Raw genomic sequence first — 61,127 nt, 5'->3', positions numbered from 1 at the left:
ACCAGTCACGTTAATGTTTATAGGCGTGTGGGGTTTGAGATTATTTGAGACAGTCTTGCCATGTCTCATTTCTGTCTGTGTGGGGCCAAGAATAGGACGAATTCCCAGCAGGCCTCTGGGCTGCTGTAGGAACAAGTGATGAACTTCACTGGTGACCAAGGTCAGGGGCAGCCTCCAGGAACAGGAGAAATGACTCCAGAGTGCTGGCTTCTACACTAACTACATAATCAGGCCAACATACCCTTGTCCTCTGGCTGTTCACTTGGGAAATCCACACCCCTGGAAGATCCCTCTCAGAGATGTCTGGGAGGCCCAGGTGTGTCCCCAAACCCTGGGGACCCACTCTCCTCCCACAGTATCTGGGATGCTTGGCGGGCACAGCACCTTCTAGGTGCTTTCTCAGCTGCATTTTGGAGGCAGAGCTCAATGCATCCATCAGAAGGATTCTTTGTAATTACCCCCCTGGAAGTTTATCTTTTCAGACTGTCCCAACACTGCCATGTCACTGTAAGATTTTGATCGTTATCATCACTCACTCTAAGGGCTCCCTCAAGACCCCAGGGAAGGAGACAGAGGTGACGTGACCCAATGAGAGGCGCTCTTCCAGGCAGGACGTGACACGGGTCCTCGCTGTGAGCAGAAGCAGGGGACCGAGGCCAAGATCCGGGAGAGCAGGTGGTCGGCAGCCAGGCTTCTCTGGCCCCCGTGCTGGCCCACTGCCCCCAGGCAGGGACCACACTGCTTGACAGAGGCAGCAGGATGGAACCGAAGGAAACACCAGTCTCTTGCCTCCCCCTCTCTCAGAGGCAGCCTCCCAGCTCCCACCCGTCAGGCTGCCCCGACCTCGCCTTGCAGGGAAAAAGAATCTGGGAAATTAACAATCCTCCCAATAACTGAAAAGTATTTGAAAAAGTTCTCCAGCATAACTGGAAGGGCAGGACGAGGACAAGTTTGCACAGAGCTGGCTGCAGTCTGCTGGGAGATGAAAGGGAACGTTCTTCTCATCTGTTTTGCATTCTCTAGAAGAGGGAGGGGTCATCAGGGCCCCTGGGGGCCCACAAGAGCCAGAGTCATCCCTGAATTTATTTGTCATTGCTTCGCAGTCCGTTCCCCCCGCCCTGGCCTTGACCCCCCAGTTGTGCTGACCTTGCTGGGGGCCACCAGCCTCAACAGGCCAGATGATTATCAAACAGAGAAACAAATCATTGCATTTTGGGGTATCTTTGTACAGATGCTTGACATTTGCCCAATCTAACTAGCAGAACAGGGGGATGGCTTCCTCTCTCTTGTCCACCTTTCTGTTGGAGGTTGCCTCAGCGTGGAGATTCTAAAGACAGCTCTTTCCACGTTTATTTATAGCCTCTGCCTCCCTGGATATACACTGAGGAGGCTGGGCCGTGGCAGATCTGAGAAGCAGCAACCACTTGGCCCTCGGGACGTCTCCAACAACCCAAGGCTTTGCCTCTGCATCGAGCTCACTGTGATGGGCCCTTTTTCCTGTTGCAGTGAGCTCTCTACTGGAGCTTTCCTTACTGCACTTAGAACAAAGGCCAAGTTCTCCTTCGTGGTCTGTAAGGCCTGCATGTGGGGCCCCTGCCTTCCTCACAAACCTCAGTCTCCCACCGCCTCCACTCCAGCCCCCCTGCCTTCCTTCTACCCCTCAGATAGGCCAAGCGTGTCCCTGCCTCAGTGCCTTTGCACTTGCTGCTTCCTCTGCTTGGAAAGCACTTCTCCCAGATCTCTGCAGCTTCCTCCTGTCCCGCATCAGGTCTCATCTCAGATGTGGCTCCTCAAAAGGCCTGCCCTGACCACTCGAGCTGAGCACCCCATACACACACACACACACACACACACACACACACACACACGGTTCCTCTCTACCACGTGACCCTATGCAGTCATTTTATAACACAGCTCTGGCCTGAAAATCGTCTCCTTGTCTTATGTGTTCATTGTCTGTTTGCTACCCTCATAAGAATCTAAGCTTCTTGAGGGCAAGGGTCTGTCTGTCTTTTCTCTGTCACATCCCCAGCACCTAGCTGCTAGGCTCCTGGTTTGTGCCCAGGAAATATCAGCTGATGGACTAGCCAGTGTCAGGAAAGTGAGGGGTACAGGAGACCCTGCTCTCAGACAGCTCACGTTGATCAGAGATGACAAGGAACCCAACAGAACTCTCCTGTGTTTCTAGAACTCTGTAAACCCTCAAATGGGGGCAAAGGAGGACTGGCTAATTCTACCGGGGGGGGCCACATATGGCCTCATATAGAAGGACTCCCCAGAACTGAGAGGTTTTTTTTATTTTTAAAAAGTTTATTTATTTATTTATTTATTTATTTATTTATTTATTTTGGGAGAGAGAGCGCGAGTAGGGGAGGGACAGAGAGAGAGACACACACACACACAGAATCCCAAGCAGGCTTTGTGCTGCCAACATGGAGCCCGACGCGGGGCTCAAACTCATGAAACCTCGAGATCGTGACCTGAGCGGAAACCAGGAGTCCCACACTTAACCGACGAGGCACCCAGGCGCCCCTCCCCAGAACTGAGTTTTGAAAGCTTATGTAGGTGCTTCCCCCGGTGAACCAAAGGTACAAATATATTAAAATAAAACAACCAAAAAAACCCAACCAGGGACCATTCAGGAAACGACAGGCAGTTCGATTAGACCAAGGGAAGGATTGTGCAGGATGTGGGGAAGGGAGCAGAGACCTTCAGGAAGGGCCCCTTCACCAAGAGAAAGAGTTCTGGCTTCCTTCTAGAGACAGCGATTAGCCACTGTAAGGGTTCTTTCCCTGGTGATATTTTGGCTCCTTCCAATGTTGAAGAGTCTTTTTTTTTTTTTTAATGTTTATTTATTTTTGAGAGAGAGACAAAGCACAAGCTGGGGAGGGGCAGAAAGAGATGGAGAAAGAATCTGAAGCAGGCTCCAGGCTCCGAGCTGTCAGCACAGAGCCTAACATGGGGCTGGAACTCACGAACCATGAGATCATGACCAGAGCCGAAGTCGGATGCTTAACCAACTGAGCCACCCGGGCACCCCAGGGCTGAAGAGTCTTAAACAGAGGGATGATTTGGTCAGGACTGCATTTCCAAAAGATCCTTCTGCCAAGATTGGAGTTCCCTGTGTCCCTTGCCCAATTATGACCGGATTCAGGCATATTTCCAAAAGACTCCGCTGCCTTCTTTCTAAAAATAGTTCATCCTTCTTTGGGGGCACATAAGTTTGCCACACCATCTTCCAGGAGAAAGATGTATCGTTTCCACATGAAATGATACATGTTTCAGTTCTCTGAGACTCATGGTGTCACCTGTCTTCAGCTTTTTTGTCCAGTTTCCTAAGTCAAATTACATCACATAGCAGATCTCACGGGGTAGCAGGAGATGAAGGGCGTCTGATGCACTAGAACTTACGCTTCGTTCAGCTCAGTTTAGCATCTTTCATGTTTGGATGGAGACCCAGTATCCTCCACAGTCAAGTGGAATAATAATGGTATCTGGTCACTGGATTGTTTTGAGGCTTAAATTAGTCAATGTCATATATCCAGCCCTTGGAAGAGTCCTTGAAACATGATGACTGCTATAGAAACTGTTTGTGTTGGGGCGCCTGGGTGGCTCAGTCGGTTGGGTGGCCGACTTCGGCTCAGGTCATGATCTTACAGTCTGTGAGTTCGATCCCTGCATCGGGCTCCGTGCTGACAGCTTGGAGGCTAGAGCCCGCTTCGAATTCTGTGTCTCCCTCTCTCTCTGCCCCTGCCCCATTCGCACTCTGTCTCTCTCTGTCTTTCAAAAATGAATAAATGTTAAAAAAAAAAATTTAAGAAGCTGTTTGGTGTCCTCTCTGACCAACACAGTTTCAATTTTTAGAGCTGATCAAATAAACGGAGTTTCAGTGGAAGAAAAACATGTTAAGTACATACAGTTATGTGTGTGTGTGTGTGTGTGTCCATTTCTCTTTACCTATGAGCCAGCCTGGGGCATAGACATACTTACACGTACACGATCACAGACCTACTATGTGCCCAACAGTGTTCCAGGTGCCATACACGTGTTAGTATCCCCACAATAAACTTAAAAGATAGGAATGATTACTCCCATTTTACAGATGAAGAAAACTGAGGCTCAGAGAGGTTGACAACTAAAAACTGCATAGCTCAAACTGCTTCTGTTTGCTTATTCATCCCTCCATGCACCTCAGTTCTTTGAAGACAAAAATCCCATCTTTTCTATCATTGCATTCCTCGAGCCCAATGCGGGGAGCGAAGGGGATACCCGGTGAGTGTTTGCTGGGTCTGAATCTCTATATATGTTACGTGGTCAAAATAAGTCTTGAAAACTCTTTCAATGGTCCATTCATGCATCCAAAAAATATTTATTGAACACCTCTATGTGCAGGGCCCTGACCTAGCACCAGAGATCAAGTGCACTGGCTGGGCAAAATCCCAGCCCCCACTGAGCTTGGCGTCTAATGAGGCATTAACTCAATAGTTGATATAACATCAGGTGGTGCTAAGGACCAGGAAGAAACAACATGGTGACAAGGGAATAGAGAGGGACAGGTATTACTTTAGATAAGGAGGTTGGAGCACACCTTTCTGAAGAAGCGAAATTTGAGCAGAGATGGAAAGAGGTGAGGGAACAAGCGACATGACCATCAGGAGACCATGTGAGTGTTCCAGACAGAGGGAACAGCAAGTGTCAAGGCCCTGGGGTAGGAATAAGCTTGGAGTTTGCAGAGCCCATAAAGTGAGATATTCATGATGTCGTGGCTCAGCCTTGCACAGTGGTATCTGCCACCTACCTAGATCCCCTGGGGTAGGTCCCCTTTGTCATGTCCCCACCCCCGCCCCACTTGGGGTGCTTTTCCTGCCAACAGCCAGCACCTACGCCTCTCTTCCAGGGTACTGAAGCCGCTCTCATACTGAAGTAGAAAGCAGGAAGTGCCTGGGGATCGACATCTGCCTTTCTGCCCCCCTCTCCTTGTAACCTTTAACCAGTGCCTGGAGGGCGGGGACAAGTATAGCCCCCTGCAGGATCGGGCTGGGCCAGCCAGGCAGGACTGCCCCTGAGATGACACCCCTGGTCTCTGCTTGGCTTCTCTCCTTTGCTGTCCTGCTTCACCCCCCCTCCCTTAGCATCCTCACGGGAGCATCTTTACTGCGTCGCTTGACCACCTAGAACAAACATACAATGAGTAGTGTTGCAGAACGTGGTCATACATACATCTGCAGAACATTTTCTATTTTTTTTAAGTTTATTTATTTTTGAGAGAGAGACAGAGTTCTAGTGGGGTGGGGGCAGAGAAAGAGAGAGACACAGGATCCAAAGCAGGCTCCAGGCTCTGAGCTGTCAGCACAGAGCCCGACGTGGGGCTCGAACTCATGAACCAGGACATCATGACCTGAGCCGAAGTCGGACGCTTCACTGATGGAGCCACCCAGGCGCCCCTAACATTTTCTATTTTTTAAACGATGGCAGCAGATACATAGAGGTGGCCGTGTTGAGTTAAATGAACATAGGATGCTACCCCCACCATATTGTATCCCACAGTCCAGCCCTCTGGGACCCCAAACGGCGGGGGGGGGGGGCTGAATGAAGGCCTGTGGCCTGTGGATCGGAGCTCAAAAGCACTGCTGTTTGACATCAGGCGGGGGTGGGGGGGGGCGCAGGGGAATGGTCCACTCTGGAAAGTGAACTCAGATAGATCTTCAGGGAGACAGGAGCTAAAGATATTCTTTTCCAATTCTAAGGTTGCTCAAAGCCTCAAGAGAGTCTGAGCATGTCAGCCTCACCAAGCATGAGCTGTGTCCCAACTAGGAACCCACTTGTGATAAATTATTACAGTCATGGCCAGAATCCCCTTTTCAACGTGACTTTGTCACTTTTCCCATCCAGGCAGGGGCGGCGTCTACTTCCCCTGAATCTGGAATGGCCTATATATTAGTTTTCCACGAACTTAGTGGCTTAAAACAGCGCTTATGTGGGGGCGCCTGGGTGGCTCAGTCGGTGAGGCACCTGACTCTTGATCTCTGCTCATGTCATGATCTCACAATTTGTGAGTTTGAGCCCCCCCCCACACCACCTCCTGCCTGCCCCGCACCCCCTCCCCCTTCCCGCCTGCTCCCCTCCCCCCCATCTGCTGTCAGCACAGAGCTGGCTTCAGATCCTCTGTCCCTCTCTCTCCCTGCCCCTCCCTTGCACATGTGTGTGCACGCTCTCTCTCTCTCAAAAATAGATAAGCATATAAAAAACCCACTCATATATCACTTCAGTTTCTGCAGGTCAGAGAGGTCAAGGAAAAACTTCATTGGATCTCAGGCCACAGTCACAGCGTGGGCGGGGGCTCTGTTCTCATCTGGAAGCTGGGCTCCTCCTCGGGGCTCACTTGATAACAGAATTGAGATCCTACAGATTGTAGACCTGAGGCCCTCAGGGCCTACAGGCCACGTGTGTTTCTTGCCTTCCTGCCCTGTGGCCCTCTCCACAACCTGGCAAGTTTCTCCCAGTTGAGGAGATGATTTCCGATGCTTCAAATCTCTTCCATCAGCTAATGCCTGGGTCCTTTAAAAAAGGATCTTTTAAAGTGCTCTCCATGGAATGCCTGGGTGGTTCAGTCGGTTGAACCTTGGACTTCCGCCCAGGTCCTGATCTCGTGGTTCGTGGTTCGTGGGTTTGAACCCTGCATGGGGCTCACCACTATCAGTGTAGAATCCGCTTCCACTCCTCCTCCGTCCCGCTCCTCCCTCTGCCCCTCCCCCGCTCATGCTCGCGCTCTCTCTCTCTCTCTCTCTCTCTCTCTCTCAAAAATAAATAATAACACATTGAAAAAAAAAATAAAGTGCTTTCCTGATTAGCTCAGGCCAGGATAAACTTTACGGGATATCGTCATATAATAAGAAATGTATATACTTGGTCTTCCTCCCGGGCTTCTGACACAAACCTCCTAAAACCTTTGTAATTTCCAAAGTGATGGGACGGAGAAGAAGGTCTTGTGTTACTCCTAGGTAGCCCCTTTCAACCACCCCTGAGTCTATGCTAATGAAGTGACTCTCGGTGCGATCCCCTACGTAGCCTCACGACTAGCTGGTCTCCAGAAAGACCAAGTGATTACAGGGTTGGAACGTGAAGCTTCCCCTCCAACCTCTGAGAAGCAGAGAGAAGGCTGCAGACTCAGGCCTGTTCACACTTGAAGGAGATCTGATGAGCTTCTGGGGTGGCGAGCACCCTGAGGTGCTGGGAAGGGAAGGTGGCGGGCCCAGAGAGGGCACGTTAGGTCTGCACCTGCTCTGGGCACTTTGTCCTCTGCCGCTTTTCTATCTGGCCATTCCTGAGTGGCATCCTTTAGAACAAATTGGTAGATGTAAGTGAAGTGTTTGCCTGAGTCCTGGGAGCTGTTGCGGCAACCTGAGGACAGGGTTGTGGGAACCCTCAATTTATAGCCACTTAGTCAGAAGTGTGAGTAACCCAGGCTTGCCTGAAGTGGGGCAGTCCCGTGGGATCTGGGCTAACTCTGGGTACTGGTGTCTGAATTGAACTGAAATCCTGGACCGCACCCCCCCCCGCCGCCCCCCCCCCCCCCCCCCGCCGCCTCCATTGGTATCTAAAGAGCTGAAAAACGTGGTTGTTGGTGTGGGAAGCAGACCCACATGTTTGCTGTCAGAAGTGCTGTGAGAGGAGAAACAGATCAAGGCCTCCCTTTGATTAAGTCAAAGTCAACTGGTTAAGGACCTTAAGCACGTTGCAAAAGCCCTTGCCTTTGCACTTAACCTAATCATGGGAGAAAATCCCGTTGTAAGTCCCACTCAGGGGAGGGAATTACACAGGACAAGCACAGGGGCGGGGGGAGTGGTGCACAGGGAGGCAGGAATCTTAACGGCCTTGAATTCTGGCTGCTTTGACCAACAGCATGCGGTGGGGATGATGTTGTGTAACTTCCAAGGCCAGGCCTTAAGAGACCTTGCAACGTTCTTCAGCTCCTTATGTGGCTCCTGCAGCCCGTAAGGAAGCCTGAGCTAAATTGCTGAATCGTGAGAGGCCCCGGGGGAGATCGAGGCCCAGCCAACACCCAGCACTAAGCTCCCGGACCTATGGGTCAACTCTGGCCATGTCTCTGATTGCAGCCCCATGAGGGACCCGAAGCAAGACCAGGTCAAAGAAGTGTCAGGCCGAGCCCAGCCAACCCACAGGATCATGAAAAATAGATTCTGCGTATTAAACTACCAGCGGGTGATATTTCGTAGGACAGGTTGGTTTCATAGCACAGCCTGACTAAAACGCCCTCTCCCTGGGCAGCAACTTGCATAGTCCTGGAGATTAAACTTTTCCCTTGTGGTGTTGGACCAAATCTCAGAAGGACAGACTGTGGAAGAGGTAGGAGTGGGGGTGGTTAGGATGTTGAGATGTGGAGATAATCCTTGACGATTATTTGGGTGAGCTCAGTGTAATCACAAAGGCCCTTATTAGAAGGAGGCAGGAGGTAAGTCAGGGGAAGGCAAAAATAAAGATTAGAGGGATGCAGCCATGAGTCAAGGACTGCCAGCATCTTTCAGAGGTTGGAAGAGCCAAGGAATGGATTCTTTTCCAGAGCTTCCAGAAGGAACCAGCCCTGGGGATATCTGGACTTCAACTCAGCAATATTGATTTGGTACTTCTGACCTCCAGGACTGTAAGATAATAAGTCCGTGTCGTTTTAAGCTATTGAGTTTGTGGTAATTTGTTAAGGCAGCCTTAGGAAATTCCACATTTATTCCAGCCCTAGTCACACTGTATGGCAGGTGCCTGTCCCACCTGACTGAGACTTCCCCCAACCCCGGGGCATCTTTGTTTAGCTGGTTTAACACCAAACCTTAAAAAGGGTCACAAAAGCTGCTGCATGAATGGATTTCATGTTCACCCACTTTATCCAGCTGCCTGTCTCACTCAGCTTGAACACACACACACACACACACACACTCATATCCACACACTCACCTGCCCATTCACCCCAATCACCCCCAGGAAGGCAGCTGTATTCATATACCAAAGCTCACTTTGGGCTGCCTAGAAGATACTTATTTTTCAAGAGCATGTTGATTTCAAGGAAGGCGAGGGGGATTTCTCCCAAGATACTAATTAGACAAATCTCCATAGATGCAGGGATGAGAAGCAGAAATTTTGATGTGGTCGATTTGAAACCATAAGAATTTGTCTTGCAGTACAAAATGTAAAAATCCTCTTTTCTAATAAACAAGTCACGAAAGCAAGAGACAGTCCTGATCCTCACCACATCCCCATTGCTCTCCACCTCCACCTCAGCCCCACCACTGACACGAAAACGGTGGCAAAATTTCCATTTAATGACACCAAAAGAGGTTCACTTTATATCATTAAGGGAGAAAAGCAGATTCCAGGCAGCGTGAATCACCGGATCCCATTTTGTTAAAAAGAAATAATTCAGGGGTACCTGGGTGGCTCAGTGGGTTAAACCTCCCGCTCTCGGTTTCTTCTTCAGTCATGATCTCACTGTTTGTGAGATGGAGCCTACCTTGGGCTCTGCACTGACAGTGCAGAACCTGATTGGGATTCTCCCCACAACCTCCCCCCCCCCACCCCCCGCCCCTCCCCCACTCTGGGAAATTAAAAAAAATTTTTTTTAAATGAGCATTTTTTGAAAGAAGTCACTTAAATCTATGCACTACGTATACACAATGTATACACATGCGTATACACCTGTGCTTATGTAAGTGTAGAACAGGCTGGAAGAGGATTCGTGAAGATATTAACAATGGTTTGATGGAGATCATGGACAGTTGGGGTTTTTTTCTTTTTTCTTTAATTTACAAAGAACAAGGCTGTTGGTGAAAGAAAGAAAGAAAGAAAGAGAAAGAAAGAAAAGAAAGAAAGAAAAAGAAATGAAGCGTTTTGTGTGGCAGGGCTACTTTGTGTCCATTTCCGGCCGGCCAGGTCTCCAGGTCCCTCCTCAAATAGGAAGCTGGGGTCTGGTCTCCCTGTGAGCAATGGCGGAGCCACGGAAGAAACTGCAGGCAGCCGGAGAGTGCGAGGCCAGGGGGCCTGGGAATCAGAAAACATATAGACCTGGCCCTGTGGGCGCCTTCTGCCAAATGACCCAAGGATGACCCACTTCAGGCCCAATCTGGGGTGTCGGGAACCCGGATCTCACCCACAGCCTCTCTCTCCCTCCCCTCACCACCACAGTCCTCGCGGTGGTGATCTCCAGCCCGCCTCCCGGGTGAAGGCAGGTGCCGCCCAAGACCCCAGCCGGCCAAAGAACAGATGCACAGGATCATCCCGGCCTTCCTCCACCCCGTTCACTGCCCCCACCTCTCTTCCTGCGGTGGAGTTTTTGTTTTAATTCATCTGAACTGGTTACAAAACCACACTCCCACGAATACATAAATAATGGATTGGGGAGGAGGAGGGCAATGTTTTAAAGAAATTCCCGCAGGGCCTGGCAAGGCAACAGCAAATGCATTTCTGCTGTATCATATTTAACTGTTTGCAAACTTCTGCCGGGAAGATGCGCAGCAGCTGCACAGACTCTCACGTCCTTTCCCTGCAGGGGCCTAGCGAGCCTTTCCTGGGGGAGGTGTTAAAGGGAGGGAGATGGTGTCAGCTCTCCGGGGCCGGGAAGACGGAGAGGGGAGTGAGAGGGTGTTTGTCGGGCTGCACTGCGCCCGACCAGGCTTCGCACAAGCCAAGCATCCACCGGGTTCCGGGCCCACACTCCCGCCGCCAGGCGAGGCCCCTTTAAGAGCCAGCGCGCGCCCCCGCCCCGCGAGCGCACACTTTCCCTAGCAACCGCCCCGGGGGAGGGGGAGGTCCTGGCAACGGCGCGCCGGCCCCGAGCGGTCACGTGACGGCCCGCAGCTGGAACACGAGCGCGCGCCCCGCCGCGCGCCCGCCCGCCGGGGCCTGTGCGCTGCGGCGCGTGCGCGAGCGGTGCAGCACCGGCCGCGGGAGCAGGGAGTATTATGGGCTGTGGGTGCCGCTGAGCAAGATGGAGCTGTCTGCAGTGGGCGAGCGGGTCTTCGCGGCCGAATCCATCATCAAACGGCGGATCCGAAAGGTGAGCCGCCTCCCGAGGTGGGACGCCTTGCCCGGCAGCCGGTGTCCGGGTCCGCGGCTCACCGGGGCGAAGCGGTCCCGCTAACCCGGGCCCTCTCGCCCACCCCCGCGCCGCCGCCTCCTCGCGTCCCCGCATCCTCCCCACCCCCACTCCCCCCTCTTTTTTCTTCTCTGTTTTTCAGGGACGCATCGAGTACCTGGTGAAATGGAAGGGGTGGGCCATCAAGTAAGTGCCGGCGGGATACAGGGGCGAGGGGGAAAGGGAGGCAACGGGGCCTTTTTTTTTTCCTGGTGGGGGGGTGCGCACGTTTGCTGCCTCGCATGTGCCTCTGCCCATTAGGTTTTCATTTTTATTTTGTGCATGTGTGACTCGGCAGGTACAGCACTTGGGAACCCGAGGAGAACATCCTGGACTCGCGGCTCATTGCAGCCTTCGAGCAGAAGTGAGTTTGGGGAGCTGGCAGGGGCGGCGGGGCCAAGGCTCGGCTGGGGCGCCGCGCGGGGAAGCGGGGGAAGCGGGAGAGCGGGGAGGGCAGCGCGGAGTGGGGCCCGGGAAGGGGCTCTTTTTAACCTTTGGCGTTTCTCGGCCGCAGGGAGAGGGAGCGTGAGCTGTATGGGCCCAAGAAGAGGGGACCCAAACCCAAAACTTTCCTCCTGAAGGTAACCTGGCCCAGCCCCAGCAGCCCCCTCTCGGGCCCCTAGCCCTGGCGCAGCACGGGGCCTGCAAGGGAGGGACAGATCCGTGGCTGCCCAGGCAGGCGGACCTTTCCAGAGGGGCCCCAGCTGGGCAGGGGGTGGTTGTGAGCCCCCGAAGAGCCCCTGGCAGCCGGCCCTGGGCAGCTCCAGCTTCAGCCAGAGGGGCCTGGGAGTGGGAAGTGAGGGGGGAGGATAATCCTCGCTGAGAAAACAGAGTCTGGGCTGGCCAGCAGGGCTCCCGCATGGGGGGGGCGGGTGGATGAGGCAGGTGGGGGCTGTCCACCTGAGGGGGTGGCAGGGAGGTTACTTCTACACGCTAGATGAAGGGAACCTTCATGGCCCCCAGCCCTGGTAAGGCTCTGCCTGGAATTCAGACCCAGCGGGGGAGAGTAAATGTGGCTTCCTTCAGGGCTGGGAACAGAAGAGGCATTTGGGGGCCACCTGCCTCCCTGCCCCCAGCTTCTTTCACTGTCAGGATTGGTTCTGCATGTCTCCCCTCCTCACTGGGGACTGCAGCTTGAATTTGACCTTAGATCACTTCGCTTTGAGTTTCTCACGGGCTGAGCCACTGGCTTACCCCCACCGCTGGGCTGAGCCACTGGCTTACCCCCACCGCTGGCCGTTTCTGGACATTGTAATGAAGATGGGGTGGGGGGAGTGAAAGCATAGCACATTAGCCTCAGCAGGGGAGGGAGACCTAGGAAGGAAGCCATCTTAGGGTTCAGTTTGGGGTGGGGGGTGGTATTTTATTTTTCTCAGAACAGAGTCGGAAAGGGAAGGTGAGATGACCCTAGGACGCAGGCGAGACTGCAGGCAGGCCTCCCTGGGAAACCACAGTTGACCCAGTAGTGCTGAAGTTGCCTGGGGGCCCCAGCCTACCCTGACAGCCTGTGACTTTGTGGCGATTGGCTGAGTAAGGGCAGGGAGCGCTCTGCAGAGAAGAGAGACTCTGCTGAATGCAGAACCTCGGAATCTCCCATTTGCCCAAAAGGCCCCGTGAGGGTGGGGTGGGGCTGAAGAAGCCCAGACCAAGAGGTCTGTGCGTGTGCAAGGGTTTGGACTTAAAGCAGACACGAAAGACTCCTTAGCTTCCACCTGTTTCCACGATTCCTGTTCCCAACCTGCACACGCTCCAGGATCCATGGAGGAGCACACTTAACCCTTGATGTTTCTTAGGAGGAGGGATGGGGCGGAGCAGCTGGAGGGCGGGTGGGCTGTGTGACAGGCTGTGAGTGCAGCTGGAGTACCCTCTAGCGGTGAAGTGAGTAATGACCGTGAGCTTGGATTCACAAAATGCCTTTTTTTTTTTTCTTTGGTAGCCATAGCTCCTGAGCTGGCTCTGGGCCTAACACAGTGCTGAGGCCCCTCATGGATTATCTCCTTTAATCCTCTCAACAACCCTATGAAGGAGTACCATTCCCATTACGCACATGAGCAAAATCAAGGCCCAGAGAGGGGAGGAGGCTTACGTGAGATGCCATCACCTGGCTTCCTGGCCTCCATTCCTGCTCCTTTCCTTCACCCCCGTCCCTCAGAGAGCACACGTCAGGTTAAGGAGACACGGTGGACACACACAGGAAACCATGATGGTCGCAGAGTTGGTGGGGCAAGGGGTGGAGAGGCAGATGGCGGGACCTTGACCTGGACCTTTACGACAGTGACCGTAGATATTTGCAAGGGGTGGTGATCAGTTTGGTCCGGGCCCGGGGCTCTGTGAGTCCCTGACAGGCGGTGTATCTGGGAGACAAAGTATTCTCAGCGCTTACTTTCTGCTCCGGAACCGTTCTGAAGGAAACGGGAGCCCGTGAGGTAGGTTGTCGTTGTCCCCATTTTACACATAGGAAAACTGAGGCCACGGCGGTTGTGTAACTTGCCCACGGTCACAGAGAGTTGGTGGTAGAGTCCAGGTCTTGAACCTTCTGTGCTGTCTGTAATACCTGCCAACCCCCTCAGAGCCGTGCCTGTCACCGGCCAGAGCGGAGTAAACACATTGGCCGTGGTTACCTTTTTTCATTCACGGGCCAGACCCAGGTCCCACCTCCAGTGAATTCTCAACCACCTGGGGGAGGGGAGAGGAGGGGGAAAGGGTAAACCGGTCCCCTTCCAAACAAAAGATACATATATATGTTGAGAAGTTACAAAGTAAGAAACGTTTCCCATAAAAAGTTTGGAAACCCGCTCCGCAGGGACCCTCGCCACTGGATTTGGGCAGAGCCACGATGACAGAGGTCTGGGAGCTCAGGCAGCATGCGGATGGCATAAATGCTGACCCCCTCCCCCCAGGGTGCTGACCCCTCCCCACCCCTGCCCAGGGTGGGGACAGAAAGAGTGGAGATTCCCCCCCCCCCCCCCCCCCCCGAAGCTCCCTCGGGGATGAACTTGCAAAAGACCCTGCTTGCCAGGCCGAGGAAAAAAGCTAGCTTTCTCCTGCCTTTGTCTGAGGAGGGATAGGAGGAGACCAGTCCCTGGTTCCCCTGGCTGGTGCACGGCTGGTGCAGGGGAGGAGCTGGCCACCCTGGTCCCAGGCAGACTAGGCCGTGGGTGCTGCCACCTAGTGCCCGGAGGGGCCGTTGGCCAAGCAGCCCTCAGGAGACCCCCCAGCGTGGCCAGGAGGGCCATGTGGCGTTGAACCGTGTTTCCACCACCTTCTAAAGACGATCCTCGCTAATGCAGTGAAGAAGTCCACAAACCCCGCTTCTGGGCGGTTGTGGTCAAATAGGATGTAGTTTTGCCTGGGGCACACAGGCCACCTCACAGGGACTGGCTAAGTGTCTAGTGCTGTGGGGTGGGATGTAGAGAGACCCCAAACTACAGGTCTCACTCTTGCGGAGCTCACGGGCCGACCGTGGGAATGTGTCCTCCCTCTCGGCCCACCCGGGTTGAAGGAGACACAGCCCAGCGAGTCTCCCCCACTGGGAGCCAAGGTATCTGTAGGTGACAGTTCTGTCATCACCTCTGCTCTCTCCAGCCATTGCTTTCAGTCCCTTGCCCGCTACATCCTCCCACTGCTGGGCTCTCTGCTCCCACTGTTTGTCTTAGTGGCGTCCGTGCGGCAGGCCACGGGGCCTCTGCAGCAGCCTGGGGCGTGTCAGGCTCAGAAGGGACCACGGCTCCCTCCTGCTTAGGCTTCATCCTCCAAGACGGGCTTTGCGCCTGATCTCTGCTCCTCTAGGCCCCGTACGTCCGTCCTTACATGGAGTCTTTCTTACATTGAGTCGGTCACCCAGTGTCATAACTGCCTGTGACCTGTGCTCTCCATGGAGGGCAGCCCCTAGGGGAGAGGCTGCGGTTATAGTTCCAGCTCCAAGCAGCTGGCTTGTGACTAGTGTTTTGTTAGTGAAGGAAGGATTGGCCATGGAGGACGGTCTTGATGGCCTCGTGAGTCCCTTGCCCTGAACTTGAGGACTCTGGGGGCCCTGCCACACCCCACATCTTCAGTGAGGTGAGCTCCTACAGAGCCCTCTGGGGCCTTACTCGCCTCACACCTGGCAGTGCAGCTGAGCCCGGGAGCCGGGGACATTTTTCGCTGGCCCCACAGACTCACTCAGCCATCCAGCCCTCAGGCCACCTTGGCACGGATTCGGAGCTGTTCCCACCTCTTGGTTCATCCCCACCAAACCCATGTCTCACTGGGGTGGGTTCCAACCGAGGCTTTGGGTTCCGGCTTTGGAATTCACTGGCACTGATTTGCTCGGACCCAGGCCTTGAGCCAGATCCTGGGCAGACATGAGTCAGACCCGGGAAGGGAAGGGCAGCATACAGGAGGGCATATGCGAGCATACAGGAGGGGCTGAGAGCTAAGGATCTGTCCCAGGGGTGATGATCAGCTGGGGAGGCAAATCCAAACTGGAAGTGTAGCCCGTTCAGAGACAGGGCACAGAGCGTTTGGGACCCTGCGAGTAGGTCAGTGGCGTTGGGGTGTGGAGTAAAGCAGGGAGGAGCCTCCCCCTTCTTTCTGTCCCTGAGTATCGGTCTGCGGAGGGGTGCCAGGCTAGGCTGGGATCCTTCACCGAGCAGAGTTGGTCCGGGGCTTCTGAGCAAAGGGTGTGCTTTCCAGGTCGTGTCCTGATCGAGGACACTCCTCTGTGTCAGCAAGGGCAGCCCCCACCCTATCTGTCCCAGGGCCCCACCGCCAAGCCGTGTCGGGCCCCGACGGGGGTGCGACCTGCTTTCAGGCCTCGTGCACTTTGCTTCACCTGTCCGAATGGGCTTCCTTTTATCTCTAAGCCGGGGTTGGGAGCACAGCTGATTCTCTGAAGGGCTCGCAGGGTAGCGTAATGGGACCGTACTCGTGGGTGGCTGGCGCAGGAGCACCCGGAGGAGGTCAGCAGGAAGCCGAGCCCCCGCTCAGCCCTTCCCTCTGCCCCGCAGGCGCGAGCCCAGGCTGAGGCCCTCCGCATCAGTGACGTGCATTTCTCTGTCAAGCCAAGTGCCAGCGCCTCCTCGCCCAAGCTGCACTCCAGCGCGGCCGTGCACCGGCTCAAGAAGGACATCCGCCGCTGCCACCGCATGTCCCGCCGCCCCCTGCCCCGCCCGGACCCCCAGGGAGGCAGCCCTGGCCTGCGCCCACCCATCTCCCCTTTCTCTGAGACGGTGCGCATCATCAATCGCAAGGTGAAGCCTCGGGAGCCCAAGCGAAACCGCATCATCCTGAACCTGAAGGTGATCGACAAGGGCACAGGTGGAGCGGGCACCGGGCAGGGGGCAGGAGCCCTCGCTCGCCCCAAAGTCCCCTCCAGGAACCGCGTCATCGGCAAAAGCAAGAAGTTCAGCGAGAGCATCCTGCGCACCCAGATCCGCCACATGAAGTTCGGCACCTTCGCGCTGTACAATAAGCCCCCGCCCGGCCCTCCACCTCCCCCGCCAGCGGGCAAGGCCGACCCTGCCGCCTCCCCGGGCCCCGGGCTGCTGCTGGCGGCCCCCGCCGCCCCCTATGACGCCCGCAGCTCCAGCTCCTCCGGCTGCCCCTCCCCGGCACCGCAGTCCTCCTCCGACCCCGATGACGCGCCCCCCAAGCTGCTCCCTGAGACCATGAGCCCATCTGCTCCCGACTGGCGTGAGCCTGAGGTGCTCGACCTGTCCATCCCTCCCGAGGTGGCGGCCACCAGCAAGAGGGTGCCTCCCGACGTCACGGCTGCCACGGGCCAGGTGCCTCCCGTGGCCCCTGAGCCTGCCGGCGCCTCCTCTGAGCCCGAAGCTGGGGACTGGCGCCCCGAGATGTCACCCTGCTCCAACGTGGTCGTCACCGATGTCACCAGCAACCTTCTGACAGTCACTATCAAGGAATTCTGCAACCCTGAGGATTTCGAGAAGGTGGCTACTGGGGTAGCAGGTGCCACTGGGGGTGGTGGCGGCAGCGGGGTGAGCAAGTGAAGGGGCTCCACCGAGGTGGGGGGGGGGCTGGGGGGGCCCTCCTGCCCAGAGCCCTGCTCTTGCCCCCACCCCTGCCCTCAGACACCTCTGCCTGTGCTTTGCTTGTTTCAGATGGCTCGGTGTTGACCCCGGGAGGGGGCTGGGCGGTTGGAACCCCCCCGAAGCCTGGGGGAGCGGCCGTCCCGGAACGGATTTGGGCCGGGGTGGGGCCAGGGCACTCAGAAGTCCTCCTCCTTGTCTCTTGGCACCCTCCCAGCCCATGCATGGTGGGGCCCGCTGGGGGGCTCCTGGGGAGCCCCGGAACCCAGAGTTGGCTGCCTCCTCCACATCCTGCTCTCTCTCCCCCGGCTTGCTTCCAGCTCGCGCACACAGCATCTGATTTCTCGGTGCTAACCTGGCAGCTGCGGGGCCCCTTAGGAGACCCCTTCCCCGTATGGGCACTGCCTCTTTCCTTCCCCCAGATGCCTGGGCAGGAGGGGCAGGGATGGCAAAGCCCAGACAGAGGTTGAGGTGAGGCCAGCTTTGGCCCCTCCCTCCATATCAAGGAATGCAGCAGGAGCTGGACCGGAGGCCTGGGTCTTCCTGCCCGCTTTTGGCCAAGACCCAAGCAGGTCCCCTTGGGCTCCACCCTACCCAGTCTCTTTCCCAATCCCCATCTCAAAGGTGGGAGGGACTGGCAGCGACCTCCCCTTGCCACAGCCTCCTAGCATCTTTGAAGGCCCCTTCAGTTCTCCACCAAAGGTGCTACAAGAACCTGCTGTAGAAACTTCCGGCTGGCGCACTCATCTGCCGCCCCGTGGCGTGTCTGTGCGCCTACACATATGTGCGCTGGGCCCGGGCTTTCAGGCGGCCCCCTTGAGGGTTCCACGGAATAGCGTCGTCGAAGGCCTGGACCTTTCCTTGCCCAGACCTGGCCCGGGCCTCGAGGAGTTTGCTGTGGGGCCACAGGTTGATCCCCTCAGCCCCCCAGTGCTGGTGTGTGTGCCCCCAAGCCCTCCTCCTCGGGGTGGTGGGCGCAACCAGCCGGGCCTCTGCTGCAGACACGGCATGGTGGGGACTGAGGTGGAAGGGGAAGACCCCCGCCCGGGCCATCCCCTTCTTCCCCCGTCCCTGGGGTGGGGGGGAGGGGTGGAGGAGGGGGAGAGGAAGCCTGGAAACCATTCTGGGGGTGGGGGGCCTCCGGCTTCGCCCGCCCCCTCCCTCTCTCTTGCGTCCGACTGCTGAGGCTTCCTCCCAGCACAGCCTGCTCGAAGCTGTGGGTAGCTCCGGGCCATGCCAATGGCTGTCCATGCCAATGGCCGACACCCACCCCAGCTTTAGGCCGGGCACTGGGAGGGCAGGCAGGCCAAAGGGGGCGACCAAAGAGGGGGCCTGTGTTCTTTGGGAGGGGGAGGGTGGGCGAGACCAGGGCTCCCGTGCCCTGCGGGAGGCCACCCTGCCGGCCGGCCCCGGCTGTCAGTCTGGCCTGAATGGCCTGTCCCTGCGCGTCGCCCAGGGGAGCTTCGTGGTGTGTTCGGCCAGGGGTGTGTCAGCCCAGAAGCGCGATGGCAAAAGGTGGTCGAAGGAGGCAGAAAGGGAACCCTGTTAGGTAGCAAATGCCTTTGCCCGAAGTACAGGAGGACTCGTTCTTCCGAATCTCCCTGCGGGAGGCTGTGGCGTGGCCCCCGTCCCTCCCCACCCCAGGATGTAGAACAAGGGCCCTCACAGGGTTTGGGGGGCTGGCACTCCTAGACCCCTCCCCACCCTGCCCTTTGTGTCGGCTCTGTGGCCGTCCAAGTGCCAATTGGCTTCCCCCCTCCCCAAAGAAGGGCTGGTATCTCTCCTCTGTCCTCGGAGGGGTCTCCCCCCCCCCCACCCGACCCCTCACCCCAGGTGAACGACCACCTGGGTGCCAGTTACAGGTGTTTCCAGAGACCATAGAAATGTGTTTTCCTGAGAGTCCGTGTCATTCGTGACTTTTTTTTGTAAAGAAGTTGTGTTTTCAGAGGTGATTTTATGACAGGAAAGTGAAAGAGTTAGTTTTGCAGAAAAACAGAAAACAAAAAAAGAGGAAAAAAAAAAAAGAAATAGAAAAAAATATCGTGGGATTCCTATGGGGCTGGGGCGGGAGTGGGGGGGAGAGAAAGAGATATTTAAAGAAAAACTAGTGAAGCAATGATTGCACAGGCGAGGTGGCAATGTTAGGAACCGGGGGCGGAAACCCAGACCCGGCTGTCGGTCCCTGGGGTCCCTGCTCTCTCTCCTTGGCCCGAGGTGGAGAGGCCTCCCTCCTGTCCTGGGCCCACACTCCACACCTACCCTCCTTCAAAGGGAAGGAAGACAGCTGTCCCCAAGGGAACTAGCCAGAACTGCAGGGGCCCGGGGCTTGGAGCCCACATTGGGGGAGGGTGGGGGTCAGCGGGAGCCCCACTGTTGTGTCATCGGTGACTTTGTCCAGGAAGGCTGGTGAGTGGATACAGTTGGGTTCCTTGCTCTCTTCTGTTTGGTTGCCAGCGTGTCCCGTCCTCTGGTCCCTCCCTCCCCATCACCCCAAAGACCGTGACGCCCCTGAGTTTGCCTGGCTGGGTGGGGGTTGCAGGCTTCAGGAAGAAGGAGCTGTAGACTCCAGGAGAATCTTAGGCGGTGATCCAGAGGGACTGGGGGTGACCATGGGGGGAAGGGAATGCCTGCCCTTGCTCCTCCGCCGCGTGGCCCCACCCCACCTCCGCACACGCAGAGGCACACGCGCACGCTGCTTCGAGGTGGGCACCTCCCCTGGGGGGGTCTAGGTGGGCACAGGGTCCAGAGCAAGCAGAGCCCTCCTACCTCTCCGAGGGTGGCTCTGAGCTGGAAACCCATAACCCCCCCCCACACACACACACACTCTTGCACGAATCAGCCGTCTCCGGGCCCTCCCTCTCCCCTTGCTGCTTTTCCGTTTACCTGACTACCAAGCAGAAGTTGCATTCTGGTTCGCTTTATTTTTATATGTGAAATATCCCTCAAAGCCCGATCTCTTCCCATGTTCAGTAGCGGTTGGGACATCGGTCATTCTCCCCTTACTGCCACCTCCTCCTCCCCGCCCACGTGTCATAGGAAACAGGTGAGGTCCCGTGTCTCTGGTTTGAGATGGGAAATTGGGACACCTCCGTCTTCATTTCCCTCTCCGACCCTGAGCATGCCCTTCTGTGAAATGGGTGTATTGGGCGGCAAGGCCTCTTTGTAAAGCACCGCTGGTGTCCAGGCAGCTGCTGAGGATCCGGTGCCGGTCGAGGTTGCTGGCGCTGGGGCCTCTAGCTTCCCACAGCCCCCTTTCATTCTTGCCCCCCGAAGGGGCCCGGGGCAAAATGAGCTGCATCCTTCCACTGCTCTGGAAAGAAGGGCTGATCAAGGCCCGACGTCAGTGTGAGGTGGGCGGAGAGCGCCCCACTTAAGAGACCTGGAAACTAGGGCCCCACGAGGCAAAGCTTCTCCGCGGGGTGAAGCGCCCAGCTGCCCTGGTATTTTGGGAAAAGCCCCTTCCAAAGGTGGGGGCCTGGGTGCCGAAGCTGCTAGAGAGCTGGCCGGCTCCCCGCTGCCGGGCGGTCTGGGCAAGAGGTCCGCCCCAAGGAGGAAGCAGTTAGGTCAGAGCGGTTGGGTCATCACCAGCCTCTTCAGCCTCCGCGGGGACCCGAGTGGACATAACCACCTTTTCTCACCTTTCTGGGTTTTGTTGGGTTTTTGGGTTGGGGTGGGTTTTGGGGGCTTTGTTTTGTTGTTGTTGGTTGGGGGGGGGGGGGTTGGTTCTTTTTTTTTTTTTTTTTTTGCACTTGGCCCACGCCAGACAGTGGAGCCCCACATGGTCAGTTCCACTTTCCGGCTCCCATGCACTAGCCCAAGGCAGCCTCTTGGGGGCTTGTATGGTTTAAGGAATCACTTTGAAAAAGACAAGGAAAGTGTTTAAAGGTTTCTGTTTTTTTTCTGTCTGCATCTCCTCTCAGATTCAGAAAGGAGGTTGGGGCTAAAACCAGGAGCCTGTCTCCCTCGCCTGCCTCCGTCTGGCTGACAGTCACCAACATGCCGAACTAGGGTGACAGGCCGAGCGGGGACAGAGGACCCCAGCTCCCAGGCCTGCGGGGTCTCCCTGCCCCACCTTGAAGGAGTCGGTACCCCACTCCAAGCGGCGAGTGAGCGCCAACTGTATGCAGAGCTTCAGTTAGGTAAAGGGAGGCTGATGGTGTCACGGGGGGACCCCTTGCAAGAGGTCAAGGTAGAAAGAACGGGTTCTGGGGCCTTTCCCTGGCTGTTGGGTGGAGTGCAGATGGGCACTTTTTGTTTCTTTTAATTTAAAAACACAAAGGCCTAAAGAAACGTTATCGTATGATTTTTTTTTTTTTTTTTTAGTTTTTGAAAAGCTCATTGAATGAACTGTGCACGAATGAATTCTATATATATAAAAATATACATATATAGCTCTATATCTGGGGAGGGGCGCGGTCTCTTTTCTCTCTCATTTTAAAAATGAAGTGTTGTTGCCTTTGTCTGTGGTTCAGCCATCCAGCTCCCAGCTGGCTAAACTTTGCCTCCAGTGGTGAAAGAGAGGGAACCAGAAATGGAGCCCCCACCCCCACGCGGGGGTGGGGCCCCCAGTCCACCTGCCCCCTCCCCGAGGTGGCGGGTGGAGAAGACGGCTCGTTTTGGGTGTGGGTTTCGGTTCTGTTCTGGATTCGGTTGTTTCTGGGCCGGGGGGAGGGGGGGTCTGTGCCGATTACTCTCGTCTTGTACGTTTCGTTCTGCTGCTTTTCAATGTTGTATCAATGCCAGGAAGGGGGAGTGAAAAGCCTCTTTTGCCCCCCAAATAAATTGTCACATTCCGAAGCAAAGGTCCGGCCCCTACAGTGGGCGTGTGTCTGTCTCATTTCTAACAGGCTGTGACTGTGGCCTTTAAAAGCATCAGGCCTGGAGCACCTGGGTGGCTCAGTCGGTTGAGCATCTGACTTCTGCTCAGGTCACATGATCTCGCGGTTTGGGAGTTCGAGCCCGAGTCAGGCCCTGTGCTCAGAGCCTGGAGCCTGCCTTGGATTCTGTGTCTGTCTGCCTCCCTTCCTCCCTCCCTCTTTCTTTCTCTGTCCCTTCTCCTCCTGTGTGCTCTCTCCCTCTCTCTCTCTCAGAAATAATAAATGAATAAACTTTAAAAAAATAAATAAAAGTATCAGGCCAGGGGTGCCTGGGCCACTTGGTTGGTTAAGTATCCGATCTTGATCTCAGCTCAGGTCTTGATCTCAGGAACATGAGGTCAAGCCCCATATTGGGCTCCGTTCTGGGCATGAAGCCTACTGTAAAAAAAAATCTCAAGTCCCACCAAAACATCAGGGCCTCTCCTGCTACAGGGGAGGGGAGGGGCTGCTGCCCCTCCAGCTGTGGCCCATTTCGGAGCTCGCCACCTCCCACCCTCCTTCCACCCCACCACCTGCCAGTGAACTGAGCTGGAGGGGAGGACCCTACACAGGTAAGGCTGGTAAGGCTGAGGTGTTGCCACTTTCCGAACCTGGAGAAGGCCAGGCAGGCGGGCACGAGGGAGGGGGAGGTCCCTCCACTGCCCGCTCCCCACTTGGAATCACAGTGGCTGCAGCGGAGGGGTCTGCAGGGCTGCGTCCCTAACAAGTTTCTTGCCACAGAGCTTGGGAGAGGAGCAGCCACGAGGAGCCCTCTCCCCACGGCCTCACGGGTTCAAAAGCAGCGGCCCCGGGCAAACCCAAACCTTCTTCAAGGGCCTGTCGCTCTGCTCCTGAGCCACACCTGTGTCCATCCATTGTCCCCCGTTTGCGGGGCCTTGAGCAGGTGTCCCCCCCCCATCCTCCCCTCCTACAGCACCCCCACCCCCTTATGAAACCCCCGGTGTCTCGCCTCTCAGATGTCTCCCCACCCTGCACAGTCCCCACCAGTCCCGCCCGGTCTTTGGCAAAGCCTCTCTGGTCTGCCAGCCTCCGTTCCTACCCGCGCTCCCCCTACTTCTTCCACACGAGTGCCACTGGGGGCTGGCGGCCCCTGCCTCAGGCCTCTTGGGAGCCCACTGTCCTCAGGATCGTGTCCCGAGTTGTCCACCTGGCAGCCTGCCAAGGTGCTCTCCCCTCCCACCCTGGCACCTCTCCAGGTGCCTCCCAGGCCCCCACCTGTGGGTTTGTCCCCTCAGGTCCCTAAGGGCGGGGCCGCGTCTCACAGCCCAGCGCCTGAGACACAGATGCTAGGCCCTCCATTGGTCGTTTCTCTAATTGTCACCAAGGATCCACCTCCCACTGGGGTCGGTGCGGCTGGGGAGTGGCCGAGCAGCAGACCTGGGGCCCCAGTGCGACTCATCCAACTGGTCCCTGGCCGGCAGGGCAAATGGGAGTGTGTCCCTGGCAGGCAGATGGGTGGGAAGGTGGGTGAGGGCTGGCCCTCCTCCGTGGCACCTCCTCCACGCCACCTGCTCATCTGGCCAGCGCACCTGCTACCTGCGGAGCACCAGTGAGTGCTTTACTGGCTCCCTTCACCCCTTCCCCTCCCCTCTCCCGGCTTCCCCTCCCCCTTCCCCCTCCCCCTCAAATGAGGAGCTGTGTCATTTGCCTGAAGTCATACTGCCCTCAGTAGGAGAGGGGGCTTTGCTCCAGACTCCCGCCTTCAAGCCCCACGCTCTCTGGGACCGGTAACCAGAGTGTGCCCTCGTGAGGCGGGTGCGTTCAGAGATTTAGAGTCCCTGCTGTCTCTCGTCCCAAGCCGTGCCATTGCTTAGCTTCAGTGTCTTAGTTGCCGGTGAGTGAGTGTGACCACAATGGCTTCTCAAGGAGGACTGGAGGGTTCGTTCTGGGGGCCGGGGGGGGGGGGGGGCACCACGCAAGTCCTCTCAGAGGGCAGGCTTTGCTGTTTGAAGTGCGTCAGGGTCACTGTTGGTGTCACAAAGTTCATCTGCCCAGTGATGCCTGACCTAGCCCCCCCCCCCCGCCCTTACCTACTATTCGTGGGCCTCTCCAGGGGTACGGATCAGCCATGAGGTGCCAGGATATGGGGCGAGAACAAGCGTGCACAATTACTCTGTCATTTTTTCAAAGCTGTAAGGGCAGCGGTTTTTCTGCCCTTGTCAAGCGCTGTCTGAAGTGAAAGGGGGGGGGGGCGGTCAGCGTGGTTGCATCCAGACGGCAAGACCCCCTCAGGCCAGATCACAGGCCTGGGTGCCCGTGGCACCCTCTTTGTTCAGGCTGCTGGCTTCTGCGAGTTCGCACTTCAAAGAGGGCTCTGGCTCCTAGAGCTCAAGGCCGCCTGGTCCACGCAGGGGGTCTGCAAAGGAAGCCAGGGCTGAGGCACCTCCCCCTCCCCCCTCCCCCCTCCCCCAGACATCCACAGGCTCTGGGCATCTCCAGTCACAGGAGGGATGAAGCAGGAAGGAACCCTGGTGAGCGAGAATGAGGCCGGGACACAACTGAGACTGTGGGGATGGTTGGAAGTGGCCGGAGTTGAGAGAGATTTGGAATATTGGATATTTTGTCATTGGCTTAGATACTTAGAGTTACTAGCTAAGGCAGAGCAAACATTCCTTTAAATGCCCAGCTGAGCTTCCAAAACACTGAAGAAATCCCCGGGGATCATAAACAAAGAAGAAGCCAAACTCAGAGTGCTAAGCAGATGCCAATCCTTAACCCTGCAGGGCGGGTCTGCGGATGACCCAGGGTCAGGTGTGGGGAGGCGTTGGCCTTTGCTGACCTTCGGTGACCAAGGAGCCTATTTTACATCTATACAGGGACGGGGAGACAAGGCCTTGAGCCTTTGCCAGAAGGAATTTCAAACCAAGACACCCAAATAAGGCATTTCCTCAATGAAAAGGCAAATGGAGGAGAAAAATCACCCTTCCGCAAAACAAAAAAAAAAGTTGTCGGAGAAGTTGTTTCTAGCTCTGTTGGAAAAAATGAAACTGAAGTCTTCCCCCGAGAAGTTGTAACTCCAGAACTTCCCTAACGCACATTTGAGATTTGGATTTGTGTTATCCACACGCTCCCAGAACTCCCAAGTCTGGTAATTAGCACACAAAGCCAACGTGGCCGTGGGTTATACCCACAGAGAGGTGGCCATAGCAGACGCAAGGCTGCGCCGGGGGGGACATTCCCACAGTAAAAGCCACATGGGAGGCTCACGGATAAAACAGGAGCTTGCCACCCAAAATTACAAGACCTACAGAGAAGCAACCCATGAAGACACACAGCAGAATGACAAACGGCCCGTACAGACTCCTACATCGAACACGTCGTTTTCAAGCACACACCGAAGATTTCCAGACATGGCCGTGTACGTCGCGTGGTAACGAGAGAAAGCAACTCCCAGTGAATTTCAAGAAATTGTCACCACAGCCACGTTATCGTTAAATTACAAATCAATAGCCAAAAGAGAACTGAAACCCCAAGGCTCGTCTACTTGGATAGTAACCCAGATCTCTCGTTCCCTTTCCCCTGGATCTTGCTCCCTGCCCAAACTCCTGAAATCTCTAGAAAAAAAGAGACTCAGGATGAATGTGAAACTGTGAATAGAAGGCAGACACACACGGGAGGCGTGCGGCCAATCTGAGTCAGAGCTGGATGGGAACAGGTCCCCCCTGGTCCCTCTAGACGGAATATGACCTTCATTAGAGCAGAAGACCAAAGCGTTCTCTGTTCCTTCCAAAGGCTGAGCTCACAATGTGACAAAGACAGGAGCCTCTATTTAAGCGACAGCTGCTAGCAGTCAGCCTTTAGGAGCCAGAGGGAGCCATCTATGCAGAGCCGGGATGGGCTGGTGGAAATGGGACAAAGCAGGTGCCGTGACATAAAGACAGCCCCCCCCCCCTTCAGCCTTCTGCCCACCTTGCCTCCTGATGTGAAATCCCAGCATGAGCAACACGCTCTTTTGGGGTGGATTTCGAGGTCCCTAGGGGTTCTCTGTTAAGGCTCCTGTAGTCTGTGAGCAAGGCATTAGGACACGCTTTGGAAAAGGCAAATGTAGACTCTGTCCCCCACAGGGACTCATTAAAGTGACCATCATCTCGCTGGCTCCCTTGGCAACCCCCGCAGGGACACGGGGCCCAGGGTCTGCCGGAGTGTCCCCGGCCGAGGCTTTCTGTTCTCATCAGCCCTGACCTGCTCGCCTACACTCATCCCTCCTCCGCCTGCCTGCCTTTCATGCCTCAGTCACCATCAGGAGACCCTCGTCCAGGTTCAGGTGGTCGGGTCACTTCCCCTCTCCAGCCCCCAGTGCTCCTTAGCAGCATCAGAAGCCAGGAGCCCCTCCCTCGCAGGGTTCCTGGCAGGGGTGGGGGTGGGGTGGGGAAGGGGGTGGTCTGAGGCGAAGCGCGTGAAAGCGTTTTGTTCCAGCACGGCCTGGGTGAGAAGACACATTTTGCAGATGGATGTACCCGGACTTGACCATTCCTCCGACTTCCGGTCTGGGTGAGCCAGCTGTCTGCTCACCAGATCTCAATACCTCCTCCCAGGTAACAGCCTCAGGATACTTGAGAGACAGTGGATGAGTCCCCGCTCCTGCCGCTTGTGTGACCTCAAGCCTTTCGGTCACTCTCTCCGGGCCTCCGCATCCCCTTCTGCAAAGCGGGAGGGCTGCTGCCTCTACTTCTCCCTCCGCCTCAGAATTGCTCTCAGAAGGACAACTAACACGTACAGGGTGGACTTTACGAGGCTTAACTTATCAACTCCTCACAACCCGGACATTGCGGTAACCACGATATAGAAACGGTGGCGGGGCGCGGTGGGGGGGGGACTGTGGTCCAGAAAGGTGAAGTAACTCACACATTCCTATATGGTAGAGAGGGGATTTGAACCCATGCGGCCATCCTTCCCACCGTGCCAACATCCTCCCGCACAGCACGGTGGGCGAGGGCACAGCCACTCGAGCCGGGCTGCCTGACTGGGTGCGCCTGCCGCGGCATATTGCTCAGCTCGACGGTGCCTCAGTTTCCCCAGCTGCAAAACAGGAGATGAAAGGAATACCCCCTTCCTCATGGGATTGCAGGGAACCCCGCTGAGGGCCCCAGGAGCCAGGCGCTGAGCTGGACACGCTCCCACGGTGCAGCCAAGGAAACTGGAGAGAGGGGCTGAGTCACCTGCCCAGGTGGCACCGTTAGTAAGTAGCAGACCAGCGATTAAAGCCCAAACGCCCTAACTTCAAAGCCCATGCTTTCAACCCCTCTGCCCCACCCCCATGTGACACCCTCAAACTCTGTTCAAAACGAGCCTCCAGACTGCAAATTGGCCCCCATGGGCTGCCTGACTCACCACCTTCCAGTGAGGGGGCCCGAACCCTGCGCCTTGTCTGTGACTCATCCCTTTCTGGCCCGTTACCAGCATCTGTGACTGAAGGACCCCTGAATGCAGACACCCATCCCCCCCTTCCTCCTCAGCCCTGCTGCCTGCTCCCGTCCAGACCCCTAGAGCTGAGGACGATGGGGGCCATGTACCCCCATTCCAACGTGTAGACTTGTAAACGGGCTGGACCCAAAGTGTCCCTCATTTCTCATCCGTCCAAGGCTGCAGGGCTAAGTAGCTGGAGGGGGGATGCGGTTGGAGAGGGGGACGCTCTCTTTAGAAACAGTCGGCAGGGCGCCCCCCCACCTCAAGGCAAGTGAGGGGGCTTCGGAAAACACAAGGGTATGGCATGTGTCCACTGGAATTCTGAGGGTGAGGTGACCAAGGGGAGGGAGAGGCTGCCTAGGCTTCCTTGTTGCTATGAGACAAGGACCGAGCTGCTTTGGGAATGGCCTGCGGTCCCAGCATTTGGGGGCCAGGATGCGAGCGTGTCTCCCGGGACCCCAGAGGGAACCTTGCAGAATGTAGCTGGTTTGAGGTCATTTTGAATTAGGATCCTGTGCCAAGGGGACGGGTTGGGGGGAAGCAGGGAAGGGGCCTGAGATCCTATCAGAAAGACTCATGTTGGGTTGGACCCCCGGGAGACAGGTGCTGAAGGGGACTGTTAGCCCAGCCAGCCTGGGGACGCTTCGCCCAGGTGGCAGCTGCAGGTGGGAGATCTCCAGCAATAGGGACGGGGGTTCTCCAAAGAACCCCCCTAATGAGAAGGCGTGCCTCCTTCCTTGTTATATGGGTCTTTGAGTTTAGGGCAGACTTGAGGGAAAGGAGAAGCTGAACGGAGCTTAAAGCTTCGCTACTAGACTAGACTATTTTAGTATCTAAAAAAAATAAGGTAAACCCTAAAAGTGACCGAAAGGTCAGGAGATATCCCTGAGATTTCATCCAAGAGCGGGAAAGGTTGGGTCAACAGAGCGGGTTGACAAGGCGGCCACTGGGAAACACTAACATGATTTCTGCCGGCAGCCTGCCAAGCACAGCTCATTGTGTGTCTGATCACCGCTTCAGCCTCCAAACCCCCCTTTCCTCCTTTCTGCCACCCTACCCTTGAACCCTGTCCCAGCCCATCGGGCTCGGGTCTGCCAGAACAGCTTTTTCCCTGCACTGTGCTTCCTCCCAGAAAGTCAGTATGTCCTAGTGGTCGTGAGCTCGAACGTCTGGGTTTGAATCCCAGCGACCTGCCTTGGCAGCTGAGGGACCTAGAACACGTTGCTTGACCTCTCTGGACTTCGGCATCACTGTCTGTATTCCATTGGGTATCCGTGAGGCTTCAAATGATTACAAATAATGCACTTAGGAACATAGCAAGAACCCGCTCAGCGTTAGGGGTTATCATTACTGTCAAAGGCTTCCTCCTGGCTGTGAAATCTTGGGCAAGTCCCTTTCCCTCCCTGAATCTCAGTTTCTGTACCTGAAAAAATAAATTGGGTGTGGGTACAATTCGCTAGTGGCAAACTGTACCAAACTTTAGAGGAGAGAGACCCCGAGCCCAGACCCGTCCCAAGGAGGGGCAAGAGGAAGGCTGGCAGGTCAGCGGGCAGGATCAGGGGTCCAGCCAGCAGGACGGTCCGCCCTACCCTGTTCTCCTGCGTTGTCCCTCTGCCAGCCTCTGGGAGAGTCTCCTCAACCTGCCCCCGACTAGATCAGGAAACAAATGGTATTTGAGGAGTAGCTGCCCTTTGTTCCTTTGTTCCTTTGTACCCTTTGTTCCTCGCTGGATACACATGAACGGTCATCCAGGTGAGGTCCCAGGCCCCCACCCCCTTGCCTCTAACCCCATCACAAGCCTCTGCTCTGACTCTCTTCAGTGATCCTCCTTCATAGGGAGACCTTTTCTCTTTCACAGGCCTTCCATCATATACATAGACAGCAACGTCTGCACTCCTGGAGCCCTAAAACTCAGCTTCCCTGCCTTCAAGTGCCATGTCTACAGAATCCGGGGCGGGGGGGGGGGCGGTCATCAGAAACCTGCCTTTCCTTAGAGGCGCTGGAGAAATGGCCATCAGCCCTTAGGTTCCGCTGTGCACGAAGTAAATACACCCTGAGCACACATTAGGTGCCAGTGACCCAGATAGGAAACAGACACGGTGCCAGACCTCAAGAAGTTCTCAGGCTTGTGAGGAAAACACAAGTCACAGACCCGTGCAACAGAAACAGGTGCAGGGACTACCGGGGGAGGGCCTGGAGGAGGGGGTCAACTGAGCCCAGGGCGGAGTGAGGCTCCCAGGATGTACTTGGCTGCTTCCTCATTGGTCGGGGTCCGATGGATGCTGAGAGACAGCAAGAACGAGCAATGTGGAGTCTGAAAACTTCCAGGTTCAAATCCCAGGTGCACATCCGGTGACCATGGGACCCCAGGCAAATTACAGAACCTCTCTGAGTTTCAAGTGTTACCTGTGAAATAAGGAAGATCATAATGTGGAGCTCCAGGGTGGCCAGGGCAAGTAACAGAGTACGAAGTGTGGGGAGGAGGGACGGACTGAACCCCGGGGGGCTGTCAGGATGACGGGGTAAGATGGTGAGAGCCCTGACCGCTATGGAAAGAGGCCGCAGCCTTATTGGCTGGCCACTCCTTCTGGTCTCTCTTGGCTGGGCCTGGATGCAGGCAAACACCTTCCAGCCAACTGCCGGGCCCCCCCGCAAGGAGGACACCCGTTTCCTCCTTGGTCCTCGGCCCCTCCTGAGCTGGGAACAGATGTCCTCGCTTCCTGCCCAAGCCTGAAAGGTGGCTTGGCTTCCAGGGAAGCAGCAACTCTGGATGGAAATCTCTGGGCTTCCCCAGAGAGGAAAGCTCTCTCTTCCCTGGCTTCTGCCCCTCCTCTCTGGTTGGGCTCGAGTCCTGGAATCTACTGTTGCTACGCAAACATTTCTGGGCCCTACCTAAGCCTGCTTCCCCTCGGAAGGTCCCAGGCTGGGGTACTTTGGTTGAACACATATATGAGCCTTAGGCTAAATGATTCCCCACCCTGTTCAGAAAGGGGGTGGGAGCAGAAAGAAGAAAGAACAGAACACCTATGAAGGAAGGCACTATAGGCACCTGGGGAATAAAGGTAAAGAAATAAAAAAAAGGAAATTAACATTTACTGGGCACCTAATATGTGCTAGGAATAAATAAGGAAGGGACAGCCTGCACTGGGCATTTACTAAGTGCCAGGCACTTAGTGCTGTGCCGTGGGCATACCAAAAAAAATCATGCTGAGGAATGGTCCTTACCCCCGAGTCCCCAGGAGATTTTACACCAGTCTCCTGCCAGTCCCAGAGACACAGAGATGAGGGTGATGCAGCTGGTCCCCGCCCTGGAGGGGCTGGCAGTCTTGCGGGAGACAGGGGAAGTGGGAGATGCGGCACCTTCAGGAGCCATCCCAGCTCTTGTTTGTTAGAGCCGTTTTAGCAATATCGAGCAGAAGGTACAAACATTTCCCACACATCCCCTGCCCTACACATGCGTGGCCTCCCCCACTGCCAATGTGCCCGCCTTAGTGGTACATTTGTTGCAATGAGCGAATCTACACTAACATGGCATTGTCACGCCGAGTCCGTAATTCACATGGGGTTGGCTCTTGGCGGTGTACCTTCTATGGGTTTGGATAAATCTAGAATGACGCCTCTCCACCATTATGCTATCCTAGAGAGTCGTCTCCCTGCCCTAAAAATCCTGTGTTTCGCCTATTCAATCCTCCCTCCCCCATAAGCCCCGGCGACCACAGATCTTTTTACAGTCCTCACAGATTTTGCTTCTCCAGAATGTCACATAGGTGCTCAAACAGCATGTAGCCGCCTCAGACCGGCTTCTTTCACTTAGTAATATGCATTTAAGTTTCCTCCATGTCTTTGCATGACTTGGTAGCTCATTTCTTTTTATTGCCAAATAATATTCCATTGTCTGGATGTACTGGTTTATTTACCCGATCACTTACCAAAGGACACCCTGGTTGCTTCCAAGTTTGGGCAATTATGAATAAAGTTCTATAAACATCCGTGCATAAGTTTTTGTGTGGACATGACCCCGACTTCTGAGCGGAAGCCACCTTCTTGTGGGGCAACTCCCAACTAATGGCTGGGCATGAAAAGAGTGTTAGGGCCTGGGAATTTCTGCACAATGCAAAACCTCCCAAATGGGGCAGTCTTGACCCTGGAGCTCCCTGGTGGGTTGACCAAGACTTTGGCAGATCTGCACTGGGGTCTGAGGCTCTCCCAGCCCTTAGCCCCCTGATCAACCACTTGTACATCCCAGCCCATCTCAGTGTCTGCTTCCTGGAGGACCCAAGTGGCAAACTTCACCTCCAAAACCAAACCACAATCCATCCAATTCTCTTGGCCACCATGACCCCCAAGTTTCCATTCCTCTCACCTGGATGGTTGCATGGCCCCTACCCGGTCTCTCTGCTTCCTCTCCTACCCCGCTATGACCCAGTCTCCATACAACCATCAGAATGATCTTTTACAAACACAAACCACGCAATGTCACTTCCCTGCTTCAAGTCTTCCAATTGGGCTTAGAACCAAACCCATTCCCTTCCCCTAGCCTTTAAAGTCCTACATGACTTCACCCTGCCTTTCTCTCCAGATCTTTCTCCACTGAAGTTCACTCTGCTTCAGCCCCAGTGGCCTTCCTTCTGTTCCTGGAACATACCAAGCTCATTTCTGCCCCAGGGCCTTTGCGCTTGCTGTTGCCTCTGCCTAGAGCACTCGGTCTTTCCCCCAGACTTCTGCATGGCTGGTCTCTCAGGTCATTCAAATCTCATATGCAGGACCTTTCTGACAATTTTATAAATAATGCCCATCTCCCAACTCCCCCCACCGTACACACACACACACACACACACACACACACACACACCCCACCTACAACTTTCTATAATATTTACTTTAAAAAATTTTTGGTAGTCCTCATTACTATTATAAATTAACTTGTTTATTTAACTATTCTTTTGTTTACTGTTTGCCTCCCCGACTAGATTATGAACTGTGAGTCTGTCTTATTTCCAGCTCTCCCCTGGGCCTGATATTATGCCTGGCACAAAGTCGGTCTCAAAACATGTATTTTGAATAAATAATTATATTTGTTTATTTAGGGCAGAATTCCCCTTAGCCTAAGAATGGAATATAAGTGAAGAAATAAAAAGCCTCAGAGACGTGAGACGTTAGAGAGGAAATGTGGGGACAATTGAATTCTGAGGGAAGTTCCCCCTTGAGACTCTGTCTCTGACCATCTCTGGAGAAATTCTGTGTTAGGACTGGAGGGAGGTGTCTCACCCACAGCCCCGGAGAAACGGGTCTCGGGACCTCCCTGTCCTGGCCTCCCCTCCCCTCTGCCTCCAGCAGCAGCCAGTGTTGCCTATGGGGGAACTAGTCTTGCAAATATTTACCAAGAAGCCACCCTGGGAAGGGGCCCTGTGCTGAATGTTGAGGACAGAGACGAGCCAAGGAAGGGGAGCTGTTCCAGGCAGGAAGCAGAGAGAGGAGACACTCTGGTGAGTTTGGGGCATTATACCTCATTGGATACTGTTCCAAACAGGGTGGGGAATAGAAGGTGAGGCCGGAGGGGTGAGCAGTGTCCAGATTGACAACAGTCTCACAAACCAAGAGAAGCTAGCTAGCATAAGGCCCGGCATTTATTGAGGCTTTCCGTGTATTACTGTTATTCCATTTGATAGATTGGAAAACTGAGGCACAGAGAGAGGGTGTCAAGAATTGGGAAAGGCCTGAGACTTTACCCTCCTTGCAAACTATGTCACCCAGCTGGTAATGGGGGCAGTCAGGGCCAGAATTAGGCCTTCTGGCTCCAGAACCCATGCCTTTGACCGCTAGGCAGTCCTGTCCCTCCCTAAGGGGTTTGGAATTTATTCCATAAGGGATGGGGAGCCACCTATGGATTTATAAGCAGGAGAGTGGCCTGTTCCTATCAAGAGGCTTAAAAAGCCAGCCTAGGGGATAAACAGACCAATCTTCAACAAGATGAGACTCCAGCCTCTGGGCCCATTTATCCAACAGTCCTCCAATCTCATGGGGCGTCTCATATAAAAGTGGCACCATTTGGCACCCAAGCCACAGTGGCTCTGCTGCCCTTGGTGGCAGCCCCCTCTCCCAGCCTTCCCTGGATTTTCTACGACGGTTTCTCCTCGGATGTTTTGTGCATGTTTCTGTCTTCACAGAACACGTGTAGAGGTAGCCAGGACTCCCGTGCCTCATGCACCTTCAGGACCTCATGGGTCTCCTCCTGCCTGCCTTTGCCTTCAGAGAGCCTGGCTCACCTCTCCATCAGGGAGATGATGCTTCCTCGAAGCTGTGACGCCGGGCAGGGTTTCCAGGTCACGGCTCCAACGAGTACGAACTCACATCCACGCACATAAGGCTCTGGGGGGTTCATGTACAGGGCTTGCGTTTTGCTCTGCTCCCACTTTACAGCTCGTGATCCTTGACTCCCAGAGATCCGGGGAGCAGAGCAGGCATCATCCTGGGGCTGGGGGCGGGGCGGGGTGTGTGGAGCATGTGATCTCAGGATCCCAGTGGTCAAAGAGGGTCCCCGGGGCTGTGGCCTTCTGAGAAATGTTCCGGTCTCTCCCCACCACCAGCACGATGCAGAGACCACACGGTCCCGTGGTGGTTCAGAGCCCCAGTTTGTGCCTTCCCCCTGAAGTCAAGAACGCATGCTAGAAAGGGAGACAGGCCTGGGCGTGGCTTAGGTTCAGGATTGACCTGGGTGTGGCCTTGGCCCTTGACTCCCAGGAGCCACAGCCCCTCTCCTCCACCCTAGGCTGCAGCCATGAACATCCACAGCCTTCTGAATGCCCTTCCAGCCCTGGGAAGCCACGCTGGTCAGAAAACGCCTTGTGGAAAATTGGAGGGGACCTGAACTGTGAAGAATGGTATGATTTTCTTTGAAGTTTTTAATTGCAAAAGTTCATTTGCAACACAATATATATCTATAGACATTTTTGATAGGAGAAAGTAAAAGTCTCCTCAACCACCCCCACACCACAGCTCACTCCCATTCCTTCTGGTTCCTTCTAGTGCCTGGTCCACCTGCTCACCGGGGCTTTGCCTTCCTAATATAGACTGCAGTGGGGAGAGGGGGTCTTCTCTGGCACCCCTGAGGATTCAGAAGAGGAAACTTCTACTACCCTCTGAGATCACAGGAAGTTTTTGTTTCTTTGTTTTTTCACTGTGTGTGTGTGTGTGTGTGTGTGTGTGTGTGTGTGTGTTGTGTCCTGTCCTGTTTTGTTTGTTTGTTTGTTTTGTGGGAGTGGAGGGGAGTGAACTCTACTCCTTCTTTAGCTTGGGGGTGGCAAGTGACAGGCAGGTGGCCACCGTATAGGAAGAAGGTGGCTCAAAACCTCCAGTCCCCTGTCCCCAACACTGACCTCTTTTCTTCTTCTTCTTCTCCCCACGCCCACCCCACCTCCGTCGCCCAGCCTGAGTCCGGTCAGAAGCGCCTGAACTCAAACGCTGTTCCAGCGCATCCTAGCTGTGTGACCTTGGACGGCGACCTGACCCCAGTGGGCCTCGGTCCCCTCATTTCCACGGGGAGCACGTCCACCGTGAGGCTTAATTGTGCCCGAGCTTGTAGCTCGCTCGGCACTGGGCCCGGAACGAAGAAAAGCTCCCCGCGAGGTAGCTGTCGGCATCACGGGTTCGGGGAGGGGGCCAGAGCACCGGAGCGGGGCGGGGGGTGGGGGTGGGGTCCCCAGGGCGTCCCGCCGCGCGGCCATCGCGTCGCCGCCCCCGGCGCCGGGCGGCCGGGCGGCCGGGCTAAAGCTCTCGCCGGCGCCCCGGCCTCGGCGCCCGGCACGGAACGGGTGCGGGGCTGGGCCACGGCCGGGCCCCGGGGGAGCCGGCGGGGCGGGGCCGCCGCGCCCGCTCCCCCTCCCCGCCGCCCGCCGCCTTCTCCTCCTCGCGCCGCCCGGGCTCAGAGCGGCGGCAGCAGCGGCCGCGGCAACAGCTCCGGCTCCGGCTCCGGCTCCCGCTCCGGCTCCCGCTCGGCCCCGCGCGCCCGGGCCCCGCGCCCCGACCCCGCCGCCGCGCCTGCCGGGGGGCCTCGGGCGCCCCCGCCGCCCGCCTCACGCTGAAGTTCCTGGCCGTGCTGCTGGCCGCGGGCATGCTGGCGTTCCTCGGTGCCGTCATCTGCATCATCGCCAGCGTGCCCCTGGCGGCCAGCCCGGCGCGGGCGCTGCCCGGCGGCGCCGACAACGCCTCGGCCGCCTCGGCCAGCGCCGCCGCCGCCGCCGCCGCCGCCGCCGCCGCCGCGTCCCCGGGCCCGCAGCGCAGCCTGAGCGCGCTGCACGGCGCGGGCGGCTCGGCCGGGCCCCCCGCGCTGCCCGGGGCGCCGGCGGCCAGCGCGCACCCGCTGCCGCCCGCGCCCCTCTTCAGCCGCTTCCTGTGCACGCCGCTGGCGGCCGCCTGCCCGTCGGGGACCGAGCAGGGCGACGCGGCGGCCGGCGAGCGCGAGGAGCTGCTGCTGCTGCAGAGCACCGCCGAGCAGCTGCGCCAGACGGCGCTGCAGCAGGAGGCGCGCATCCGCGCCGACCAGGACACCATCCGCGAGCTCACCGGCAAGCTGGGCCGCTGCGAGAGCGGCCTGCCGCGCGGCCTCCAGGACGCCGGGCCCCGCCGCGACGCCATGGCCGACGGGCCCTGGGACTCGCCGGCCCTCATCCTCGAGCTGGAGGACGCCGTGCGAGCCCTCCGGGACCGCCTGGACCGCATCGAGGTGAGCGCCGCGCGCGCCGTCGGGGGCGGGCGGGCGGGGGTGGGAGGGGCCGCTCGCGGGCGCCCCGGGGAGGCCGGCCGTGGCCGACGCCGTGACTGAGGCTCAGGGGGCGCGCGAGAAAGGCTCGTTCCTGCCGAAGAGCAGGGAAGGGAGTGTCCCATAAGCCAAATCCGTCTGCCCCTCAGTGCTTCCCATCCCCGTACCCCGCCCCCGCCCCGGGCTCAGACCGCGGGCCCAACCGCAGGAACTTAGCGCTGGCCTAGCCTCTACTGCCGGGCACCCAGCAGCTCTGGGGTGGGGACTGACCAGAGAACAGGGTCTCCCGCGGGCTCCTTCTCCACACACCCCTTTCAACGGTCCCTGGCTCAGGTCAGACACAAGGGATGTAACAAAGGGAGTAGGCTCTGGGCTGTGGTGTGATTCCGCCACCAGTGGTTTCTCATTTGAAGTCTCCAGACCCCCTACCTCCCTGTGAAAACCCATTTGGGGCCCCCCGGAGCGGGAGCTGGGCAGACTAGGAAGGACAGACAGCTGCAAGACACTGACCACCCCCCAGCCATCCGTGATTTCCAGATGGCAGGGAAGAGGGTTAGCAACAAAACTGAGTCTGCGGAAAGAGAGGGGAGAAAGAGGCCAAAGGCTCCTTTAGCATTTTCCCCCAACCGGGTGCACCTGGCGAAGGCAGAGGGAGGAGAGGCTGGAAGGAAGGGAAGGCAGAGGGAGGAGAGGCTGGAAGGAAGGGAAGGCAGAGGGAGGAGAGGCTGGAAGGAAGGGAAGGCAGAAGGAGGAGAGGCTGGAAGGAAGGGAAGGCAGAGGGAGGAAAGGCTGGAAGGAAGGGAAGGTAGGGACTCCCCCCTCCTCATGGCTCTTGCAGATCAACCTCCGGCCCAGCGGCACCAAATGATGCCTGTGTGGAAGGTTGGCCATTGCCGTGGCCCAGTGGCCCTCCAGGGAGTCTGTGCAGGTGTCAGCACCCGCCTCTGGTGGGGGTCGGCGGGGGGGGGGGGGGGTTGTCACATGGCAGCCAGGCCATCACAGCCAGCCCTGTCATCTTACTGGTGAGACACTTGGGGCTCAGGGCCCTCCTAAGGTGAGTGACAGAGGAAGGAGGAGAGCCCAGGAGGCTTGTGTGCCAGGCCAACACCCCCTGTTCCTACTTCACCTCTGGGGCATTTCTAGGATGCGAGAGCCAAGAGCAGGGAGATAATCAGAGGAACACTGAAGCGCAACTGTGAAGGGGAGCCTCAGTTTCCCCACCTGTGCAATGGGGACAGTAATGTCACCTGCCTCGTCGGGGCATTAGGAAGATGAAGTGAGTTCATCTTTGTGAACGGCCCAGAACGGCATCGGGCAGAGATGTGCTCCATGAACTTGAGTGATGGCTATTTTTACCATTAAGCAATCATATTGCTAATTTTTCAAGTAGCCAAAGATCAAAATGGGAACAACCCCCCCCCCCGCCTTTTAGGAAAAAGAGTTTATTAATGTCAAAAAAAGAAAAAAAAAGATTCGGTTTTCAATAAACTTCCTCTTGCCTGCCCCAGCCCCTGCCTCCACACCCAGATGGCACCGTGGTTCCTCCCACGTCTGGGGCTGGCAGGGCTGGGCTTGCCCTGGACCTGTTCCCCCAGCACCTGTGCATTTGGCAGGGTGGGCTCCCCTCCAGTTAGCCTGCTGAGGTTGGGGGGGTGGGGATCCTGGCGCCTGGGATTTGTCACCAGACCAGCCTCCCGGGTTGGGAGAGCCCTGGCTTCCCTACACACGCCCCTCCTGCTTTCTGAGCGCCGTGGACTTGGAGGCAGGAAGGCGGGGGTCTGCTTGCCCACCAGATCTGCCTTCTGGGCCTGGCAGCCCCAGAGCCAATCTCCCTGGGGTCTTTGGGAGGGACTGGGATCTGGACCCTGACAGTTGTGGGGTCAGACTCCTGAGCTCAGCGGAACCGCGTGCTCTCTTTAGCTACTGTCTTCTTCCTCCCCTCTCTTCATCCGATATCCTCAAAAGCTTGCCCCCAGGTTCTCAGGGTCTGTTTTCTCGCCACTCACCTCTCTCCCCTTACAGCTCGCTGAACGTGCTCTGGGGCCGTCACCCAAGACGATCAATTGAATGGGAACGATTCTGTCCTTACCTTGATGAATGCCTCTCCAACATCTGACCCCAGTGATCATTCCCTCCTAAAGATCTCCGGGCCCTTGGCTTCTAGACACCTCTTACCTGCTCTTCCTCCCTCTCTGCTTCTGTGTCCCATTTCGGGGTCCTCCTCCTTTATCGGTTGCACCCCTCCTGGCTGTCTTCTCACTTTCCCTGGGTGAACTCAGCCACACCCGGAGGCTCCCAACGCCCAACGCTGGCTGTGGTGCCCCAGCCAGCTTCGTCCAGCCCAGGTTTCTTTCCGGAGCTCCAGACCGGTAGATCCAACTGCTTCCTGAGCACCTCCCTCTGGACGTCACACTGGCCCCCTGCCCTCATGGTGCCCCAACCTGGACTCAGGTCCTCCGCCGACCCGCTTTTCAGGTGTGCTCTGATAAGCCATGGTTAGTTCCTGCCCTGCCCTCCTTCCAGTCGACCTCACCTCTCTTGCAGCAGCCTCCTCAGTTGTTTCCCACTCCAGGCACACCCCTCCATCCATCTTCCTTAAGCCCCAAGAATCTTCCTTAAGCCCATCATGGGGCTTCCTCATGGTGCAAACCCCTCAGCCTGCTCCCAGGCTCTCATTACAGAGCTGGCCCGTCTCCCATTTCCTTCTTGCCTCTGCCCAGATTACCCCCAGAGTAGCCATACTCATCAGCCAGGAGTCTGCTCTGAGGACACCTCCTCCCAGAGGCCCTCCCTGATCGCACACTGACCTTTTCCTACCCCCATTCCTGCTCCCGCAGCCCTCTGCGCATCCCTGCCCGTCCCCACCTGGCCCGTCTCTGTATCACCCCCTCCCTCACCCCACCAGCCCTCCACCAAAGGGGAGGGAAGGTCACACTGGCCCAGCCTCTCCTCGAGGCCTCAAGTGAGAACCCTGTTTGTGAGCCTAGGAGAAATTATTTATCTTCTTGCCTGTGTTTTTGTTTTTGTTGTTATGGTCGTGGCTGTTAACGGAAACAAAGTCAAAATGTGTTTTGGGGGGAAAAATCGCATTTAATTCCACTATTTCATCCATTTTTTTCAGCCCCTTCTGGTCCTTTATCCAGATGTAGACATTGTTCCAGAATTACCGGTTGCTGGTAATTACCGTTTTAATGATGGCCATGATATGCTGGGATCTATCTTTGGCTCCACTATCCATCACTGCTCTGACCATCTCTTCTCTTTTGCTGGAGATGTAGGTTGCTCCTAATTATTTTTCTTCTAGATGCTCATTGCAGGATCAATTTCATGCAGATAGTTTTTTTTTTTTCTTTTGAAGTCTGTCGAATTATTTCTTTAGGCTGAATTCCCAGGAGAGGTATTACTGGGTCAGAGGATATTGATTTTTTATGGCTGTGGCCAAGAACCACTTTCCAAAAGGGTTGAACCATTTACATGGCAACCAGCCACGCATACATGTTCCAGGGTTCCTTTTTTTTTTTTTTTTTTTGCATCAATTTAATATATGTGGCAAATGAAGCTTTCAGATTGATTCCATCAGCAGTTCTTTGTTTGACTAAACCACATCCTTAACCCGGCCTAGCAAGCTGGTCGCCTGCCTCCATGTTGGGGTGGAAAGATGGGGGTAAGGAACACCCTGACAATGGTCACAGGGGACCCTGGCCTTGATAACAATTATAGCTCATGCTTGCTGAGCACCTACTGTGTGTCAGGCACTGGGCATTATCTCATTTAATCCTCATCAAATCTCCATAAGGGAGGTAACCATTTCATCCCCCTTGTACGGATGAGGAAACCAACGTTCAGAGTGGTTAAGCAATTGGCCCAAGGTCGCACAGCAGGGGAGCCTGTCAGTGTCTGGTTCCAGAGCCCTTAGTAGGCATCATTTTCTCTAGATCCATCTGAGAGGTCAGACCTCACCTACCTTCAGGAAGAGTGGGAAAGGCCGGTGGGGGGCAGGGCCTCTTGCTAGACGGTGCCCCGGACCGTTTCTGTGTCAGAGCCCCCAGAGCCAGAGGGATGAGGGCCAGTCCCCAAAGGCTTGTCCTGCTGGCCAGCAGGACCGGCAGAAAGCTCACGTGGAAGTTTTGCTAATAATAAATAACAGTATTAAGTAACACTGATTAGCTCATTCAGTCTTGGGCCCTGTGAAATGGGCTGTACATCCTCCCCTCTTACAGATAAGGACGTGGAAGAACCAGAACCCGACAACCCGCCCCACCCCCGCCCCGCCCCACCCCACCCCCACGCGCCAGCTTCGGCTTCCGCTCCGTGAAATGATACAGCGGGCCAGATGTTCGGGAAACACCTTTCAGCTCGAAATGGTCTCCGAGGTAGTGCGGCTGGTGGCATAAAGTGGAGTTCTTTTTGCTTGTGACTCTAAGCTCTTTACTTCCCTCTCTGTTTTTTTTTCAGTTTTCTAATCTGTAAAGTGGGTGGAAGGGGGGGAGGCTGGATCTGGGCCCGGCCCTTTGGGCTCTACGTTGGCAGTTCTTGGGCGGATGCCTCCTGCTTAGGGATTGGCGGTGGCGGGGTGTGGGGGGAGAGTCGAGGGCGGTTACATGTGTGTGCGGCCCTCACCGAGCCCCCACCCACCCACTCCCAGGCCTCCAGTTTCTGAGGGAAATCTGCAGAGAAACACAGCGCCTTAGGGAATCTATCGGTGCCTTTTCTAAAGTCTGTTGCTTCTTTTTTTTTTTTTTACATTGCTGCCCATTCTGGCAGCTTCTGCTCTGTGAGGGCTGGTTCCCTGACCCTACCTCTTTTGGCCGTGAAGGGGGCTGGCGCGCTACAGCAAGAGGGGTTCTGCCCGTTGGCCTTCTGTTTGAGGATATGGATCCTCGGGGCCCACCAGCCACCTGCAGCCCCAGATGGCGCCTCTCCCTGTGGCTGGCCCCCCCATCTCTAGGTGATACACTCCCAATGCACAGCCCTTAACCCCTACTCCTGACTGTGCCACGCCTTTGTCTAGCAAGACACCGGGTGTTAAAAACCCCGGTTCTGCCACCTGTTTGCTGTGACCTTAGAAAATTCCTTCTTCTCTCTGATCCTCAGATTCTCCATCTGTCAGATGTAAGGGGCGCGCACGGCGCTCCGAGGAGCCAGCTTGCCCCGTCGTACGGTGCCCTGGTGGCCTCCCGTCCCTGGCAAGCCTTGCCCCAGGGGAGGAGGCCCTTCCTGCTGTTGCAAGCTCGGCAGGCGCTACGTGAACAGAAGGCAGCACCTAACCTGGGACTTTTTTTTTTCTTTTGAAGTATATCTTCTATTCGAGATACGTAAGAGCTCACGTCTCTCACTTACAAAACACACAAATCTTAAATGTGCAGCTCAGTGCACACTTACGTGTGGACGAGAGCACCGCTCAGATCGAGAGCGGGACATTTCCAGTGTCCCTGAAGGCTCCTCTGGGACCCCTGGAGTCCCTACTTCCCCAGACTGCCGCATCCCTTTATGTCTGGTGTTTCTGTTGTACGTGATGGCTGACATTTGATCGTGGGGCAGGTGACAGTGGCTTGTGATTTTTTTCATGTCGTGTAGTGTTTTGGTGCATAGACACGCCTACATTTACTTACCCCTTCCCCTGTGGATGGACATCCGGGTGTTACAAATAAGGCTGCCATGAACATTCTTGTGACATCTTTTGGTGGTGATAAGCCCTCATTTCTCCTAGATACATCCCCAGGAGTGGGTGTCTGGGTCCCGGGAGAGACATTTACGTAGCGTTTAGGAGGTGATGCCAAACACTTTGCCGAAGTGGCAGTAAGCGTTTACATGCCCACCTGTGTGTGAAGCTTGCCAGCCTTGGTGTGGTTATTTTTAAAACCCTCCCCGTTCTGGTGGGCGTGCAGTGAACTTACTGTGGTTTTAATTTGTGTATCTCTGATGACTCACGATGTTGAGCACCTTTTCTTCTGTTTATTGGCCATTTGGTGGAGTCCTTGCCTATGGGAGGCGGAAAAAGGTCAGGCAGGGGCTGGCGCTCCTCACCAGGTGACAGTGTGGTGGGGTTCCCCGAGGACAATCTCGGGCGCACGGTCCCCCCCATAGAACTCTAGCGGCAGGAGCTGAGACAGCCAGCCCGGGGTGGAAACACTTATGTGCCCCCACATGCCCCTCATTTGACTCCAGGGGAAGCTGAGGCCCAGAGAGCCCGAGTGACTGAAGGCCACACAGCACGGCAGAAGCTGAGCTGAGCTCACAGCCAAGATTTTCTATTAAAATGGGCTGGGAGGGGGGGAGGGGGATCCCCAGTCTTTGCAGTAGATGTTTGGCCCCGGGCCCAGAAGTATGTGGACAAGCAGGGCCTGAGAGGGAATTCTGTGGCAATGCAGCCCTGGACAGGGAGCACTCGAAGGGAGAGGCAAGGGAGCCTGGGGTTGGGGGTGACCTATCACTTAACTCCGAGGCCTCAGAGCCCAGGACCGAAGACCAGTCCGGCCTCTATGGCCTGCTTTCCTGCCCCTTCACCTCTGGGTACGTTGGAGACACAGGGCCTGCTGGGAGAGGCCTGCCCTGACTCACCTTGACCCCTGCCGCCCCGCAGAGCCCGTGCCTCCATGAGGGCTCTTGTGCTGTCACACCCCCCAGTCTACCTCCCCCCCCACCCCCGCCCCAGCTGGGAGCACAGCCCATGCCTGGTGCAGGCCTCGTCCACCTCTGGAGCCATTGCACCTGTCACTCAGGAAGAGGCAGCAGGGCATAGGGCACCCTCTGTGCCAGCCTTTTCTAGGGGCCTTCCAACGGAGTCCCCATAAGCACCATGGGACTTTTAACTGCTCCCATTTCACAGGTGAGGACATGGAGGCTCAGAGGGGTTGACCTTGCCCGGTCACGCAGTGGGGATTTCCCTCTTGACAGCCGGCTCCAGGCCCCCCTCCCCACCCGCCCCACACAGTCACTACTCACTGTGCTCTCCTGCCCCTCAGTAGCCGCAAATAATAATAATGGTTATAACCATTTATCAGTCACTCATCGTGTGCCAGTCTTCACGTACGTTCTTTCATTTTGTCGTTACTTATATTCCAGAAGGTAGAGACTATTATTATCCCATTTTATTTTTTTTTCATTTTTTTTAAAATTTATTTTTGAGAGAGAAAGACAGAACGTGAGCGGGGGAGGGGCAGAGAGAGGGGGAGACACAGAATCCGAAGCGGGCTCCAGGCTCCAAGCTGTCAGCACAGAGCCTGGTGCGGGGGTTGAACTCACGAACCGCGAGAGCATGACCTGAGCCGAAGCTGGACGCTTAACCAACGGAGCCACCCAGGCGCCCCATTATCTCCATTTTAGAGTTGAGGAAAGGAGTTGAGCAGCTTGTCCAGGGCCACAGATCTAGTAAGCGGGGAGCCTGGGAACGACGCTGGCCCGTCTGATGTGAGTCGTGCCTGTGCTCGTGACATCGAGTCACCACAGCGTACGTGGATGGGTGGACGAATGAGTGAGGGAGGGACTGAGTGAATCGAGACCCTCAGTCTCTCCACAGAAGCCCTCTTTCTTCTCCCTTTGGAGCGTCTTAGATCAGGTGTGGGGAAAGCTGCCATCTGGTGGGTGAGCAGGCTTTGGCGGGGGGAGGTGGGGTGGGAACAGGAAGTGTGTTCTTAGCAGAAGGAACAGAATGTACGGAGGCCCTGGGGTGAGAAAGGAGCTGGGGGCCGTTGGTGACTTTAGGTGGGAATGAAGTGTAGCCTGCAGGGGTGGGGAGTGAGGGCTGAGCATAGAGGGGCTGGGACTTTATCAGTGGGGGAAGGGAGCTGTTGAAGGATTTTCGGCAACATGGTTGGATTTGCAGTTAGGCGGCTGCCCCCGGCTGCGGTGTGGAGAAGGGCCGGCGTAGGAGCCGAGGTGACGGTGGCCCGGACTAGAGAGGGACAGAGGAGCCAAGCAAGGCTACCATTAAGATTCAGCGTTAGATTCTACGCTCAAAGACTGCTTTTGGACTTTTGCCTGTTTTGTTTTTTTTTATCTTGAGAGAGAGTGAGCGAGCGAGTGAGCAGGGGAGGTGCAGAGAGAGAGAGGGAGAGAGAGAATCCCAAGTAGGCCCCACACCATCAGCGTGGAGCCCGACGTGGGGCTCAAACCCACGAACTGTGAGATCATGACCTGAACTGAAACCAAGAGTTGGGCATTTAACCGACCGAGCCACCCAGGCGCCCCTTTCCTGCTTTCGTTTTTGTTTTTGTTTGAAAGAAAATCAATGCAGAGTATCTGAGACCTACATGCAGGTATGAAGAACACCGTCCAGGCAGGGATCCAGGCTCAAGAAGAACCAAAACATTTACAGCCAGCTCACGCCCCTGAGAGCCTCCCAACTCCCAGCCCCAGACCGCCCACCCCGGAGAGAGGGTCACCTCTGTACCGAACTTGTATCCTTCTCGCCCCCTGTGTTTCTTCCTGCCTTTACAAATCCATGATCCAGGTTTCGAATCTTTGCAACTTTGTATAAACGGTATGTAGCTGTTTTCTGAGACTTGCTTCTTCTCTCACTGTAATGGTTAAACAAACCGATTTATGGTCGGAGTTGGAGCAGGGTGGGTCCCTTCAAGAGATAATCAAGTAGTAATTTTAATAATATCATCCACACTTGCAGAGCCCTCTACCCTAAGGGCATTATGTAACTCAATTATCACTAATATGCTAGGAGGTATTATTGCTGTCCCCTTTCGGCTGGGAAAACTGAGGCACAGCAGCTGTACATAAGGTCACCGGGCTGGTGGAACCGAGCTGAGCCCAGCAGAGTCACACGAGACTTGGGGGTGGTCAGGTGGGGAGGTGAGTGAAGCTGGTTCTTTTCCACCCGCCCGGGCGGCCCCTGGAGCCGGGCCCTGCATTGTCCGCGGGGTGGGGGGATGGGGGGTGAGCTGTGCACTGAGGTCCAGCACCCTCCCTCTGCTCCCCACAGGAAAGGAACAGACCCCACGTGGGGACAAGGCGGCTGGGGTCTTCCCTGCATCCTCCCAGCCTCAGAGCCACCCGGCCTGGGCAGGTCCCTCCCATCCGGGCCCCCTCTGTGAGGCTGCCGCTCCCCCCCCCGCCCCCGCCACGGTCTCACATAGCCTGCCAGACCCTCCCAGCCTTTTCGTGGCCACTAGAACCACTACCGCTGGCCCCCCTGGCAGGCAGGGCGGCCGGCATCGTGCCCACTTGGCAGCCCGAGACCCACACTGCGAGGGAAGAATGGGAACAGCTTCTGGAATCAGAAGGGCCTGGGCTGGGGTTCTTGCACCTCACTGTCTCAGTTCCTCCATCTGTAGAGTGGGCCTCCTCACCTCCCCAGATCGCCGAGAGGGCTGTGAAGTGTTCGCGCGGTGCTTCCCTGGTGCGGGACCTGGCACGCGGTAGTGACAGCAGTGACGGCGGCGAGGACAACTCCTCTGCCCGCCTCCTCCCTGCCGAGCGCTAATGAGCCCAGCCCGTTAGCGCTAAGCTGGACCGGGACCCCGGCGCTGGCTCGGGGCCTATGCGCTTACACCGAACACCACGCAGACTCCCAGCGCAACAGCCTGTGGGCTCGGAGCCCCCCTTTTCCTGCCTCTTCGGGACCTGAGTGGGGGGTGATGGCATCATCATCCCTCCCCCCCACCCTGGGCCAGGGGCCCGATTGGCATCAGCCGGGAGCCCACGCGGCACAGCCTGAGCCCGCAGCAGATGGGGAAAGTGGGGGGGAGTCGTGTTCTTCTGATTCAGACACTGGGGTGGGGAGGGGGCCGCACACGATCTGGAGAGCCCACCTCCTCCCTGGCCTTCCTGCCGGCGGCAGAGCTGGTGGCTCCGACAAAAGAACAGCTTGTACGCCCGCTCACCGCAGCGTCTGTGTAAATAGCACTAGACGTCCTGTTCCTTCCTGCCTGGCCCCTTCTCCCTCCGCGGGAGGAGGACACTTTGCTAGAGAGCACCAGAGGTATCGGCTTTGCCCGGCCCCGCTGCTGTAGAAAATTCAGAAGGACCTCTGCCTCAGTTCCCCCATCGGTGAAATGGGGGCAGTAAGAGTACCAACCAAAAAGGGTGGCTGTGAGGACTGAGGAGTAAATACGCGTGCAGTGCCAAGGATGGGCCTGGCACGCGGTCTCACTCAGATGTGTGCCCTTCGTGCCAAGCTTGGCACTGTCGAAAGAGGGAAACTGAGGATAGAGGGTGCCGGAGCCCAGAACACCCAGCCAGAGCCCGCCCCCCCCCCCCCCACCGGCATTGGTCCAGGGAAGCTTCTGGAGGTAGTGAGCTCTTCGTGGGCCGATATATCCAAGGCTCACAGTTTGCGTTCTGCTCTCATAGTCCACGAGGGCCTGTTACTGCTCTCTGCCATCGTTACATGTGTCCTGGGGCTGGTTGTCCCCATTTTACAGAAGGGGAAACTGAGGCTTTGTTTTTAGTCACCCAGAGTCAGGATTCGTAGGCACCCAGGGAGTCAGCAGGAGCCCTCCAGATACGACATGGGAGGTTCGTGTAACGGGTGGGGTCAGGTGCGCTGGAGCTGCTCATCCCTCGCCCGCCCACCTCCCTCCGCCTGCAGCCCAGCCCAGCCCGGCCCAGCCGGCCAAGCAAGCGACTACACAGAGGACGGACGGATGGATGGCTGTGCCCTCTTATGTGGGACGTGGTGGGGGATAAAGGTGGCTTGGTCTGGGCCCTTCTCCTGCCCACCGTCATTTAATCCTGACCACAGCTCTGCAAGCTGGGCATTCCAAGTCCTTATTTTATAAATGAGGGAAAATGACCCCAGAGAAGTTAGCCCACCTGCTCCCATTCTCAAGGCGGAGTGACAGAACCACGCATCAGTCTCCCTCCCCCAGCTCCTCAGCGTAAGGTCCTGGCAGCTTCTCTCAGGCACCGCCCTCCCCCACCCCCAGCGCTTTGAGGCGGGGGACACGTTTACCCCCTCATCACATGGCCAGAAAACAAGGCTCAGAGAGGCGAAGGGATCCACCCAGTCTCACCCAGCAAGTGGGCTGGGCCAGTGGGGGCCAGGGAGGGGTGCTTGCCCCAAGCCGAGGGGCCGTCCCTGCGAGGCACAGGGCACCTTGGTTGTCCATTTGACCCTCAGCTGTCTCTCCAGCACCCCGTGCCCTGCCCGCAGTAGGCGCTCACCATTTACTCGCTCAGTTACAGATTCGTGAGAACTCAGTGAGCTCGGGTCTGGGGCTAAGCCTGCGGACAAGGCCCGGGGCTGACTGAGCGGGAACTGCCTGGGCCTCTGGGGATGTGGAGGAAGCCAAGGGGACGGAGAAGGTCTAATTTGGCTCCTAGAAGCTCGCTGAATTATTAATTTTCTACTGATGCTCCCGTTGCCTGCCAGAGACTACCCCCTCCCAGAGTCTGGACGTGTGGCCTTGCCTGCCTTCTTCCACCCCAGAAGGGGCTTCCTCCAGCAGGAGAGGGGGAGGAGAGCCCCCCCCCCCCGCGGGCTCCTGTCCCAATTCTCCTGCCCCCTGGGGTCTTAAGACAGGAAAAGGGGGACTCTAAACACTTCGTCCTCACCCCAGGCAGGATGAGGGTGTCAGAGACCAGCTTAGAACACTCTGCCCTAGACAGTAATTGCAATAACCAGGCTCTGTTCATTGGCGTTAACTGCCCAATCATCCCCCAACCCTTCTAAATAGATACGCTTGTCCCCTGTTGCTTGTGAGGAAACAGGGGTTCAGAGAGGTGGAGGCATTTGCCTAGGGTCACACAGCAGATTGGTTCTTGAGCTGGATTTGGGCCCCGGGTTGTCCGACTCCAGAGCCTGTGACTTGAACCACATGCTACTCTGGAATGGGCGCACCGTTGCAGCTCTATTCCAGAAGCCCCTGGTTTGTGCCCCTGCATCTATCTGCCCAGTGCCCACACAGAGCCTCTCACCGTCTTAGAGAAGCTTGCCAAGTGAATGAGTGAAGACTATCCATTCCTTTAAAGACCCATCAGTGTCCAGTCTTTCAGTTAAGAAGGGCTCAGCAGTGGCTCTCAGCCCCGATGGCAACATCAGACCCACCCAGGGTAGCTTTCAGAGCTCTCCACTGCCGGCCCCCCGACCCCACCATAGGCTGACATGTTCTTGAGGTCAGCTCACCATCACTTTGCATATGGAGACGCTGAGGCTCACCTGGGGTCAATCACCAGGGGTGGGTGGTAGGCATCTCTGAGCCCCTAGTCTCTTTCCTTCCTCCCTGCAAGTGACCTCACATGCCCCCCTTTTTTTTCTGCCCCGTAAGCAGCAGGAGCTCCCGGCCCATGTGAACTTCTCAGCCGCCCCAGCCCCTGCGCCCGCGGTGCCCACCGCCCTGCACTCCAAGATGGATGAACTGGAGGGCCAGCTGCTGGCCAAGGTGCTGACCCTGGAGAAGGAGCGCATGGCTTTGAGTCACAGCAGCCACCGGCAGCGGCAGGAAGTGGAGAAGGAGCTGGATGCGCTACAGGACCGCGTAGCCGAACTGGAGCATGGTGGGTCCTGGGCCCCGCAGAGGGCATAGCAGGCGAGGCCTTGGTTCTCAGATGGGTCCTCAAAGTGGCAGATTCACTCGAAAACGTTTTTATGCTCTCCAGAGGCTAAAGCTAGATGGGATGGCGGGGGAGGAGGCTGCAGAACCCAAGAGGGTGAGAATAATTGGGGAGTATCATCAGGATTATTATTTTTAACGGTTAGCGTTTTCTGGCACTTACGTTCTGGGAGTGGGCTAAGTACGTGACACGTCAGCTGGGTTAACCTTCACAAACCACACAGGGATGGTGTGTTATTATCCCCATTTCACAGAAAAGGAAACCGAGGCTCAGAGAGGTCAAGTGACTTGTCCAACGTCACACAGCCAGTGAATGGTGGATCTGAACCTCAAAGTGGGTCTCCTGCCAAAGTCCGTGCATTTAGCCACCCCACAAAATAGCACCTTCAGTGAATCCAGATTTTGTCACTTGTTAAACACCTGGGCCTGGCGCTTCCAGGGGTCAGGGTAATGGGTAGTCCACGGGTATGAGCATCAAGGGGACCTGGCTCCGGGCTCCACAGCTGTCACTGGCTTGCGCTGAGACTTTTGAATTTTGCTTCCTTTCCTCAGGCCTCGTTTTTCTCATCTGAAATACGGGGATTTAGGACTCAGGAGGTCTCAGGGAACTTTCATCTTTGAAACCTTGGGAGGAGCATCCTGTAAGAGGCTTACAGACAAGTTAGAGGGAATCCTGAGTAATTATCTGGGACTGGCTTAGATGGGGACAGAAGTTTCAGAGAAGGAAATCCAAGAGGCTGAAGGAGGTGAGCCTCAAGCTAGTCCTTGCAGGGAGAGGTAGAGTCAGTTGTGGAGTGGAGGGGCCATAGCAGGGGCACAGCTGAAGGCAAGGCTTGGCCTGGTGGGTTTCTGGCTGGAGCACAGAGACAAGAAAGGCAAACTCATCCCTCCTCAGTCCTGCCACTGGCCCCCCCATACTGCATCTTCTAAGGGATTGGGGGAAATGCCCCCTCCAGCGGCTGTCGGGCAGAGAAGAGGGAGGCAACTAGGCTAGATGTCTGTATGCCTGTGGGCAAGTCCCTTCTTGGGACTCGACTTCCTCATCTATGAAACAGGCTTCAAGGGACTGTCACCGAGCCCCTTCCTCTCTTACCATGATGCATCATCACATCAGCCTTCACCCCAAGCCCCAACCGAACCTGGGAACCTGGGTCCACCATTCCCAGCCCTAACCCCCTAACCCCAGCCCTCAACAACCAGCTGGAGGAGGGGAACTCCTATCCCAGAGGTGGGTGTGGTGGGTGTCACCCCCTGCCCATAGAGATGCTGACTCCCCAGTCTGCCCCTGCAGAAAGCCCTCTAATACTTAAGGCATAGAATCCCTGAAACTCTGTGCTGCCCTGGATATCAAGGAATCCCAGGATGATCCTGTTCAGATCCCAGCTTTGCCACTTACTAGCTGTGTGGCCTTGAGAAGATTACCTAATCCCTCTGTGCCAAGGTTGCCTCATCTGTAAACTGAGGATTATAACAGTGTCCATCTCATAGGGCTGTCATAAGAATGAAGGAGGTCATGTATGTAAAGGCTCTTAGGACAGTGCCTGCCATGCAGAAGGCACTGTAGAGTGCTTGTTAAATAAACAGGCAAAGAGGGGCACCTGTGTGGCTCGGTTGGTTAAGCGTCCAACTTTGGCTCAAGTCCCGATCTCACAGTCTGTGAGTTCAAGCCTCGCATTGGGCTCTGTGCTGACGGCACAGAGCCTGCTTTGGATTCTCTGTCTCCCTCTCTCTCTCTGCTCCTCCCCTGCTCATGCTCACTCCCTCTCTCTCTAAAATACATATTTAAAAATGTAAACAATAGGCAAAGAAGTCCAAACAATGATCATTGGAATAGTTAACATTTGTCGAGCATTTACTCTGGGCCAGGCCCTTTACATAGTTTGTCCCACTCAACCCTCACACAAGCCTGAGAGGGAGGAAATCTTATTTATGCCATCTTACTGAGCAAACTAGGGCCGAGAGAGGTGAAGTTGAACTGTGGAAGGTCATGTGGCTGGGAAGTGTGGAGCCCAGATTTGAACTCAGGACGTCTCAGGTCCAGAGCCCTTGGACCTTAATCACACCCGTCAACACAATGGCAGGGTAGAAAAGGCTGCAAATGCATCTGGTACATGGCAGATGTCCAGGGACTAGTAGCCCTCATTCTACAGTCCGCGCTGCCCATCCCCATCAGTGGCCACTGATCCCCACCATGACCACCTTGCCCACCCCCCTCAGGGTCCTCAGCCTACAGCCCCCCAGACGCCTTCAAGATCAGCATCCCCATCCGCAACAACTACATGTACGCCCGCGTGCGGAAGGCGCTGCCTGAGCTCTACGCCTTCACCGTCTGCATGTGGCTGCGGTCCAGGTCGGGTGGCAATGGCCAGGGCACACCCTTCTCCTACTCCGTGCCCGGGCAGGCCAATGAGATTGTGCTGCTGGAGGCGGGCCACGACCCCATGGAACTGCTGATCAACGACAAGGTGAGTGGAGCCTGGGCAGAATGGGAGGAAAGTGGGGGGCCGGGTGACCCTTCCAGGAGCACCTGCACTGTGCTGGGTCCCAAGCCTGCGGGCCCTTTGAGCTCTCCTGCTCAGCAGCTTCAGCACATATGAAATGCCTACTGTGTGCCAGGCTGGGTTCTAGGAGTACAAAGACAAGCCAGACCTGGGGCTGGCTGCAGAGGGGCCTGGATCCGAGAGCTGTAAGTGATGGCATGTCCATTTACAGAGGAGACCTGTGGGGCTTCCCCAGTGACCCAGCTGTAGGAACATGGCTACAGATGTCTGTCCCAGGGCGCTGTCTCTCTCATGGGCAAAGAGAGAAGCCAATGAGGCCCAAGGAACTACTTGAGGAGGGAGCGCTGGTGGACTCCTTGCCCCCGTCCTCCTCTGCAGCTCCCCCTCTGCCGCCCTCCTCATAGGGAGAGTAGAATGGGCCATGGTCAGGCCTGAACGCTGGATTTGAATTCTGGTTCTGCTGCTTACCCTCTGTGTGACATTAGACTGGTCACTTACACACCCCGTGCCTCAGTTTCCTCATCCGCCAAGGAGGATTGGCAGTAGTCTCTACCGTGGGGTTGTGGTGAGAAATGAGTGGCTTACATACATGTAAAGGGGTGTGAGCAAGCCTAACATTTAACAAGCTTTGAGCCATGTGAGCTGTTATTATTCCAGGCCCAGTGCTCATAAGCACTTTACTCACATTATCACCCTTGACCCTCCCAACAGCACTGGGAGGTAGGCACCCTTATCATTACCATTTTGCACATGGAGAAGCTGAGGCTCAGAGAGGGCAAAGAATGCACACAGGCCCACACAGCTGGTGAAGGGGTGCTGATATGATTCACGGTTTTGGGCTGCAGAAACCCCCCGTGAACCCCTCCACCGTTCTATCCTTGGGCCACCCATCTTCCCCATGCCTCGACCCCCAGCCCCACAGCCCTCCCTGCGCCTATCTGCAGGGCAGGACAAGGACATGGGGGAGTGGTGTGGCAGGGGCACAGTGATTGAGCAGAAGAGGGAGTGTCTTATCACCCTCATTCCCCTCAAATATCCTCCTTCACCTGCCATATTGCTTTGGGATTTGCAGCCATGGTGGTCTTTTAAGGCCCCCCTGGAAATGTAGGCACCACCTACCACACCCACTCATGACCAGCCCACAGCCACATAGATCTGCTAGGAGTGGTTGTCACCCATCAGAACCCAGCTCAGCAGGAGGTGTCTTTCATGGGTGTCCTGGAGGAGGATGAAGAAGGAGGAGATGGGCCCAGGGGACAGGAGTTTCTCTTGTAGCCCAGTAGGTCTTAAGAAGCCTAGGGTAGCTGGACAACATCTAGATCCTGCTGCCATGTCCCCTTCATACACCCCCTGGCTGCCATCCTTGGCCCTGTGCAAGCTCAGCACTCAGGTCTCTGTGGAAAGGATTCAGCACCCTGGACAGGGCAGTGAACAGTGCTATTCCAGGAACGTCAAGAGTCCTTTTGAGGGTCAACTTCAGGGATTACTCCGGTCTCCTTTGATTCCAGCCTCTTAGCCTTTGCTGCTACTGTGCCCCCAACTTGCTGGGATGGTCAGATGCATTGTCCTTCCAGATGTGTTTGAATACCGTGTCTGCTGTTCCCACACCTGCCTCTTCCTATGGGCCTTCACAGCCTCTGTACCTCCCAAATGGCCCCTGGTCTTTTGTCTTGTAATGTTGCCCTGAAGCTCTTCCCTCCCGTGCAGACTCAGACTCATTTATAGCTGAGACCGGATCCACATCCCCAGTGTCCAGAACAAGGCCTGGCCCCAAGCAGGCCTCAGATAGTGTTGTATTCAAGTGTGATCTCAGAACTAGGTGATGAAAGAGCCCCTCGGGAGTCCCAAATCCACAGTCAGCAAGTACCTTTCATCTCACGGGCCAATTTGAGTCAATCACCAGCGGCTTTCCCAGAGCCCCGTGGTAGGAAAGATCCCAAGGCTGAGCCTAGGTTCGTAATTGATTAGCCATGTCTGCCTTGGGTGGAGGAGCCAGAGGTGGCCACACATTTGCCACCCTTTGCCTGACCTCCTTACTTCACAGATGAAGAACTGAGGCCCAGGGAGGAAAGAGCAGCCTCCCCAAGGTCCCACGGGAGGTTGGTTGGGAGAGCCAGGGCTGGGTGCCAGTGCCCAGCCTCAGAGTCCAAGGCTCATTCCGCCACTGCCAGTGTGAGCCCAGCTGCGTGCCAGGCACTGTGTGAGGTGTTCAGAGATGGTGAGATGTGGCTCCCGCCCCGCACCCTGTAAGAGGGTGAATAAACTAGCTGGAAACACCTGAAAACCAGTACCGAAGAGTCCCTTGTGATCTGAGAGAAGCTGCCTGGTTGAGTTGTGGGGAAAGAAGAAAAAGCGGTCCGAAAGATGCTGGGCTGGGAGGAGCGGGAGGGTCAAGCCTTGGGCCAGTCCCTGGAGAGAAGAACACGGGTCTCCTGGTCCCCCCGCCTCCTCACTGGTCCAGCCTTGGGACTGTGGCACCTCTGACCCGGGGTCGCGGGACCTATGTCCAGGTGGCCCAGCTGCCTCTGAGCCTGAAGGACAATGGCTGGCACCACATCTGCATCTCCTGGACGACGAGGGACGGCCTGTGGTCTGCCTACCAGGATGGGGAGCTGCAGGGCTCCGGTGAGAACCTGGCTGCCTGGCACCCCATCAAGCCACATGGAATCCTTATCCTGGGCCAGGAGCAGGTAAGGCCCAGGGTGGTATGGGGGCATGAGGCCTAAGTAAGATATCTCACTCACCCAGGGCCCCTGAGAAGGAGGGGTTAGGTAGAGGGACCCTAAGAGCACAGCAGTGATCGCTCAGTCTGACCCAGCCATTCTGCAGGTGGGCAAACTGAGACCCAGAGAGACTAGAGACCTGCCCAAGGGGCTGGAACCTTGGGGACAGGGCTGGAACTTGGGGACGGGGCTAGAACTCTGGGGACGGGGCTTCAGCAGGACCTGGGCCCTGATTGAGTCAGCCTGCCTGTCTTTCCCCCTGCCTCACTCCATGTCTCTCTCCTTTCTCTGCTCCTCTCTTGGCCCAGGATGCCCTGGGTGGCCGGTTTGACGCCACTCAGGCCTTCGTGGGTGACATCGCCCAGTTTAACCTGTGGGACCACGCCCTGACACCTGCCCAGGTCCTGGGCATTGCCAACTGTACCGGGCCACTGCTGGGCAACGTCCTTCCCTGGGAAGACAAGCTGGTGGAGGCCTTCGGGGGTGCAAAAAAGGCTACCTTTGATGTCTGCAAGGGGAGGGCCAAGGCATGAGGAGCCACCTCATCCAGGGTCCCTCCCTTGCCTGCCATTTTGGGGACCTTATTTTGGGGGCACACATTCCCTCCTCAGCCTACCCACACACTGCCCCCCCCCTCCTGCCCTGCTCCTGGCCGTGCCTCCTGTTTCCCCCACCTATACCTACACCTCCAGAATGCCCTGCCCTGCTATGGCTGTCCCCTACCCCCACTTGGACGGGGACAAGCAGCTCAAGCCAACAGGTCAAGCCTGGGGTGAGTCCAGGACCTGGTGGAGGGTGGTAACAGTGCCCACAGCTCTTTCCGCTCTCTTGGCATTAGACTAGAGCTGTCTCTTACCCCCACCCACCCTGGCCCATCAGCCATGTCTGATTCCACTGATCTCAACAGCACATCCCACCGGGTTGAGGGGGGGCGGTGGGAAGGGCCTGCTATCTCAGTGCTCCTGTCCCCCATGCAACAGGCCTGGCCCCATCCCCTTCAGGGCCACAACAAGCTCTAGAGCTGTCCCCTCAGCCTAGAAGGGCATGACAGAGACATAGGAGACTCAGACTCACCCCTCCTCCATCTTCCCACCAGTTGCCCCTGAAGGGGCAATGGGATCTTGATGGAGCCTCCCGCACCCTCTCTTCTTCCTCTTTCCTTGTCTCTTTGTGTGCAGTGGTTTGAATGTTGGTTCCACGCCTGGCCCACCCCCACCTCAATTTCCAGGACATTCCCTTCCCGGCTCCAGCCTGAGGGATCAAGACCCTAGGAGGCCAAAAGGCCATAGTCAACCCTTGTGCTTGCCCACATGTGTGCTAAGTGGCAGGTCGCCTCTCCTCCTCCGTGCCCAGGACAGGACCTGGGCCACTTCAGCCTGGCCTAGGAGCAGCTTGAGGCAGAGGCACTGCGCCCTGGGACCCAGGCTATGGCAGAGTCGCATTACCTAGCCCTTCTGCATGGCCCTGCAGCCTCTGGGGGAAGGAAGGCAGGAAGGAACTGAGCAGGCAAAGAGGGGAGAAGGGTGGAGTGGTGTGCAGAGCGCTGGATGAGAAGGAGGAACCCATGATTCCTAGCCAGCCCTGCTGCTAACCTGCCGTGTGGCCTTCTGTAAGTCCCTGCTCTCTCTGGGCTCGTCTTCCTCATTTGTGAGCTGAGGCCCTTGCTGTGGTCATTGCTGAGAGCTCTCCAGATCAAACGTGAGATTGTCTGTGATTCCACGTGGACAGGGTGGGGCCAGCCTGAAGCTGCCTAGCAACCAGGGGACGTAGCAGGGGTAGATTCTGAGAGTTGGCAGCAGATGGGATCTGGCTGGGCATGGGTCAGGGTCAGCAGCTGGCTCCAGAGAGTCAGGGGCAAAGGCAAGGGACTAGGCAGGCCAACTTCATGCACAGATTGTAAAAACCAGCTTTTCTGGATTCCCACCACCCCCCCCCCCCATCCCGCCAGCCTGGCACCCTTGCCTGTTTGAGAGTGTCTCACCCTGAGTCCTCACCGATTCCCCCAAGAGAGTAGAAGGATGTAAAAGCTGAGTTAAAGCCACCCAGTCTGACCTCTTGCTTGTATAGCTGGGAAAGAGCTCAGAGAGGTCAAATGACTTGCACAGGATCACAGAGCCCAATGGGGCAGAGCCAGGACTAGAACCCAGGGCTTCTGAATCCCTCTTCAGGGCTCTTCCCCTCCTATGCCATTCTGCCTGTCCACGAGTGTCTTTGAGTCCAGCCTTCGCCTGAGAGGATGGACGTTTGGGAGGTCAGAATGCTTTCCAACACGAACATCTTCCCTGATGACGCACAGAAACATCTTGGCGTCTGGCCCCGCCAGGAAGTAGGGGGGAGGACAGGTGTGATCTCCAAGCACTCTGGCAGGAATGGAAAGCTGAAAAGGCAGGTGTCCCTTCTGCCAGTCACCTACCAGGTGTCTGGGCAGCTGCAGGCTACCGGGCTCGAGCAGGTACAGGTGCCTTTTGTCCCGCTTTCTGTTCCCCGTCTCTGCTCCCCGCCAGCACGTAACCTGAGGCATGAGCTGTAGGCTGTGGGGCCGTTGCTGTGGAGGCTTCTCCAAAACTTGTTGCCGCCACCTCCCAGATCCTTGTTTCCATTTCAAGAGCACAGATAGACCATTGGGCACCTCCAGCCCAGCTCCCCCTAGAAGAAGCAGCGATGGCACGCTTCTGCCAGAGACTGCTGAGACCGAGGTTGCCCCGGTAACAGCCAATGACATCAGCCCAAGTGCTGGGTCAAGCGTCTCTTAAGGACATATGCTGTTGCTGGGGTGACAGCGGAATTCAGAACTCCGATTTCGGGGACACTGGGCCTTATTGGGTTTCTGTTATTGTTTTTAAGGAAGCAGCTTTTGTGGAGGCCTGGGGGGAAAGAAAGGGTCTTAGGAGGAAAGTGACAGAACTTGTTTGATGGCTGAGCCCACCCAGAGGCGTCCTCCCAAGTCCTTTATGCTTTGTCATGGTCATAATGAGACATCTGACCTCGGTCCTGTGCTGAGTCACCCTGGTCAGCCCTCCAGAGGGAACAGGAACAAACCCGAGGCGTCAAGGTGCAGGCCGTGAGTCCGGGCCATCGGCGAGTGGCCTGGGTGATCGTTCCCATTCCAGGAAGATGCAAGCCTGCTGTCCCCACCCCTCCTTCATCCATGGACCGCTCTTCACCTCTGCCCAAAGCCTGCCGTTTGGACTCCAGTTTTGGTCTTGTTCAGCTGCTCCTGGGCACAGCCGAGAAGACGGGGAAGGAGGAGCTAGAAATGTCGCTCGGTTGCGTCCCTGAGCTGCTATGGCTAACGACGGTGCCAGGGCCCGTGTTCCTTACAACCTTGTCAGGCGCCGCGCTGAGCACCTCGCATCATCTCATTTATCGTCCCAACACAGTTATGAGGTTGGAACGGTTTGGGGCCCCGTTATACAAGGGAGGGAACTGGGGCACAGAGAGGTTAAGTAACTTGCCCAGTGTCAATCAGCTGGCAGAAGACGGAGTCCAGCGTTCAAACCAAACAGGTTGCAAAGGCACGGGCACCCCTGCTCTCTGTAGGGAGGAGTGACACTTAGCATCGTTGCTCCGGGTGGATTTTGGCCTGAAGAGATGCTTGACCCCATTCACTACCCTCACAGGGTTTGTGATGGAGGCAGAGGCCCGGGATGGGCTGGCCCCAGGGCCAGGGTCCCCTTGGGTGAAGCCATGGGAGGGGTCTCAGCCCCTTCAGGGAACATGTGCCTCTGAAGTGTGCCCGCCACCTCAGCTCTCCTGGCTAGAGTTTCCAGGAGAAATGAAAGGGAAGAGGAAGCTGGATGGTCTCCCAAGTGTCCCAGGCAGGGAAGGGGGAAAATGATGTTTCTCAAACTCCTGCTTTGGGCCAAGCCCTGTGCCAGGTGCTTCACAGCTCTTATCTGCCAGATCTCCCCACCTTTGTGGCACGTTGTACCCCCAGTCAACATCCCAAGGGGACCGATCACCTTGCCATAATTGTGCATGACCTTGGACCACAGCTTTGGGCAGGAAGGATTCTTCAAGAGGCCCACGCCTCGTTTTACAGATGAGGGAAGGTGAGCGCCCCTCAGGGCCACCCGGCCAGGACCCTTGGAGACCTGATCTCAGCTTTCTGACTCCCCACAACGCAGTGGCCCCTACCCCCAACCCCCCAAAATTGGGTCCCTGCTCCTCTACATTTCCCAGCACCTTGCCCTGAGCAGACTGGAGAAGGGGTCCCCTCCCAGAGATGGGATCATTCTCTTCCCCTCTGTCACAGCTGCCTGCCACCCCAAATCCCACCTCACCCCTGCTGGGTGGGGAAGGGGCTCGTGTGGGCCCAGGCTGAGCAGTGAGTGAGCGTGTCCAGCTGTCCGACACTGTGAAACTATGGTACCCTCCTGGTGACCCACCGCCCCCTTCTCCTTGCCCAATTTTGTACATAAAGGGACATGAGATGCAACGTGTGTGTGTGTGTGTGTGTGTGTGTGTATGTGTACGTGTGTGCGCTATGTCATGGGTTTTTGTTACTTTTTTGTTTTTGTAAATTTGAATGTTCAAAATAAACAATGTTTACTCTGAGGCTCTTCTTCCAAGGGTGAGCTAGCCTGGGGTGCCGGGCGGGACAGAGCAGGTGGTACGTTGATGTCCCACAGCCACACCCAACCCCACTTTTGCGTCTCAAACGAAGAGTCCTGCCAGCTCCCAGGTGCAGACACACCCCGCTTCCCAGGATTTATGCAGGAAGGATGTAAGTCCCACATGGAAAGTGTCCCAGTTCTGATAACTGGGCTTTGGCCTCATTCCCGACATCCCATCCCCACCTCGTGCCCCAGTTTTGGGAACCAGGTCCCTGACTTGTTCCCTGAGACCCAGTCTGCCTGAATCACTTGCCTGGACCCCCAGAGCCTTGCTTCCCTTGGGTCCTAGAGAGATGGGGTAGGAGAGAGGGAGGGACTCGGTTGTATTTCAGCCTGCCCCTGCTCCACAGTCTACCTGGATCCCTGTGACTCGTTCGGCCTCTAGGCTGGACTCTTAGTGTCAGCATCTGCTGCCCCCACGCCCCCTTCCAGCACCCACGCTACCCCCAGGAGGCCTTGATCTGGTCCCCAGCCCTCCCCGTCCACCCCATCTTAGGGGCGCGGCCTCCATTCTCCTGCTCCATCAATGTTGTCACTGCTCGTAGCTGGGCCACGTCCTCAGCCCCTGTGAAACGCCAAGGGCCCAGTCGGGTCGCGGGGGGGGGGGGGGGGGGGGTCACTCCAGTAGGACATGCCTTCCCAGACTTTCCCAAAGTTTCCCAGATTTCCCAGATACCCCCGTGAGGACCGGAGGGTATATGGCCGGAAGCAGCACTTGAAACAGGAAAAACGTATCTGAGGCTTGTCTGAAGAACTCATGTGCTTCCTTCATTCTCCGAAATGAATCCAGATTTGTTTGAAAATATTGCTTTTAATTACTTTCCACTGAACAGAACGAAGCTGCCGGCAGATACTTTGTTTATCCTCTCTCGTCCTGATTTACTTACAAACACCCTCTCTCCCTCTGTCCCACTCAGCAGGCCGTGCCCAACCCCGGTGTCATCCCTCTGCCCACCTGCTTCGTGCCAGCACCTGCCCAGCTGAACCCCGAGGCAGAAAAGCACGGGGCTCTCTGACCCGCGCTGACGCTCATTTTAAACCCATGGCCGGAGATCTCCAAGAGGCATTTCTGCCCGCCCCGCGATCTTAGCACCTGCCTTGTGTGAGGGGCTTGCTCGCCAAAATGGCTAAAAAATCATGCCCTCCCTCTCTCCTCGGACCGCCTGGAGCCCTGCCCCCTCAAGGGTGGCCTTACCCCATAGCCCACTGACGAAACCAAGCGATCGTCACCTCCCCAAGGGTGTCCCCAAGTGATCTGTCCCTGCCCTTATTAGGGGTCCTTGTGTACCCCTTCGCCCTCTTAAGAACGTCTCTCCTGAATCACCGACTTCGCCTTGTCTGTTTCATCATTCCAACAGGCTTGTGAATATGCCCTTGTATCTCAAACAAAATTCCCCCACCCCAAGCCAACACCCTCCTTCAGCTCTTGGTCTCTCTTTGCTGCTTTCATTGCAAGCCTTCTTGAAAAAGCCGGTGTGTCAGGGTCCCCAAGACCACCCTCAGGTTGGATGATTCCCTGGAAGGACTCGCGGGACTCAGGCTGTTCTCATGGTTATGGTTTGTTACAGCGAACAGAGACAGAGGACAAAGGCACATGGGGCAGAGTCCGGGAGGGACCAGGAGCAAGCCTCCAGGTGTTCCCTTCTGGTGTGTGTGTGGGGGGGGGGTGTCACAGACGATGCTTCATTCCCCCACCCCCAGCAACGATGTGTGACACCTGTACAGAAAATCATCATCCAGGGAAACTCACCTGAGCCTTGGTGTCCAGGGCTTGTACTCGGGGTCAGTCATGGAGGCACGAGGACCTGTGTGAGCCTCAACTACTCAGTCTCCACCCCACCCCACCGCCCGCCGCCGGGGGGGGGGGGGGTTAAAACCGATACAGGGCCCCAGGCAAAGAAAAACAGGTGCTTCCCATAAATCAGTTGGGTATCCTACATTCTCTGATAGGACCCTTGTCGGGCAAGATATTCCAAGGGCTCACATCACAGCCACTAGTCAAGGCGCAGGCCTTTGGGGGGGGGGGGGGATGTGCAGGGTTTGAGCACCCTAAGGTGGCCGGGGTAACCCTTTATTGCACACGGGGTCCACAGTCTTTCTGCCACTCACTCCTCGCGTTCACTCCTTCGCCGGTTCCCACTCCGCCATCGCCCCCACAGCTCACCGAGATCACTGCTGTCAAGGCCAACGGTGACCTCCACGTTATGAAACTTCATGGCCAGGCCTCTGTATTCATCTGCGTTGAGCTCCCAGCTGCACGGACACATAGTTAACCCTTCCTTCCTGCTCCAAAGATTTCCTTCTCTTGCCTTTCAACCCACACCTTTCTGGGCCACCTGGCTGGGCTCAGTCAGTGAAGGGTCCACCTCTTGATTTCGGCCCAGGTCAAGCCCTCACTGTTAGTGGGTTTGAGCCCCGCGTCGGGCTCTTCGCTGACGGTGCACAGCCTGCTTGGGATTCTCTCTCTCCCTCTCCCCCCCTCCCCCCCCCCCCCGCCCCTCTCCCCAGCTCATGCTCTGTCTCTCTTACAATAAACAAACAAAACAAAACACACCCTTCCTTGGTTTGCCT

The 61,127-nt window shown here is 56.5% G+C and overlaps 2 protein-coding genes across 2 annotated transcripts; both read left to right on the top strand.

Annotated features, from left to right (window-relative positions):
- The first annotated feature begins 10,882 nt into the window (after positions 1–10,882).
- Positions 10,883–21,971, top strand: CBX6 (chromobox 6). Its single transcript, XM_027070710.2, has 5 exons — positions 10,883–11,062; positions 11,244–11,287; positions 11,439–11,504; positions 11,655–11,721; positions 16,129–21,971. Exons 1-5 carry the CDS (start codon positions 10,994–10,996, stop codon positions 17,128–17,130), a joined length of 1,248 nt encoding a protein of 415 aa, XP_026926511.1. The 5' UTR covers positions 10,883–10,993; the 3' UTR covers positions 17,131–21,971.
- A 13,576-nt stretch (positions 21,972–35,547) lies between these two features.
- Positions 35,548–58,497, top strand: NPTXR (neuronal pentraxin receptor). The gene is made up of 5 exons (XM_053226815.1): positions 35,548–36,174; positions 48,432–48,660; positions 50,934–51,181; positions 53,728–53,907; positions 54,249–58,497. Exons 1-5 carry the CDS (start codon positions 35,563–35,565, stop codon positions 54,471–54,473), a joined length of 1,494 nt encoding a protein of 497 aa, XP_053082790.1. The 5' UTR covers positions 35,548–35,562; the 3' UTR covers positions 54,474–58,497.
- Positions 58,498–61,127: the final 2,630 nt, after the last annotated feature.

This window comes from Acinonyx jubatus, chromosome B4 (genome assembly GCF_027475565.1).
Source record: "Acinonyx jubatus isolate Ajub_Pintada_27869175 chromosome B4, VMU_Ajub_asm_v1.0, whole genome shotgun sequence".
In the NCBI taxonomy this organism is placed as follows: Eukaryota; Metazoa; Chordata; class Mammalia; order Carnivora; family Felidae; genus Acinonyx; species Acinonyx jubatus.
This window is presented reverse-complemented; position numbering and strand designations above follow the sequence as displayed.

Bases quoted from the DNA above. Each gene is read 5' to 3' on its own strand.
- CBX6 (XM_027070710.2), top strand. From the start codon at position 10,994: ATGGAGCTGTCTGCAGTGGGCGAGCGGGTCTTCGCGGCCGAATCCATC. The intron at 11,063-11,243 runs GTGAGCCGCCTC...TCTGTTTTTCAG, and splicing joins TCAAACGGCGGATCCGAAAG to GGACGCATCGAGTACCTGGT. The intron at 11,288-11,438 runs GTAAGTGCCGGC...GTGACTCGGCAG, and splicing joins TGGAAGGGGTGGGCCATCAA to GTACAGCACTTGGGAACCCG.
- NPTXR (XM_053226815.1), top strand. From the start codon at position 35,563: ATGCTGGCGTTCCTCGGTGCCGTCATCTGCATCATCGCCAGCGTGCCC. The intron at 36,175-48,431 runs GTGAGCGCCGCG...CTGCCCCGTAAG, and splicing joins ACCGCCTGGACCGCATCGAG to CAGCAGGAGCTCCCGGCCCA. The intron at 48,661-50,933 runs GTGGGTCCTGGG...CACCCCCCTCAG, and splicing joins CGTAGCCGAACTGGAGCATG to GGTCCTCAGCCTACAGCCCC.